This window comes from Mauremys reevesii, linkage group 2 (assembly GCF_016161935.1).
Source record: "Mauremys reevesii isolate NIE-2019 linkage group 2, ASM1616193v1, whole genome shotgun sequence".
Lineage (NCBI taxonomy): Eukaryota > Metazoa > Chordata > Testudines > Geoemydidae > Mauremys > Mauremys reevesii.
In genome coordinates, this window is record NC_052624.1 from 2,069,801 (window position 1) to 2,130,445 (window position 60,645).

The window sequence follows — 60,645 nt, forward strand, 5'->3', positions numbered from 1 at the left end:
GAACTAAGGGAGCTTCTTGCCAAGCGCCCGGTCACCGACCAGACTAGAGCTGGAAGTCGGGAGGCACATGGCACGGCCCGGACGCGGGGAGGAGACGTGCAGCCAGCACGACAGGGGAGCTACGAAGACAGAGACTCTGCTGCCGTGTCTGAAGGAGGGAGACCGCAGAGAAAACGCCTCAGACAGTCAGGAGTCGCCTCGCAAACGGGCACCTGATCCTGGCAGCCGGCCTGGCCCCGCAGGCTCAGGGACTGAGCTGGGTCAGAGCCAGGGGTGACTCTGCCCTGGCGTGGGTGGGCAGCGCTGCTCCGGCTAGTTAGGCCAGTGATTGAATCGGGGCCCTTTCCCCGTGGCACAGGAGCGGCAGAGCCCCCCCGTCCTGCGCTCGCTGCCCTTCCCCCGGGGTGGGGCTGTCTCCACTGCGGGGCTCCCGGCTCGGCCCCCAGCGGGCTAAGCGCTGGGGGAAGTGACAGGGGATGGGTCTATGGGGCAGAGGTTTGAACTGCCCCTTGCAGGGCTCTGCTGAGAGCCCCTTCCCCAGAGCCGGGGGGAGCTGGGTGGGGCTGTCCCCCCCCAGGAGCTGGCCAGGTAAAGGCCATGACCCCCGTCTCTCTCCCCCCCTGGGACCCCTCCCACCCCGCGGGCCTGGCTCTGTGCAGGGGTCAGCGGGCTCTGGCCCCAGGGCTGGCAGCGCGCGGGCTGCTGGGAGTTGTAGTCCCCGCCCCGCCGCCGGCCCCGCGGGGCCCCGCAGGAACACTACAGCTCCCAGGGTGCCCGGCGCGGCCAGCCCCGCCGCTCCCCCAGCCCAGCTGCCCGGGCGCCTGCGAGCCCGGCTCGTGGCTGGCGCGGCTCCGGCGGGAGGGAGCAGGGGGCCCCGCTGCCCCCCAGCCCGTCCCGGGACCGGGCTCCCCTCCCCGGGCGCGGTCCCGTTGCGGCGGAGCCGGGCCACGCGTGGCCGTGGGGCTGCCGCGCAGGTAGGACACGCGGGGGGCAGCTGGAGCAGGGGGCGCCCGACGCCGCGGTGATGGGCGCGGGGAGCTCAGTGCCGCTTGGATGGGCTGGGGGGGGCATTTCCTGCCCCTCTTTGATGCAGCAGCGCGGGGGGAGGGTCGGACTCCTGGGTCCCCCGCTGCGCCCTGTGCCCTGCCCGCGGGGGGTGGGGGAAGGGCTTAACCATGGGGCTGGGGAGAATATGGGGGAAAGGGAGAGAGGAGGGGAGGGGAGAAGGGAGACAGGATGGGGAGGGGGAGAATCTAGGCAGAGTTGGGGAGGGGGAGAGGCGATGCAGGAAGAGGAGGGCGGGATGAAGCAAGAGGGGAGGGGAGGGGAGGAGAAGACTCCACCGAAGGGGAAGGGAAGCAGAACAGGAAGGGGAGGGGGAAGAAGGGTTGTGCAGAGTGGGGGGAGGGGAGGAGGTGGAGCAGGAGGGGAAGGGACAGCCTGGGTGAGAGGGGAAGAGGGTCTGTGCAGAGCGGGAGGGGAGGCCGTGAACCAGGGGAGGGGAGAGGGTCTGAGCAGAGGGGAGGGGGGAGAGGGTCTGAGCAGAGGGGGAGGGGAGGGGGAAGAGGGTCTGAGCAGAGGGGGAGGGGAGGGTCTGAGCAGAGGGGGAGGACAGGCCGTGCAGCAGGGGAGAGGGTCTGAGCAGAGGGGGAGGGGCGAGTCTGGGCGAGGGGAAGAGGATCTGGGGGGAGGCCAGGCCATGTGGCAGAGGAGGGGGAGGCAGGCAGCTGGGCAGGAAGAGGAGGGGATAGTGCCAGCCCACAGAGAGGGAAGGGCTGGGCAGCTGGGGGAGGGCGGGGGAGAAACTGGGCAGGGGGCAGAGGGGCGGCACCCGTGGGAGACACCCCAGTTGCTGGGACAGTCTCAGCCCTGGGGTGTGATTCCTTGCTGGAGGGAGACGCCAGCGGGAGCCCAGGCAATGTTGCTGGTCCCCAGGCACAGACCTTGTGGGAGTGGGGCGTGAAGCCCTGTGAGCTAAGGGGACACCACAGCCAGCCGACACGGCTAGGAAGGGGTTAAGTGAGGCCTGCGGGGGAGAGAGCTGTGGCTGTTGGGGAAGCCGGCACCTGCTAGCTAAGGTGCTGCGCCTATGCCAGGCCTCCCTGAGAACGCCAGGGCCCACCATCTCCCTCGCCTTGTCTTCTCTACAGAGCCACCTCACGCCGACAGGACGCGTCCATCTCCACGCAGCCCCCCACGCTGTCCTCCGCCCGCCCGCCCTCCGCAGCCCCGGGCTAGCACGCTAAGGAGACAGCGTGTGCTCAGAGCCCGAGCTGCCAGCCCCGCAAACCCCGCCTGGGGTCTGACAGCCCCGCTGGGCCGTTCTCCCTCGCCCACCATCGCTGCCCATGGAGCACGAGCCGGAATAGGATGCAGCCCCCTCTCTTGGACCTGCGGAGCCGACCCAGCTCAGGAGTGAAGAGGAGTCGCTAAGGGTACGTGTGCACCGCGGTGAGAGGCCTGCGGCTCGGCTGGCCCGGGCGCAGGCTGCGAGGCTGGGTAGACATCCAGGCTCGGGCTGGGGCCTGGGCTCTGACATCCCGCAGTGTGGGAGGGTCCCAGTGCCTGGGCTCCAGCTTGAACCAGAACAGCTGCCCTGCGGTGTGATAGCCCTGCAGCCTGAGCCTCGGTGCCACGGGTTTATTGCCGTGTAGACATCCCGGAAGGGGCATGGGGCACCCAGGGAGCAGAGCATGGATCACTTGGGCCAGCTGAATCACTGTGTCCCAGCAGGCGGGTTTGGTCTGCTCTCCCCGTGATGCCTCCGCACACAATACTGGGGGACGGTCCCTGGTGTAATGCCGGCGAGAGTTTTCATTTCCCAGAAGATGGGAGCAGGGCTGCAAGCAGATCCCGCGTCCTAATGATAAAGGGGCCAAGCCTGAAGACAAACATCTAAGGCGCTACACGGGTCCCAATCGTACCATCCGCCCCGTGAGCGGATCTGGGCTCCAGCAGGTCAGCCCTACTTTAAAGATGATTCTTCCCCTCATAGCAACAAATGAAATGCTGAAAGCTTGAGCCAAGTGTAAGCCGCGCAGCAATGTCTGCCTGAGTTGAGGGACACCTAGCTTGGATGGGTGTGGAGTGCCCCATTCATCTCAATGGGATGTTAACTCTGAACCCTACAGATGGCAAGTAATAACCCAACAGTGCTAGCTAGTTGGGCAGAAGCGTCCAGCCAATGTGTTGACTCCACACTGTCAGTCAATCCTCCACCCATTCTCAGCTGCCAGTTGCCTCTCATGCAGCAGCTGAGACTTTCAGCTTCCCCCCAGAAGATGTTTGCGAAGCCTTTCTGTAATTTCGTTCAGGATTCGATAGCATGTTGAAAACTGAGTGTGTGGGGACACCATGAAGCAAAGTAGATTCAACATCCAAATACAGAGCGTGGAGCTGCGCTGCGTTACTCAGCTTCATCCCTGAGTCCACAGAAAGCTCCGTTTCCGAATGTATTTGAAGCTGCTGCAGACTTTCCACCAGAGGCTGCAGAATGTAGGCCCAGCTTCACGCAGAGCGCACCGAGCCCTGACTGTGATGCTGCCCCGGAGCTGAAGTGGATTAGCCCACGGGGACGTTTCCAAAGCCCCTGGGGTGCGTTCTCTGGGGTATCCCCGCTGAGCACGCTGCTCACTCAGCCGCGTGTTCTCATGGGCGGGCGTCTCTTGTTGTTGCAGGGCCCAGCGAGGCGTGAGGACGGGACCCCCTCCCCTTCTGGAGCAGTGGCAGAGCGCACGAGGAGCAGCACGAGACCAGAATGAGGGAGAACTATGATGCCATGATTGCTCTGGGTAAAAACTGCCCCCACCTGTGGTGTGTGCCCCACATTGCACAGGGAGTGCTCCGGGGAGAGCCAGCGAGGGGTACCTCCCCCTAAATTCCCTGGGGGGCTGGTGGATGGAGCAACAGCAGTGTCGGGGGCTCTCTACTGGCTGCAAACAGGCAGGCCCTGTGGTGTGTGGCTCAGGCAGGAGTCATTGCGACCCCAGCCCAGTGGCACTGTGCAGGAGTGTTATCTCCGCAGGGACTAAGGCCCTAGCTGGACTCCTCTCCTAAACGTACCCTCCGTCAGCCTTGGGGCGACTGGGTTTGCTGTGCCCGAGAGCCGGCGGGTGGCCCAGCCTGCCCTGCATGTGGCCAGCAGCCTCTGTTGTGTCTCATGCAGGGTCCCCCGTCGCCAAACCCGAGATTGTCCCGCGGATCGAGCAAGCCGAAGAGCCTCGTGCCAAGGCTCCTGGGGAGGCAGAGGAGAGGGAGGCCCCTGGCAGCGCCAGCCCAGGTCAGTGAGGGGCAGGGGCAGGGCTCTTTCCCAAGCGAGATGCTCCAGGTCCCGGAAGCAGAGTAAGGACATGGACTGAGCAGTGTTTGTGCCGTGTCAGGGCAGGAGGATCCGGGCACGGTTGTTGCTCTGCCAGCCTGGAGGTCCTGCTGAACCCCAGCCGCAGCGACTTGCCGTCGCTGGTGCTGGGCCCGAGGTTTGCGTCCTTTCCTGTGGGAAGCAGGAGCCCTTCTTGCACCTGGCGGGTGTCTCCCGGGGGCTGCGCTGGGGAGTGCAGCAGCCCCCGCTGGAGCTGTGAGCTTGTGGCACTGGTGCTGGCTGCCTGTCCCTGGCTGCAGGCACTTTGAGCTATTGCTGGGGCCCAACAAAACGCTTCCTGGTTCGGGGCGTGATTGCTTATGGGGCTGCCTCTCTCTGAGTGCTGCTGCCGGCTACGGGCAGCCCCGTGCTGTGTGCAGGAGGGAGCCTCTGCTGGCATTCGCAGGGAGGGGCGGTGGAACTCCCCTCTCCTCTCAGTCCGCCAGAGCCAGGATTTGCTGCCCTTCAGGCGCCATGATGCCACGGGTGATGGGCGACTTTATAAAACCCGAGGGAGATGGAGGGAGGTGCAGCCAGCCACTCCTGGGCTGCTTGTGACACTTCCTGAAGCGTGGGGGAATCTGGGCTTGATTCTCTCCCCCCCCGACAGGATCCGTAGTTCCCAAGCCCGAGATCGTCCCGCAAGGTGAGCGAGAGCAGCAGCAGCAGCAGCATGGTGGCGAGCAGCAGATGGGTCTGGAAGGACGAAAAGGCCCCGAGAGCAGCTGCTCAGGTGAGAAAACACCCCCCCCCCCCACGGCTGCAACCAGTGCGGCAAGCGCTTCAGCTCCAAGCGAACGCCCTAGCACCATCCGCTGCCGATGTGCCCCAGCCCTGCGGTGAGAGTGCTCGGTCTCCACAGCCCCGTCAGCCCTTGGCCAGCGAGGGGACCACAGGGCCCGTTCACATCCCTGGGCCGCGGGAGCTGCTCCGGTAGCTCAGCAGGGGGCGGTACTGGAATTGCTGGGCGTGGTTCTGTCCCTGAAGAAGCCAGGGATGTGGCTGGGGGGTCGGTGGGTTACCCGACGTGCTGGGCTGTCTGATTCCCCATCTCTCTCCCCTCCACCCGGGCAGATGACTGGCTCATCCGGACGGTGAAGGTGGAGGAGGACTATGAGGAGTGGCCCGCGAGTCTCAGCGCGGAGGCGCTGCTGTCGGGGCAGCTGCAGGGCAGCGGCTTGCTGCATCCCGACGGGGGCCACGGCTACCTGGGCGCCTGCAAGCTGGAGAGGCCGAGCCTGGAGGACTACGGCAGCTACGGCGACCTCCCGGGCTTGGCCCTGCAGCAGTGGCAGCTCCTGACCGAGAAGCCATATGGCTGCACTGAGTGCGAGCGGCGGTTCAAGGACAAGCTGACGCTGCGGCTCCACCAGCGGGTGCACACGGGGGAGAGCCCCTACGCCTGCGGGGAGTGTGGCCGCAGCTTCAGCCAGAAGCCCAACCTGGTGGCCCACCAGCGCACCCACTCTGGGGAGCGGCCCTTCCCCTGCGCCCAGTGCGGCAAGGGCTTCAGCAAGAAGGCCCACCTGACCCGGCACCAGCGCATCCACACGGGCGAGCGCCCCTACCAGTGCGCCCAGTGCGGCCGCTGCTTCAGCCAGAAGATCCACCTGGGATCGCACCAGAAGACGCACACCGGGGAGCGGCCCTTCCCCTGCGCCGAGTGCGGCCGGAGCTTCCGCAAGAAGACGCACCTGATCCGGCACCAGCGCATCCACACCGGGGAGCGCCCCTACCAGTGCGCCCAGTGCGCCCGCAGCTTTACCCACAAGCAGCATCTGGTGCGGCACCAGCGCGTGCACACGGAGCCGGAGCCGGAGCTGGGGGCGCTGGCCCAGCTGGAGACAAGTGCCCCCTGCAGGCTGCCAGGAGTGGCAGCGCCACCCCCAGGGTCCTTGCCGGAGCAGAAACCCTTCACCTGCCCCGAGTGCGGCAAAAGCTTCAGCTGGAAGAAGAACCTGACGTCGCACCAGCGGCTGCACCTGGAGGGGCGGCCCTTCTCCTGCGCCGAGTGCGGCCGCGGCTTCAGCGACAAGCGCCACCTGACCGCCCACCTGCGCAGCCACATGGGCCTCAAGCCCTACGCCTGCGCCTACTGCGAGAAGAGCTTCAGCCACAAGCCCAACCTGACCACGCACCAGCGCACGCACACCGGGGAGCGCCCCTTCGCCTGCCCCGACTGCGGCCGCAGCTTCACCCACAACCAGCACCTGGTGCGGCACCGCCGCGTCCACACCGGCGAGCGCCCCTTCGCCTGCCCCCAGTGCAACCGCAGCTTCAGCTCCCGGCCCAACCTCATCGCCCACACCAAGGCGCACTCGGGCAAGCGGCCCTACATCTGCGAGCAGTGCGGCCGCGGCTTCAGCCGCAAGTCCCACCTGGTGAGGCACCAGGCCGTGCACACCGGCACCCGCCCCCACGGCTGCAGCCAGTGCGGCAAGCGCTTCAGCTCCAAGACCAACCTGGTCCGGCACCAGGCCGTGCACACGGGGCACCGGCCCTACATCTGCACCCAGTGTGGCAAGAGCTTCAGCAGGAAGACGCATCTCCTGAGGCATGAGCGTACCCACGCTGCCCCCCTGCAGAGCGACAGGGGCAGCCCCTGGGCTGTGCACGACCCCCTGAGCCAGCAGGCAGCCTGCCTCTAGCGGTGCGGGACTAGTGACTCGCACGGCTCACCACCCCAAGGGACCAGCTGCTCTGCTGTGAGCTGGACAAAGTGCGGGCAGGTGCTGTGCCCTCAGTGCCAACCTGTAACCCCCCTCCCCGCCGTGCTATCCCAGCCCTGGGCTCCCTGCACATACACTGCTCTGCTTCACTCCCCTCTCACCCCCCCGTATCCCAGTCCTTCCTTGTCACCCTGGTTCAGACCCGACCTGCAGCCCCCTGCAATCCAGCCCGGGGCTCCCTCCCCCACCAGCTCTGCTGGTGCCACTCATTCCTGGCAGCCAGCCGTCGCAGTCCTTCTCTAGATCATCACTTCAGCCTGGCCCTGCAGCTCAGCCCAACTTGCCATGCCCACCTGGGGCTCCCCACCCTCACAGCTCTGCCACTCGCCCCCAATCCCAGCTCTCCGGTGTACGGACGGGACGGGAGAGAGAGAACTGGGAAGCTGCCTGAGTGTCCTGCAGTGAGACCCACTTCTGATCCAGACGTGCCTTGAGAGCCCAGCGTGCCGTTCACACAGCCCAGCCCTTACGGGCACGGGCAGGGACACCGCTGGGCGCAGCTGCCCTCAGCCTCGGCCTGTCCGTCATCCACCTGCTGAAAGTGATACAAACAGGACCTGGGAGACCAGCCCTTAACACCGCCTGGGGAGCTGGCCAGGCAGGAGACGGGGTTAGGACTCACCGCTGAATCATTCCTCAGCTAGAAAGGGGATAATACCGTTCCCTGAGCCAAATGGTGCCCTAAACGGTGTTGGGAACGGTGCTGGAGATGGGTTGGAAGTTGGCTTCTCAGCCTGCTCAGTTCCCCAGTCGCTGGCCAGGGCACCCAGCACTGGTCCGGCAAGAACTGTGGGCGAGCGAGAAAGGGGAGTCTCTGCTCTCTGCCTGAGAGGGGGCACTGCAGGGGACCCCCAAGCAAAGGGGCATTTGAATGTTAACGTCCCTCTGTAATTAAAGACGAAACTCAAGCCCGTTGGCTGGCTAGTGCTGCGAGCTGGGCGTTTCCTCCTTCACACCTGTCTGGGGGGTCTCTGAGGAGCCCTGCAGGGTGGGAAGCAGAGGCTGGGCACAGAACAATCGCCGAGACCTGCTCGGCTCCACGGTGAGACGGTCACAGAGTGGGAAGCTGGGACCGAGGGGCCTGCTCACAAGTTCCCGCCATACCTGCCAATAGCTTTGGAACAAACAAAAACGAGTTAATGTCCCGTTTGGGTGAAATCCCCCCAATCGCAGCCATGGCGGGAGGGCTGCCAGCTTCTCCCCGCAAAGCACAATTGCCAAGGAGTTAGTTTTGTCCCCACCTGCCCTTGGCCCCCTGTTCTACTTCCATTCATTCTGCACCACTCTGTCCCTGCATCAGCTGGTTCTGCCCCCTCAGCGCCACAGAAATCGTCGGCTCTGGCCCTGCAGCCCCAGCGATTCTCCACCTCTGCTCCTCCTGCAGCCGTGGAGGCCCTCCCCTCCGCCTAGGAGGGGGCAGCTCCGCAGGGGCCTGTTCCTACCTCCCTACCCAGCTTGAAATGGCTGGGTGCGGAGGGAGGGCGGAGCAGAGCCTCCCTGAGCTGTGCAGGCTGCTCCCTCTTCCTCATCCCTGACCCAGGATCTCATGGCAGGGCAGAGATAGGCCTGCTGTGGGCAGCAGGTTGGCCCCCCAGCTACCTGAATCTGGGTGGGGGCTTGGTGCCAGGCCTGGTGGGCAGCAGGGGAGCTTGTCTGTATTGCCAGGGTGCACTCACTGCGGGTGGCGCCGCCTCCTGGCCACCCTGGGGATGAGCTGTGCCAGGCATTGCACCCTCCACTGGCGGTGTCGTCACCCGTCCTGTCTCACCCTGCAGCCCCTCTCGCTCCAGGCACTGCAGCCACCTATTCCGGACTCGGCCCTCTGGCCCTTCTGAGGGTTACCCAAAGCCCTTCCACACCATTCCCAGGCAGTCCTCTGGCACTGTCCTGATGGTGCCACTTCCCTAGCAAGCGGTAGGGAAACCAGGGCCACTCACTACTCCAGCTTCCAGTCCAGGGACCCTGTACCTAGTGACTGCTCTGCTGTCCCTCAGCCCTTGTTCTCCTTCCTGCAGCTTCTGGTCCCCCTCTTCTCTGGGTGAACCACCTCTGACCTCCGACTGTCGGTGCCTCTCCCTGGGAGTGAATGCAGCCTGCAGACCCCTTCTGCTGCCAGCTTCCTGGCTTTATAAACGCAGCCCAGCTCCTCCCTCAGCTGGGCTTCATCAGGAAGTCAGGCCTTAGAGCCCTGGGCTCTCCTCCAGGTGGGGTCTAGGGTTAATGGGCCTAACTGACCCCTCCAGCCCTTGTGTGGGGTGGACGCAGGGACGGTGCCCTCCATCCACAGGCTGAGGGGGGAAGGCGGCTGAGCTCCATAGTCAGGAGGGGTGGGGCAGGCCTCACAATCAGTCCTGGAGATGGTGGGGGGGGGGAACTATCTGGCTGCATTTTTGACAGGGGAGGGGACCTTGCCCAGCCTGGGCTGTGAGCACCAGCTTGTTTTGCTGGTGCCTAGAGCCGCCCCTGGCTGTGAGGGGGGAGCTGCTCTGCTCACAGAGCTGCCAAGCCCCCCAGCAAGACACTTGAGGGGAAGCTGGGGACACAGACCCTGTGGCTTGCTCAGCCTGGTCACTCCCTGAAGCCTGCAGGGGCAGCAGCCAGTGCAAACGCCTCAGCAGGGAGTGCAGAGCTGATGGCATTCGGGTGGAGCGGGCCAGTGGCATGAGGTGGGCAAAGGCAGCCCTGGGGGCACAGCTGGGAACCAGACAGCAAAAATTGAGATGTTTGTACACGAATGCGAGGAGCCTAGGTAACAAAATGGAGGGACTAGAGCTACTGGTGCAGGAAGTGAAACCAGATATAGGGATAACAGAAACCTGGTGGAATAGTAGTCGTGACTGGAGCACAGGTAGTGAAGGCTCTGTGCTGTTTAGAAATAAAGGCCAAGGTGGTGGAGTAGCATTGTATGTCAGTGATGAGGTTAACTGCAAAGAAATAAGAAGGGATGGAATGGATAAGACTGAGTCTGTCTGGACAAAAATCACATTGGGGAAGAAAGCTACTAGAGCCTCCCTTGGGATAGTGCTTGGGGTGTGCTACAGACCACCGGGATCTGATTTGGATATGGATAGAGACCTCTTTAATGTTTTTAATGAAGTAAACACTAATGGGAATTGTGTGATCATGTCAAGTATCAGAGAGATAATGGGAGACTTTAACTTCCCAGATATAGACTGGAGGACAAGTGCTAGTAATAATAATAGGGCTCAGATTTTCCTGGATGCAATAACTGATGGATTTCTTCACCAAGTAGTTGCTGAACCAACAAGAGGAGATGCCATTTTAGATTTGGTTTTGGTGAGTAGTGAGGACCTCATAGAAGAAATGGTTGTAGAGGACAACCTTGGTTTGAGCGATCATAAGCTAATTCAGTTCAAACTACATGGAAGGATAAACAAAAATAGATCTGGGACAAAGGACATTGAGGTCAATGGTAATTGGGACAAATTACAACATGGTTTTACAAAAGGTAGATTGTGCCAAACCAACCTGATCTCCTTCTTTGAGAAGGTAACAGATTTTTTAGACAAAGGAAATGCAGTGTATCTAATTTACCTCGATTTCAGTAAGGCGTTTGACACGGTTCCACATGGGGAATTATTAGTTAAATGGGAAAAGATGGGGCTCAATATGAAAATTGAAAGGTGGATAAGGAACATGTTTCAGCTCCGATCTAGCCTAGACCAACCATGCACAAACCCCCCGTGGGTGGGTGTGACCAGACAAGAACCCTGCTCTCTCAGCTCCAGACACAGAGCTCTGTACCCTGGCTAGCACCAGCCCCTGTGTCGGATGGTTGCGGTTCAGTGCATATGGACTTTGCACAATGAGGCACTTTGGGGCGTGCACACCACACACAGTCCAGCTGGAGCTCATGGGCTTTGCTGGGCACTTGAACTCCCTTTCACTCTCCCGTACTGAATGTCACATCTCAGACAGGAGCCGGTTCCTCCCGCAGACAGGCAGCTCCTCGCACAGCTTCCAAAACCTGGCTCACCCGCCTGCCCATTCCATAGCTAAGCTTTTCCCAGCGTGCGACGCACTGAGCTGACTCCAGATTTACTCACTTGTTTAGGAAGGAAACCCCCCGGTCCCTGAGCTGTAAAGGGCTGAGGCCTGTATTCCAAGTGAGAAACCGTGGTTAGACACCCGGTGCCGTCCAAAGGGATTCACTTTTAAAGTATCCATCTTTGCCGTGAGCATTTCACTGATCATGTTGTAATAGTGAATGGAAGAGAGGCTAACCCATAGAAATGTGGTGTAAGGAGCCTGAGCCCCAATCACGTCTGCAAGGCACTTCAGCACCCCCTGCAGCCTGCCGGAGGTGTTCGAGGAAATCAGCAGCAACTCAAAGAGGCCTTGGTACCAAGTGCCTGACACATCCTGTTCAGGACAGAATTTCTGCCATGCCAGCCTTACAAAGCAAAGGGAAAGGATGGTAAAACGGCATTCTTTGTATGGGAGGTGTCTGGCCTTGCACTTCAGTGGACATGGAGGATGCTTCACTGGAAACCATCCAGCCCACCTGACAGATCAACACTCACAATTTAAAATATATATTTGCGTCCAAGAAATTCCAGGGTATTTTACTGGAGAGAGATATTACAAAGAGGCAAATGACACTACAGGCTTCAAGGAATGGGGGGGTGGGGTGTGAGCAGGGGCGGCTCTAGCGTTTTGGCCGCCCCAAACAGTCATGCTGCGCGCGCGAGCGCCGCGAGCAGGCACGCAGGACCCATGGATGGCACTGCTGGTGGGCTGGCGTGGCCGCTGGGGATCCCCGGCGGCGGGACGGCGGCGGCTCCGCAGGCCCGCCCCCCGCCGCCAGCGCGAGGTCCGGGAGGAGCAGCCAGCGCCCGGCGCCCGCCCGCCCCAGCGTCCCCCGCCAGGCATCCGTCTCTCCCGGGCCCGACCCACCTCCCGCATGCATGCGGCAGGCCGGCCCCCCCGCGCCGCGCCCCCCAGCCGCTGGGACGCCCTAAGATTTTTTTAGGCACTTTGCACTGCTTTTTGGTGGGGTGTGAGGAGGGTGGAGTGATAATTGGGAGCTTCTTAGGAATGCTTTATTACATGCTAAATGCTCCCCACAATTCTGCAATCATGTATGAAGGCTTCTCAATTTAAAAAAGAATATCATCCTCGTTAAGAGGGGAAGTGAAATTAGCAATTAAAAATAAAAATATAATCTATAACAAATGGAAAAATGGGGAATTTGATGGCAATGAATACAAACCAACCATTAGGAAAATACAGATAGTTGATAAGGGAAACTCAGCATAGCAGTGAAAAAAATCTATGGCTAGTGTAGTTAAGGACAAAAAGAAGGAATTCATTAAGTATACCAGGAACAAATTAAATCCTAACCATGGTATAAGTCTAATACCAGGTCAGGATGCTAAAATAGACCATCCTGATCCAGGAAAGGCAGAAGTATTGAATCAATATTTCTGTTCTGTATTTGGAATGTATTCCTATGTCATAGTGATAAGGAAATACCTTCTATTCCCACAGGAATCCTGTAGGGTGTTAAACAGCAACTACTGAAGTTAATTTTTTAATCGGCGGGACTGGATAACTTGCACCCAAGCATATGAAAACAATTGGTTGAAGAGCTCTCTCAACCACTAATGTTGATTTTGAACAAACTGTGGAATACCAAGGAAGTTCCGGAGGACTGGGGAAAATGCTGTTGTTGTGCAAATATTTTAAACATTTAAATGACGCCAAACAGGATGAGCTGAGTGACTAGACCAGTTAGCCTGACAAGAGTCCTGGGCAAAATCGTGACAAGGCTGCTCTGGGGTGCAGTCAGCAAAGACTGACAGGGTGGCAGCCTGACTAACGGCAATCACCGTGGCTTTATGGAACACAGGTCTTGTCACACCCATTTTACATCACTTTGTGATGAGATTACAGGTTTGGCTGATAAAGATAACTGATGACATGATGTAGCGATGACCTCTGCATGGCTTTTGTCTGAGTCCCACATGACATTCTGTTAAAAAGACTAGCACTATACAAAATCCATGTGCCCATATTAAATGGATTAAAAACTGGCTAGCTGAGAGATCATGAATGTAATAGCAAACGAGAATCATCGTCCTTTGGGGGGGTTTCTCCTGGTGTCTGTTTTGTCCCAATGCCGGGCACTTGAACTCCCTTTCTCAAGCGTCTGGAAGAAAAGAGAAAACCTTTGCTGGTAACATTTGCAGATGACACCACAAACATTGGCAGAGTGGTCAGTGATGATGGGCACGGGTCAGTTATACAGACCGATCTGGAGCACTTGGTAAGGTGGGCAGGCTCATTGGACTAGTCATTCATTCATTCTCTCGCTGTAGCCCTGTCACTGGGTCGCAGAGAGAGTGACTCTGTATGTAATCCAGTGCTCAGGGCACACCCCCGAGCCCCCGCTCTAATCCCTCAGTCATTATTTATCCACAGGGGAAAAGCTTCATAGAGGAGACTGTCGGAGCCTAATATCAGGCTACTCCATAGCTCAGTGATTAGGGCATGCTTGGGAGAGCCCTGTTCAAAGCCTTTCTCCTTCCCCAATGGAGGGGAAAATTGAACCTGGGTGAGAGCTCTAACTACGGCAGTATTGCCAATCCCAAATGGTCAAAAATCATGAGTCAGGCTCACCAAAATTCACGAGATTGGCTTTAAAAGCGGGAGATTCTGTAAAAAAATGATAGATTTGGCATTCTTTTGATTTGCCTCTTGCTTGTTGAGCCCTTAGGGTCACATTTTGAAGCTTTCTTCACAGCCAGGAGGGGTAGAAACGTACTTGTTCTTTAAGAATGAAGGCTGAAATCATCAGAGAGCCACGTGACTCCAGGAGCTGGGGCTTTAAGGAAAACAGGCATTGTCACAGCAGAGCAAAGGCTCTGTGGGATGGAACAGGTGGCTTGGTGCTCAAAGTCAAGAACAGAAATAAATAAAACATGGCACTAAGCCCCTTATCTTCCCCCAGCAGGGACTGGCCTGTCCCAGCCTGGCGGGCACAGCTGGTGGGGGCTCCCCGAGGACTGAGACTGCAGGGCTGAAACCCCTTAGGATGGCCCCAAGGGTACATTAGGCCCAGAGCCGTGCAGCCAGCTCACCTTCCCTGAACCCTGCCCTCAGCCATCTGGAAAGGGAGACATACACCAGTGTCGTCTGCACCCCTGGGCCAGAGCAGTGTTGGGGGGCAGCCAGTTTCCCTCCATTCTCCCGCTCTGCGGGGCACTGGGGATGGAGGGTGGCCAGGCCGGGGGGTCTGCATGTCTGGGGTGGGGTGGTAGAGGCACGACTGGCAGCTGGCGAAGGGGTCCTGGATTCAGGGGGCTCGCGGGTCCAGGAGAGGGGGTGGGGGTAGGCTGGGTCTGAGAGCTGCCCCTGACTCTGGCAGGGGAGGGGGGGGGAGATCCCCTCCTGACTCAGCCTCACGTGGGCACCTGGGGCTATGGCCATTTGGCTGGAGCACTGGGCAGACAGCCTGGCCCTGCACACTGCCAGCCCCCTGAGTTCATGGCAGCAGGGCCCATCGAGCATTTACCCGAGACCCTGACCCCACAACTGCCAGGGGTGAGACCACACTCCCCTCAGGCGGGGGTGCAGAGGCAGTTTGGGGGGGTCAGTCAGTCATAGAATCTCAGGGTTGGCAGGGACCTCAGGAGGTCTCTAGTCCAACCCCCTGCTCAAAGCAGGACCAACCCGAGACAGATTGTTGCCCCAGATCCCTAAGTGGCCCCCTCCAGGATTGAACTGACACCCCTGGGTTTAGCAGGCCAATGCTCACACCACTGAGCTATCCCTGCCCCACGCTCCCCTCAGGCACGAAGTCCCCAGGCAGTTTGGGGGGGGGGGGTCGGTCCGCACTCCCCTCAGGCAGCCCCTCCCCCCGGAAGGGAGCTGTCATTCACCTCTGCAGTGCCTTCCACCCCTCCCCCTCAACCCCTAGAGGAGAACGGGGCGGCCATTTTGAGAGAGGGCAATGGAGCTTCGAGCCCCTTGCAAACAATGGGAGATGGCGGCCATCTTTACTACTGGCACGGCGGGGGCGGGGTCAGCAGGCCCTGTCGGGGGGAGGGGGGAGCCGGCGGATTGTTGTTGCTGCTGCTGCAGGGTAAGGGGAGGGGGCGGCTCTGTGCTGGGAAGGGGGAACCGCCACCCCCACCTTCGGGCACCCGGCACCCAAGGGGGCGGTGGCTGAGGCCAGAACAAAGGATGGGAGCGGGGGCAGGGGCTCGGTGGGGGGCTCTGGGCTGCAGGGAGTGGGGGCTGCAGGGAGGTGGGGTGGGGCTGAGCAGAGAGTGGGGGCTACAGGGAGTGGGGCAGGGACTCAGTGGGGGCTCTGGGCTGCAGAGAGTGGGGTGGAGGCTGAGCAGAAAGTGGAGTGGGGCTGCAGGGAGGTGGGGTGGGGCTGAGCAGAGAGTGGGGGGCTACAGGGAGTGGGGCAGGGACTCAGTGGGGGGCTCTGGGCTGCAGGGAGTGGGGTGGAGGCTGAGCAGAAAGTGGAGTGGGGCTGCAGGGAGGTGGGGTGGGGAATGAGCAGAGAGTGGGGGCTACAGGGAGTGGGGAGGGCTCGGTGGGGGCTCTGGGCTGCAGGGAGTGGGGCTGCAGGGAAGGGGCGGGGCTCGGTGGGGGCTCTGGGTTGCAGGGAGGGGCAGGGCTCAGTGGGGGGCTCTGGGCTGCAGGGAGCAGGGCGGAGGCTGAGCAGGAGTGGGGCTGCAGGGAGCGGGGCGGGGGCTGAGCAGGGGGCTGCAGGGAGGTGGGGTGGGGCTGAGCAGAGAGTGGGGGGCTACAGGGTGGGGGGCAGGGCCTCAGTGGGGGGCTCTGGGCTGCAGGGAGTGGGGGCTGCAGGAAGTGGGGTGGAGGCTGAGCAGAGAGTGGGGGCTACAGGGAGTGGGGCAGGGGCTGGTGGGGGCTGTGGGCTGCAGGGAGCGGGGCTGAGCAGGGAACAGGGCGGGGGCTGAGCGGGGCTGCAGGGAGGGGGCGGGGGCTCGGTGGGGGCTGTGGGCTGCAGGGCGGGGGCTGAGCAGGAGTGGGGCTGCAGGGAGGAGGCGGGGGCTCGGTGGGGGCTCTGGGCTGCAGGGAGCAGGGCGGAGGCTGAGCAGGGAGTGGGGGCTGCAGGGAGCGGGGTGGGGCTGAGCAGGGAGTGGGGCTGCAGGGAGTGGGGTGGGGATGAGCAGAGAGGAGGGCTACAGGGTGCAGGGGCTCGGTGGGGGCTCTGGGCTGCAGGGAGTGGGGGCAGCAGGGAGTGGGGCTGCAGGGAGCAGAGAGGGGGCTGCAGGGCAGGGGCTGGTGGGGGCTGTGGGCTGCAGGAGCGGGGCGGGAGGCTGAGCAGGGAACGGGGCTGAGCGGGGGCTGCAGGGAGGGGGCGGGGGCTCGGTGGGGGCTCTGGGCTGCAGGGAGCGGGCGGAGGCTGAGCAGGAGTGGGGTGCAGGGGCTGAGCAGGGAGTGGGGCTGCAGGGAGCAGGGTGGGGCTGAGCAGAGAGTGGGGGGCTACAGGGAGTGGGGCAGGGGCTGGTGGGGGGCTGTGGGCTGCAGGGAGCGGGGGCTGAGCAGGGAATGGGGAGGGGGCTGAGCAGTGGGTGTTCTCCCCTATGTATAATGACAGGTTTCAAATGTGTTAGTCTCCAAGGTGCCACAAGTGCCCCTGTTCTTCTCCCCTATGCAGGTGCTGCCCTGCTGGAGGCTCCATCTTTTAGCCACAGGAGCCAGGTTTGTCTCCTTGGGAGGCTCTTTTCTAAGGCTGCAGAGGTTAATCCCGGCGTCCCAGCTCAGCTAACTACAAGGGGCCTGGGCCTGCAAGCTGCTGAGCTCCCATTGCAAGCAGCGTGAGGCACGGCTGCCTAGCTCCTGTGGCTGCTGGGTTTCTCCCCAGAGGTGGCTGCGTTTCAGTGGCAGTTCCCCACAGATTTGTGAAGCACATGGAGGCAGGCCAGGCCTCTGCACAAATAACCCATAGGCAGCTTTAAGGTGGCTGGGCAGCTCCCAGCCCACTCCCCTCTCCAGCCCTGAGGCTCCTGCCTGGCAGATCCACTAGACCAGGGGTTCTCAAACTTCATTGCACTGTGACCCCCTTCTGACAACGACAATTACTGCACAACCCCAGGAGAGGGGACTGAAGCCTGAGTCCGCCTGATTCCCACTGCCCCGGGTGGGGAAGCAAAGCCAAAGCCTGAACCTCACTGCCCTGGGCGGGGAAGGGCTCAAAGCTTCCGTCCCAGGCAGGGGGCCTGTAACCTGAGCCCCACCACCCAGGGCTGAATCCCTCAGCTTCAGCTTCGGCCCTGAGCAGTGAGGCTCAGGCTTCAGCCCCGAGCCCAGCAAGTCTAAGCCAGCCCTGGTGGTCACAACCCACAGTTCGAGAACTGCTGCACTAGACAAAAGAGCAACCGGGACAGAGAAGCTAGAACCCCTCTCCTCTGTCCTGCTCACTGCTGCACCCGCCAAGTCAGACCCATGTCCCCCCGGGCTCAGCTTGGCAGGCAAGCAGGGAACAGCATTTGGGAGCAGAAGGGCTGAGCACGTTTGGGGCGGGGCATGGACAGAGGAGGGCACCACATGGCTTTGGGGTGGGGGAGTGGATGTTTTGCAGGGGAGAGAGTACTGGAGGGTGTGTGAGGGAGGGGGTTCTGGGGGGGTGAGAGAGGCAGCACAAGGCAGGGCAGTGTGAGTGTGTGTGCATGTGTGAGAGAGACACAGCGACCTGGTGAATGGGGACAAGTGTGGATTCGGGGAGGTGTTGATTTTCATGGGATGAGGGGGAAAGACTGGGAGAATAAACCACAGAAGGACTGAGCGGGGAGGAGAGACTGCGAGGGGGAGAAGTGACCAGCCCCCATTGACAAGCCCGAGAGCTCCCAGCATCTGTCCCAGCGGAGTCTGGTGCTGCTTAGCTCTGCCACTGTTGTAATTCTTTAGAATCAGGCTGGTTACCCTGGTGTGTCCGCAGGAGCTGGGCCGGTAACCTATAATTTAAATCTGCTTCTGTACCAAATGATTGCAGGGTAGTTAATATGACACCAATTTTTAAAAAGGGCTCAGGGGTGATCCCGGCAATTACAGTACCGGGCTAACTAGTTGAAACTAGTTTGAACAATATTGTCAGAGATATAGATGAACATAATTTGTTGGGGAAGAGTCAACATGGTTTTTGTAAAGGGAAATCATGCCTCACCAATCTACTAGAATTCTTTGAGGGGGTCAGCAAGCATGTGGACAAGGGGGATCCAGTGGACATAGTGTATTTAGATTTTCAGAAGCTTTTGATAAGGTCCCTCACCAAAGGCTCTTAAGCAAAATAAGCTGTCATGGGATAACAGGGAAGGTGCTCTCATAGATTGGTAACTGGTTAAAAAATAGGAAACAAATCGTAGGAATAAATGGTCAGTTTTCAGAATAGAGCGAGGTAAATAGTGGTGTCCCCCAGGGATCTGTATTGGGTCCAGCTGTATTCAACATATTCATAAATGATTTAGAAAAAGCAGTAAATGGTGAGGTGGCAAAATTTGCAGCTGATACAAAACTACTCAGGATAGTTAAGTCCCAGGCAGACTGTGAAGAGCTACAAAAGGATCTCACAAAACTGGGTGGCTGGGCAACAAAATGGCAGATTAAATTCAATGTTGATAAATGCAAAGTCATGTACGTTGGAAAAGATGATCCCAACTATACATATAAAATGATGGGGTCTAAATTAGCTGTTGCCACTGAAGAAAGATCTTGGAGTCATTGTGGATAGTTCTCTAAAATCATCCACCCAAAGTGCAGCGACAGTCAAAAAAGCGAACAGAATGCTGGGAGTCATTAAGAAAGGGATAGATAATAAGACAGAAAATATCATGTTGCCTCTATATAAATCCATGGTGCGCCCACATCGCGAATAGTGTGTGCAGATGTGGTCACCCCATCTCAAAAAAGATATACTGGAATTGGAAAAGGTTCAGAAAAGGGCAACAAAAATGATTAGGGGTCTGGAACAGCTGCCATATGAGGAGAGATTAATAAGACTGGGACTTTCAGCTTGGAAAAGAGATGACTAAGGGGGGATGTGATAGAGGTCTATAAAATCATGACTAGTGTAGAGGAAGTAAATAAGGAAATGTTATTTACTCCTCATAACACAAGAACTAGGGGTCACCAAATGAAATTAATAAGCGGCAGGATTAAAACAAACAGAAGGAAGTATTTTTTCACACAGTGCTCAGTCAATCTGTGGAACTCCTTGCCAGAAGATATTGTGAAGGCCAAGACTATAACAGGGTTCAAAAAGAACCAGATAAGTTCATGGAGGACAGGCCATCAGTAGCTATTAGCCAGGCTGGGCAGGGATGGTGTCCATAGCCTCTGTTTGCCAGAAGCTGAGAATGGGCCCCCTGTTCTGGTCACTCCCTCTGGGACACCTGGCACTGGCCACTGTCAGAAGACAGGACACGGGCTGGATGGACCTTTGGGCTGACCCAGCCTGGCCGTTCTTATGTGCCCCGGCCTGACCTGGCAGCGACGGGCAGCTGCTCTCCTGGGGCTGCTTCGTAGGATTCTGAGCTTCCTTTCTGCTATTGTAGGTCCAGAACTGGCGGATTCTTCATCTTCCCCAGCACTGTGTGTCCCTGGGCGTGTCCTGAGAAACTGGGCTCCCAGCTCCAGATGCGTGGGCCTGGCCCGGACACCCAGAGACCCCAAGCAGGGCCCCCCGCGCTGCCTCACCCAGAACAAGTGAGTAACAGCAGCTGAAGCTCCATGGCTTCCTGTGGACGGACACCAGGATGGGGGCAGCCAGGCAGCGAGGCTGAGGAGCCATGGAGGTCTTAGGAATGAACTGAATTAAGTGTTCTTTGTGAGCAGGCTTGCTACCTACCTGGAAATCAACGAGCAGCGGCAGCCGGCAGCCTCCCGCCCCTAGAATCCTGCCTCTGGTGCCTTCTTGGTAATCCCGAGGCCGCTCTGCCAGCCTGGCCCAGCCACAAGTGCTGCTTTGAACTCTGCACTCACGGAGGGGACTCTGCCTCTCCCCTAGCTCGGAAGGCATCGCCCTACCTTGGGTCTGCAGCACCTGGCTCAGCCGCTGTCAACGAGCACGTCTCCTCCTGTTGAGGGGAAGGAGAGGGTATGGGGCAGGGTGACACCACTTGCTTCGCCAGCTGCCTTTGACCCTGGGTGTTTCCCTCCCCGAACCTGCTCCTTTTCGCTAGGCATGTTGCCGGTAAAGAAAAGCAAGCTGCGGAAGCAGAGGACAGTCGGCGGCTCGGCCATGCCGAGCCCTGACGTCTGTGCCACTTTGCCCAGGGCCATAGGAGAGCGTGCCGCGGGCGCTTTCCCCTTCGCCGTAGCTGCTGATGCCCATCTCCTCAATCTGCCTCCGGGCTCCGACCACGAGCACGTCCCCGAGATTGAGATCAAGCTGGAGTTTAGTGACGAGGAGGAGGAGGGCCATGAGGGCGGCACGCTGGGATTCATGGCGGCCTGTGGGGAAGGGAGCCATGAGAGGAGGAAGGCCGAGCTGGCCCCCCGGAGTGTGGGCAGCCAGCCTTGCGTCACGGCCAGCTGGCAAACCCCTTCCTCCATGCTGGGTGTAGACAAGGCTCTCCTGGAGGGATGGGCAGCGAAGCGCCCCGCACCTCCAGCCTTCGGCCTCCCTGTCCGCACCCGGCGCCGCAAGACCACCTCTGAGGTGTGGCAGTTCTTCTCCCCGGATGCCAGCGACCCCTGCCGGGCCATCTGCACCCTGTGCCAGGCCAGTGTCGGGCGCGGCAAGCTGAGGGGCCACTGCAACACCACCGCCCTGAAGCGCCACCTGGAGGGCAAGCACCCGCTGCAGTGGGGGCGGAGGAAGAGAGCAGGGCGCAGGGCCCAGGAGGAGGAGGAGGAGGAGAATGAGGAGGAAGAGCAGGTGGCGAAGGAGTTTCCCTCGCAGGACACTGTGTTTGGCATCAGCCATGCTCTGTGCTCCCCTGCCCAAGTGCCCCAGGGTGGCCCCCGCTTCCTGTACGTGATCAGCGACTCCAGTGAGGAAGAGGAGGAGGAGGAGGGGCGGGGAAGGGCAGGTACCCCAGTCACTGATTCCTCCCCAGAGTCCAGCGAGGAGGGAAGCAGCGAGAGTAGCAAGATGCTCCCCCAGGGCAGGGGGAGGGGCAGGAAGGGCCGTGCCCAAGCAGGGCACCCCAAGCCGGACCTGGCCACACCCTACCTGGAGATGCTAGTGGGCCAGGGGTTCCCCAAGTCCGGGCAGCTCAGCCTCCCCAACCACCCGCTGGTGCCACCGGGCACGAAGCGCCGCAAGTCCACCTCGGCCGTCTGGCAGTTCTTCTACATCGACTGCAGCAACGTGTGCCGGGCCGTCTGCACCCTGTGCCAGGCCAGCGTCAGCCGTGGCAAACTGGGCAGCCACTTCGGCACCTCGGCCCTCATGCGCCACCTGGAGGGCAAGCACCCGCTGGAGTGGGGGCGGGGGCGGGCTCCTGGCGCGCCTGCCACCCCTCCCAGCAGCACCCGGTCCGAGAGGCTGAGCCTGGGGCCGGCGGAGGAGGAGGAGTCCGTGGAGGACCCGTCTCTCACGTTGCCCGCCACGTTGGACCCCCTGAGATCACCTTGCGCCAGCCCTGGTGGGGCCCCAGCTCCTGTGTGTGACAGCTGGCAGAGTGAGGCACCTCCTGAAGGCAAGGTGCAGAAAGCCCTGCCCGCCCCAGCGGCCCCGCTGCCTCCCAGCAAGAACCAAGCCGGCCTGGCCGAGTGGGGCGGGGACGTGCCTGGCAAATACACCCCCAACCACCCGCCGGCGCAGGCCTGGAACCGCAGCATTGCCGAGCTGCTGTGCGGCATGGCCCTGCCCTGCTCCTTCGTCTCGGCCAAGCCCTTCCACCGGTTCATGGCGCAGGCTGACCCACGCTACCATGTCCCCTCGCCGGCTTTCTTCTCCCGCAAGGCAGTGCCCCAGCTGTGCCAGGCTGTTGGCATGGGCCTGGCCCTGGAGCTGCAGCAGGCCAGCGTCAGCCGGGTGCACCTCAGCGCCCACGTGTGGGCCCAGGGGCCGGCAGGGGAGTACCTGGCGCTGGCAGCACTGGCTGGCGCCCGCCGACTCAGGCCAGCGGCAGCCACGCAGCCAGCGCAGGCAGGCGGTGCTGTGCGTGCAGGCGCTGCAGGAGGAGCAGGCGCTGGGTGGCGTGCAGCAGGTGTTGGCCGAGCAGCTCCAGCTGTGGCTGGCCCAGAACTCCCTGAGGCCCGGCTTCCTGGTCTCGGGCGGCAGCCCTGGCGTGGAGCGGGCCACGAAGGACGGCGGCCACACCCACATCCCCTGCTTCGCTCACTGCCTGAGCCAGCTGGTGCTCGGCTTCCTGCGCCTCCACCGCAGCATCGAGGGCACACTGGGGGTGGCCCGTGCCATCTGCGCCCACTTCGCCCGCTCGCCGGAGGCCAGGAGGGGGCTGGCGGAGCTGCAGCGGCAGCACGGCTTGGCCCCGCGCCGGCTGAAGCAGGAGGCCACGGCGAGCTGGGACTCCACCTACTACATGCTGGAGCGGCTGCTGGCGCTGCAGCCGGCTGTGCAGGAGTACGTGGGCAAGCGCCGGATGGGCGAGGCTGGCCTGGCCCTGAGCGCCACCCAGTGGACGCTGATGCGCAGCCTGGTGGAGCTGCTGCAGCCCTTCGAGATGGCCGTGCGGGAGGCGAGCGCGGCCGACGCCTCACTGAGCCAGGTGCTGCCGCAGGTGCGCTACCTGCACATCTTCCTCCAGCAGATCCGCCTGCGCTTCGAGAGCCAGGCCGGGGAGGGGGCTGGCTCCGCCGTGCGCCTGGCCGAGAGCCTGGCCCTGCAGCTCTCCAGCGAGCCCCGGCTCAGCGAGATGTTCCACCGCCAGGAGTACGTGCTGGCCACGCTGCTCGACCCCCGCTTCAAGGGCAGGATGGACGCCATCCTGCCGCTGGGCTCCGACCTCGACCACTGGAAGCAGCTGCTGGTCCGGAAGGTGAAGGAGCTCCTGGCCTCCCCCACTGGCTGCCCTTCCTCCCCCTGGAATGCCCAGCCCGGCAAGGCTTTCTGCGTGGACGCGGCCCCGCAGCCCCAGGAGGCAGAGACGGAGCCCCATTGGGACAGGGGGCCGAGTGGGAAGAGCTCCACGGTGCCTCCACTGATCCAGAAGGAGAAGACCCTGACCGAGCACCTGGAGAGCGTGGGGCTGCTGGCCTCTGAGGGCCGCGGGGCCTCCCTCCCCACCGAGAGCCACTCGGCCTGTGTGATGGTGGAGAGGTACCTGCGGGACAACCAGACCATCGGGGCCCGGGAGGACCCGCTGGGGTACTGGGAGAAGCGGCACTGGCTCTGGCCGGCCCTGGCCAAACTGGCCATGCTCTACCTGTCCTGCCCGCCCTCGGGGGCCTTCTCGGAGCGCATCTTCACCGCCCCAGACAGCCCCTTCTCCGAGAGGCGCCCCCCGCAGGGGGAGAGCACAGAGCGCCTCGTCTTTCTGAGAGCCAACCTGGGGGCCTTCCCCGACTACCCCCCGCCGCCCCTCATCTGCTCCGAGAACGACAGCGCAGGCAGCAGCAGCGGGGAGGAGGGGACCCGGCCGGCTTAGAGACCGTCTCCGAGATACAGGCAGCGGGGCACCTGCCCGTCTCCGGGGTACGCCAGGCCGGGTGCACGGCACTGGGTGCCACTGGGCCCTTATGGGGCAGAGATGGCTGAAGGGGGAGGGTACAGCGCTCGGCGTGGCTCCTAACCATGGGCTGTTTGGTCTCAGTTGCTGTAAAGAGGACAGTGGCCAGTCGGACTAGAAGCAATGGGCTTAATCTGCAGCCGGGGGATGGAGGTTCGATATTAGGGGAAAGTTTCTATCACTGGAGGTGTTTTAAGAGCAGGTTGGACAAACCCCTGTCAGGGTCTAGGCTTCCCTGTGCTGCCTCAGTGCAGGGGGCTGGGCGTGGTGACCACCCCTTTCCAGCCCTACATGGCTGTGTTTCTCTGAGCATCACTGTGTGTGTGTGTGTGAGAACATGTATGGTGCATGTGTGTTGGCAAGTGTGCAGCATGTGTGAGCATACCCAGGACATGTCTCTGTGACTCTGCAGCGTGTATGTGTGTGCATATGTGCAGATGTGAGTGTGAAGTGTGTATCTCTGTGCAAATCTTTGTGTGCACTGTGTGTGTGCGCGCACAGTGGGTATATGTGTGTGCAGATCTGCATGTGTGTGCGCACAGTGGGTATATGTGTGTGCAGATCTGCATGTGTGAGTGTGCACAGGGTGTATCTGTTCAGGTGTGTGTGTGTGTGTGTGGGCAGATGTGTGAGTGCACAGTGTGTATCTGCAGATCTGTGTGATTGGTGTGTATGTGTGTGTGTGCATGGTGCATATCGGTGTGTGTGCACACAGGGTGTACTTGTGTGTGTGTGTGCATGGTGTGTATCTGTATATCAGCATGTGCAGTGTGTGTGTGTGTGCGCACAGTGGGTATATGTGTGTGCAGATCTGCATGTGTGAGCGCGCACAGGGTGTATCTGTTCAGGTGTGTGGTGTGTGCAGACGTGTGAGTGCACAGTGTGTATCTGTGCAGATCTGTGTGCACGGTGTGTATCCGTGTGTGTGTGCGTGGTGCATATCGGGATGTGTGTGTGCACGCACAGGGTGTATCTCTGTGTGTGTGTGTGTGTATCTGTATCTCAGCATGTGCAGTGTGTGTGTGCCCGGACCCGGGGCAGGTTGCTGATCCCCTGGCCGAAGGGTAAGATTTTGTCACGGTTCTTTTTAGGAAAACTCAGGGACAGGTCGGGGCAATGAGCAGAAATGCCGGGAGCCCGCGGCCTGTCCGTGACTGTACTAAACCCCCGGAGCAGGGCTATGGGGGAGGGACAGTGGGGCCCGGGGACCCCCGTGGGGCAGGGGCTGCAGGGTCCTGCTTCCGGCCACCGGCCCCAGCGGGGTCCCTCGGAGCCGCCCCTCCCCCGCTGTGCAGAACCTGCCGCTCGCTGGCCCTTTAAATGCCCCCCCCGCGGAGCTGCTGCCCCGGCCCCTGTTGCCACGGCAACGCTGCGCGGCCCCCCGCCCCGCGAAGGGATCGGCCGGGAGCGAGCAGGCGGCTGCGCCGGGTGAGGGGCTGCGGGCGGGGGGCACCGGGCACCGCGGGCGGGTCCTGGGCACTGGAGAGTGGGGGATGGGCGTATGCGGCCATCTGTGTGATTGTGTTCATCTGTGTGTGCGCATGCAATCGTGCGGTCATCTGTGCGTGTGTGCGACCATCCATGTGTGCACTTGTGTGTGTGTGTGCGGTCATCCGTGTGTGCGTGTGATTGTGTTCATCTGTGTGTGTGTGATCATGTGTGCATCTGTGTGTGATTGTGTTCGTGTGTGTGTGTGCATAATTGTGTGCATCTGTGTGTGATTGTGTTCGTGTGTGTGTGTGCATAATTGTGTGCATCTGTGTGTGTGCGTGCGGTCATCCCTGTGTGTGCGTGTGTGCGGCCATCCATGTGTGCATCTGTGTGCATGTGATTGTGTCCATCTGTGTGTGTGCATGACCATGTGTGCATCTGTGTGTGTGTGCAATCGTCTGCATGTGTGAGGTCATCCGTGTGTGTGTGTGATTGTGTTCATCCGTGTGAGCACCACATACACGTTCATGTAGCTGTGTCGCTCTGCACACCTGTGGGGGGGATGCACACGTGTACATCCGTGTGCACAGGCGTGTCTGGCTCTGCACACGTCGGTGTGCACGTGGGTTCCCAGGGTCCCGCCAGCCCCGCAGGGGGCCCGGGCTGGTGGTGGAAGCCCCGCACTCTCCCTGGCCCACTGGAGGTGTCAGGCTGCAGATGGCCTGGGGGGGGGTCCCTGCAAGGGTGCCAAGAATTGGTGTTTAAATACCCTAGTTCCACAACCCCCTTTTGCTTTGTTGGGATGGAAACACCCCTCCCCACCTCGCTCCCCGCACACGTTGGCAGGCCAACCATTGCAGCCTTGGCCTCCTAGTGCCTGCGGACCCCCCCGCCCCCCCCCGGGCCTGGCAATCAAAGCAGCCCAGGCTCTGGCCATGGCCTGGGCTGGAAGGGGACGCAGAAGAAGCCAGGGAGACCCCTGACCCGTGGGGTGTGATGGGGGGTTAGTACCTTAGGGAAGGACGGACAAGGCCTCAGGTCAGACAGGCAGGGGGTGAGGCCCCTGGACGGAAGTGGCCAGGCGTGTGGGGCCGCAGGGGGCGAATTCCTTCTTCACCCAGCTCTGAGCAGCTGCTGCCTAGTATGAGCCTCTCTCCGTCCCTGCTGCCATCGAGGTCAGGGGCAAACCTCTTACTGTGGGCCTGGCAGCATCCTGCCCGGAGCAGCCTGCCGGAGATTCGTGCCCCCTCCCCAGCCCAGGAACTGAGCTGCACCTGCCACGGACGGCAGCTTCGAGCACCAGGGGCCAGCAGGCCACAGAGCCGCCCTGAGTGCACAGCTGTGCGCGGCGGGGGGGAGGCAGCTGGGCTTGGCAGGGTCCTGATCCCGTCTCCTGTTCCCTTCCAGGGGCTGGTGCGTTGCCGGCGTGACCCGGCGTGGCCGCCCGGGCAGCGGGCTCCAGGGAGCCCTGTGGGGCAGAGGCGCGTGGAAGGGGCAAAGCGCTTTCCCGGAGCCGGCCAGCTCGGGGTGTGCAGAGGTTCTCCGCGCCGTGGCTGCGGGCTGCTCGGGGTGTAGTGCAGCGGGCCGGCCGCGATGGAGCCCTGGGCGGAGACGGGGGACGAGGGCGAGACCGTCCGGATCACCGCCCAGCTGCTGAAGGCCAAGACGGGCGAGTTCGCCCTGGAGTCCATCCTGCTGCTCAAGCTGCGGGGCCTGGGCATCTCGGAGCTGGGCTGCCTGGGCGAGTGCGCCAGCCTGGAGTGGCTGGACCTCTCTGGCAACGCCATCTCCCACCTGGGCCCCCTGGCTGCCCTCAAGTCCCTGGCTGTCCTCAACCTCTCGGCCAACCGCGTCTGCAGCCTGGAGCCGCTCGGCGCCTGCGAGAGCCTGCAGAGCCTCAACGTAGCCGGCAACCTGCTGCGCAGCCTGCAGCAGCTGCAGTGCCTGGCGGGGCTGCGCCGGCTGGAGAGCCTGCGGCTGCACGACGCCCGGGCCCGCCTCAGCAACCCCGTCTGCGCCAGCGGGGCCTACCGCAGCGCCCTGGGGGACCTGCTCCCCGGCCTCAAGGCCATCGACGGCGAGAGGCTCTCCGGGCGCGGCAGCGAGCTCTACCAGCTCTGCAGGGACCTGGACAGCTCCCTGGAGCGGGGCGGCAGCGGCGGGGCGGGCAGCCCGGAGCCGCCGGGCGCGGCCCTGCCCTGGGTGGAGGAGGGCTACTGGGAGCGGAGGCCGGCTCGGCGCAGCTCCATCATGGAGGAGGCCTACAAGCAGTTCAACGACGTGCTGCAGGAGTGCCGGGAGCTGAGCGAGAGGGCGGCCGACACCATCTCCCAGGCGGAGCGGGCCCTGAGCGTCCGCAGCGACCCCAGCTCCTACGTGTTCTGAGCCGCCCGCCGGGCACCACCTGCAGGGGCGAAGCTGGGGATCTGCCTCCAGCGCCCAGCCCCACGGAGGCCCATGCCTGAGTCCCCGCCTGCAAAGCCCCCTGCCCCCTAGTGGGGCTTTTCCAGACCTCCCCACAGCACCTCACCAGTTCCCCTCGGGCCTCCGGTGAGTCTGCTGAGCCGCTGGCATTGCCCCGGGGCTCAGGCTGCCCCCAGCTCCCGCCATTCTGGGCTTAATTCTCAGATTGCTCCGGAGACAATTCCACCAGCAGGCACCGTGTGGGCAGCTCTGGGTAAGCGGCCCACCACCAACGGGCAGCGGCCCTGCCTGCTCCATGGCTCGCTCCCTCGCTCCTTGGCCTCTCAGCTCACGGGGCCAGTGGGGGCCAGAGGCAGTGATGGGTTTGGGGAGGGGACCCCCCGGTCCTTCCCTGTGAGTCTCCTTCCCACAGGCGGCCCGCCAGCTGCCAGCAGGGCCCAGCGCTCAGTCCCTACCGGCCAGGTCCTGGGGGAACCAGTCCCTGTACCAGGATAGCACCTTCCCTCTCCCAACCCAGTGCCTGTGCGAGAACCGGCCGGCTGACCCCAGTGGCAGAGAGGAGGAGCTGGCGGGGGGGACCTGTAATCTTTGTGAACCCCCGTCTGCTGGTGAAGGGCAGCTCCTGCCAGCGCTGTGGGGCCCTGGCAGCATCCCCCGCCGGGGAGCGCCAGCCAGGCTTTGGGATGGTGTGTGCCCTGGCACATTGCTCTGAGACCTGCCAGGGACCGGGGATGGCACGCAGCTGACCCCATGGGATTCTGCCCCATGCGAGGCTGGCAGGAGCCCCTCCCGGACCCCTCGCAGGCTGGACTAGACTGGAGCAGAGACCAGGGCCAGCCCTAGCGCTGACTGCGGCAAGCATCCCTGAGCCGCTGGGAGGGAGTGGTCAGCCTGCTTCCTGTGGGGCAGCACCCAGGGAGGGGTGGGGCAATCCCCTGGGTTCAGGGGGACGCAGCCGTGGCTGACGAAGGGGAGGCAGGGCCTGGGAGCTGCCCATTCTGGCACCATGGGCACTGCCTGGTGTGGAAGTGCCATGTGAAGAGATTTGCCTGTGAAATAAATGTCGTCTCCTCTCCGGCCCCTGCCTCTCTGTGCCCGGTGTGTAGAGCCGGGGGCACCCCAGCTGCACCGCAGGACCCAGTGACTTTCCTCCGACGAGCTGGCCTGTGGGGCCTCCCTGCCACAAGGGGCCTGATAATCTTGGGGTTCTTAAGCCCCTGCCCTGGTGAGTTGTTCTGGGGGCTGCACCCCTCACCCCGGCTCTGTCACCCAGATCCCTGCCTGGCCTGGTCCTTCACCCCAGCATCCTCCAGCTTCCTGGTAGCTGGATTGTAAAAGGGGGGAGGGTGATTTCCACACCCCGGGACCACCATGCCCAGCTAAATGCTCCTCCCCCCAGCGTGAGGCGGGGCAGAGCCCAGGGACCCAGCCGGGTGGCAGAGCGGGTGACAGGCTCCTGGGCTGCCCTGCCCCAGCAGGAGACGATGCGCTGGAGCAGAGGACCCAGTGGGGCAGTCCGGGGCGGCGGGAGCAGGCCCAGGTGGCTGTTCTGCTGCAGCAGCAAGTGCTGCCATAGCCCCGTGACCCGGGAAATACCCTGGGGGCGGCTGGCCCGACTTCGCATCCGCATCCTGGCTGAATAACAGCTCGGCCCTTCCCAACTGTGGGTCTGGCTTTATTGGGGATGGAGCTGGGCGAGGCGGGGGCAGGGGGAAGGGGCGGCAGGATCCGTTGGCCCGGCCTGGTGCTCAAGTGGGCGCAGTGTCTGACGGGCAGGGGTGGTCGCCGGGTCTCCGCTGGGCGGCAGCGATAGCGTCCTTCTGCGGGTGGGGGGCACCGGAGGTGTCCTGGCACTGTGGGCACTGGCCAGGGGAAGAGGTGACACGCCATGGGGTTAGCATTGCGGCTGGGGGATCCGGGGGATCCCTGCCCCTGCTGCTCTCCAGGCTGGGTTTGTTTCTGGGAGTTGGAGGCGGCGTCTGCCCCGTGTCAAAGCAGCTGAGCGGGTCACGTTTGCAGAGAGCCAGGCTGCCCGAAGCGTGGCCTTGGGGTACGGCTGCCTGGGGCCTGGGGCAGGAGCGAGGGCATCCCTTCCGCAGCCCAGGGGCCGCTGCCGTGCCCTTCCGCACCCCAGGGGCCCGCAGGTGTCCCTTCCGCAGCCCAGGGGCCCACAGGCGTCCCTTCCACACCCCAGGGGCCCGCTGCCATGCCCTTCCGCACCCCAGGGGCCCGCAGGCATCCCTTCCGCAGCCCAGGGGCCCGCAGGCGTCCCTTCCGCACCCCAGGGGCCACTGGCATCCCTTCCACAGCCCAGGGGCCCGCAGGTGTCCCTTCCCTTCCGCAGCCCAGGGGCCGCTGGCATCCCTTCCGCAGCCCAGGGGGCCGCAGGCGTCCCTTCCGCACCCCAGGGGCCCACAGGCGTCCCTTCCGCAGCCCAGGGGCCACTGGCATCCCTTCCGCACCCCAGGGGCCGCTGACATCCCTTCCGCAGCCCAGGGGCCCGCTGGCGTCCCTTCCGCAGCCCAGGGGCCCGCTGGCGTCCCTTCCGCACCCCAGGGGGCCGCTGGCGTCCCTTCCGCACCCCAGGGCCCCGCAGGCATCCCTTCCGCAGCCCAGGGGCCACTGGCATCCCTTCCACAGCCCAGGGGCCGCTGCCGTCCCTTCCGCACTCCAGGGGCCCACAGGCATCCCTTCCACAGCCCAGGGGCCACTGGCATCCCTTCCGCAGCCCAGGGGCCCACAGGCATCCCTTCCGCACCCCAGGGGCCCGCTGCCATGCCCTTCCGCACCCCAGGGCCCCGCAGGCATCCCTTCCGCACCCCAGGGGCCCGCTGGCATCCCTTCCGCACCCCAGGGGCCCGCTGGCATCCCTTCCGCACCCCAGGGGCCCGCTGGCATCCCTTCCGCACCCCAGGGGCCCGCAGGCGTCCCTTCCGCACGCTGGCATCCCTTCCGCAGGCCCGCTGGCATCCCTTCCGCACCCCAGGGGCCGCTGGCACCCCTTCCGCACCCCAGGGCCCCGCAGGCATCCCTTCCGCACCCCAGGGGCCGCAGGCGTCCCTTCCGCACCCCAGGGGGCCGCTGGCATCCCTTCCGCAGCCCAGGGGCCGCTGGCACCCCTTCCGCACCCCAGGGGCCGCAGGCATGCCCACCGGCTGGCACTCTGGGCCCTGTGGGGGTGCTGCCAGCTCAGCTTGGTGACCGCTGCCTTGGGTGAGCCCGAGTCCAGGCTGGACCCAGAACCCCCTGCCCCTTTGCTGCCCGCCCTTGGTTCCCCCTTGGGGGCGCTGGACACGCCCCCCTCCCACTACGGTGCATCTTGGCGCCCCCTGCTGGGCTGCGGCCTGCGGGATCAGCCCCTGGGGAGAGCAGTGGGTCAAAGGGCACCAGCTCCAAGGGGAGCGGGCACAGGGCGCTCTGCAGGGGGGCTCGGCCGGAGGGGGGAGCAATCTGGTGCCCAGCCCAGAGCCCCCTAAGGGAACCATGAGCAGCCCAGCCCCCACCTGGACCCTGCCTGGGGGCCCGTCCTACCATGCTGTGGATGTGGGGGTGCCACCCTGGCTAGGGTGGCAGCCCTCTGGAGAAGGCAAACACGCCGGGATGGTAGGTCGCTTCGCCCTTCTCCTGCACGGTCCTGCACTCCTCCTCCTGTCTCGTCGTCTCCGTGTCCTGCAGGGGCAGAGGTGCCAGGTCACAGCTCCGGCCAGGGAGGTGGTGCGGATGCAGCCCCAGGCAGCACCCTGGGGGCATGGGCTGGGCCCAGACCTCTGTGCACCATCAGTCTGCACAGAGCGTGGAACCACTGAGCCTCTGCTCGCGTGCTGCATGCGTGTGCATGTATCACGGGCATGTGCATCTACCAGGAGCACGGGTGTCCGTCTGTCCTCCATGTGCAGACCCGTGCAGCACCTGGGAGTGGGCCCTGGGGGGTGGAATGGCCCAGCTGAGCCTGGCCCCACCCAGCACTGCTCCCAGGCCCCTGGCCGACGTGTGGGATTTCCCAGGAGAGCGGCTCTGAGCCCGCGGGCGCACCCACCTTCACAGCCTGCTGCGTCTCCATCCTGCAGTGCACGTACTGAGCCAGCACCTCGCCCGGGCTGCGGGAGTCAAACTTGACACAAGCCAGGCAGATCAGCTTCCTCTGAGGAGAGAGGGGCCAAGGGAGGCGTCAGCCCCGTGGGCGAGTGGGGCAGGCTGGGCCGAGAACATGCAGCAGCTCCCCCGCCGCACGTGTCCCCAGTGCCGCCTGTGCCCCTCCCTCACCGGGGGCTTGTTCCCCCTCGCACCCGCACCTCTCTGGCCCCAATCCCTGTAGGCACTGGGCCTCCCCCGCACAGCCATGGGGTGGGGCAGGCGCCGACCCCAGCACAGCCAGAGCCACACACTGTCCCCAGGGAGTCCCTGGCAGAGCAGGGACCGGAGCCCAGCACGGTGCCCCGACACGACGCAGGGTCCAGCTGGAGCCCTCGCTGCTCCGCACGTGCCAGCCCTCAGCCCCTCCCTGCCGCTCGCACGCTCCGCACTCCTCCCTGGGGCCCGGCGGAGCTAGCGGCTGCCCCCCACCCTCATTCCCAGGGGCTGGGAGCCTGTCACCGCAGGGGGCTGCCCCCCACCCTCATTCCCAGGGGCTGGGAGCCTGTCACCGCAGGGGGCTGCCCCCCACCCTCATTCCCAGGGGCTGGGAGCCTGTCACCGCAGGGGGCTGCCCCCCACCCTCATTCCCAGGGGCTGGGAGCGTGTCACCGCAGGGGGCTGCCCCCCACCCTCATTCCCAGGGGCTGGGAGCGTGTCACCGCAGGGGGCTGCCCCCCACCCTCATTCCCAGGGGCTGGGAGCGTGTCACCGCAGGCGGCAGCCCCCCACCCTCATTCCCAGGGGCTGGGAGCCTGTCACAGCAGGGGCTGCCGCCCACCCTCATTCCCAGGGGCTGGGAGCCTGTCACCGCAGGGGGCTGCCCCCCACCCTCATTCCCAGGGGCTGGGAGCGTGTCACCGCAGGGGGCTGCCCCCCACCCTCATTCCCAGGGGCTGGGAGCCTGTCACCGCAGGGGGCTGCCCCCCACCCTCATTCCCAGGGGCTGGGAGCCTGTCACCGCAGGGGGCTGCCCCCCACCCTCATTCCCAGGGGCTGGGCATGTCACCACAGTCCCGCTCCCCAGTGGAGGGGGAGGAAATGGCCCTCCGGAGCAGTACCCCAGCCAGGGGCGGCTCCAGGCCCCAGCATGCCAAGCACATGCTTGGGGCGGCATGCCATGGGGGGGCGCTCTGCCGGTCACGGGGAGGGCGGCAGGCACGGTGCCTTCGGTGGCCTGCCTGCGGAGGGTCCGCTGGTCCTGCGGCTCCACCGAAGTGTCTAGAGCCGCCCCTGACCCCAGGCTGGAGGCGGCTGGCCCCTCGCTCACCCCTCTGCGTTTGAGGGCGCAGTCCTGTCTGCTCCGCGGCTGGTTCCGGCACTGGGTCTGCTGGAGCCTGACCTGCAGCCGCACAAAGGGCCCCGCCGGATACTCCTGGAACCAAACAGAAACCAGGGTCTGCCAGAGCCCTGGGCTCCCTCTGCTGAGGCGGGTGGAGGCTCCCCGGGACGCCGCAGGCCCCGAGGAAACGCCCAAGGGGAGCTGTGCATTGCTCGCTCTGACTCGCCACAGACTCCAGCCCAGCGTAGAGCCAGGGGCCTGAGCACGCGGCAGGGACAGACACCAGCCAGCCACCTCCAGGGTCCAGCCTCACTCGCCGCCATGGCATGACCCTGGGAGGGGCAGTGTCACCCCAGGGGCTCTCCCCGCTGCCGGCGCGGCGACGGAGGGACTGGTAGAGACTCTCTCTGCCTTGTGCCGCTCCCCAAGTCTGACATGACGTCCAATGTGCCCGCGCCCATGAGCTGCGGTGTCCGCAGAGGAGCCTGGGAGAAGCCCCCGAGCGCCCGCGGCCTGTGCTGGAGTGTGTGTGTGGGGGGGGGTTCGTCCCATGCTGCAGCAGCCGGGAAGGGGCCAACGGCTGGTCAGCGACGTCTCCAGGGGATCGAGGGGCACAGCTGGGTGGCAAAGCTGCCACCGGGGAGGCCGGGCACTGGTCAGCCCGCCCGAGCTCGGCCGCAGCGCGGGAGGAGGCTGCAGCAGGCGCTGGAGTACCCAGGAGAGCGGGTTACAGCCCAGGGAGGGGCAGCGAGGGATTGTGAGTAGCAGCAACAGCTGCCAAGGCTGGGTCCCCGGGCTGGACTCAAGGGGGGTGGGCCTGGGGTCCCCCCCCAGGAGGGGCGGGGCTACTGGGACGTCACCACTCCTAGGCCCCGGCAGTGCCCCGCACCCTGTGCCAGCCGCTGGCCGCCCCCTCAGGCGGCCTGGGCACAGTTCACGTCTAGCTGAGCTCTGCAGGTCAACGCCCATTCGCCTCCGACAAGGCTGGCCAGGTGCCCGTAACCCAGCCTAGCCCTAGCCCCCCCGGCCCAGAACGCTGAGCCCCGTTAGCTGGAACCAGCTCTCCCGCCCGACGCCCGCCTCGCGCTGCCTGCGGGGCCGGGAGCAGCTCCGTCCTGCCTTCCCCATTCTGGGTGTGCAGTGCCCTGGCCACCCTGCCCTCTCCCCTAGCCGGCCATGCCCCAGGCACGTGATGCACCACGCATGGGCCACTGGGGGTGCTGAGCATGGCGGTGTCTGCCCCAAGCCCCTGCCCACCCCCCACTTCCCTCCCTGTACCCAAACCCACCCTCCCCACAGCTCCCCTTCCCTGCCCCCATACAGCCTCTGCAGACCTCCTCCATCCCCACCGCAAACCCACCCACATGGGCTCTCAGCCATGAGAGTCCCACGTTCCTCCCATCCCCCAGGGTCCCAGAGCACCATACAGGCTGGGCAGACAGGAATCCCTTCCCCCATCACTGCAGAGCAGCCACCTCTGGGGAGGGACTCAGCAGCTCAGCGCACAGCAACGCGTCGCCGGCTCTCACGCACTCACTCTTTCAGTGACGTCTTCCACCGCCTGCTCCTTGTACACCCATTGCACGACTTTCCTGCTGTGAAAAGCCTCCAGCACCAAGCCCACCACCCTCTCCTGCAGCGTCAATTCGCCTGCCGCAGCCAGGGCCACCAAGCCCAAGCCCAGAACGAGCAGCCCCTTCATCTGTGCGGGTGGCGAATGGACCCCAGGGAGCGTCGGCCCCTCTCGCCCACCCCAAGAATCCCCTGCTGTTGATCTTAGTCATCCATTAACTAATTCCCCAGAAGCTGCCCTGGCCCTGGCCAGCACCCTCCCATTGCAATCGCTCATCGATTTGTTGCTGGGAGAGAGGCAGGCAGAGTTGGCACAGCCCGGCCGTGGGGGTGAGGCAGGCGGGTGGGCGAGCCAGGGGAACGGGGTGCCCAGTTCCTGGGGGCCTGGAAGCTCTTTCCTGTGGCTGGTCCCTAAACTCATCTAGCCTCTCGGGCCGTTGAACGAGCCCAGTCAGTGCTGCAGCGGCAGGCTCCTGGAGCCTGAGCACATCCTTTCTTGGCTCCTCTCCCTGGCTGTGCCCGGGGGAAGCTTTGCATGCCCAGAACAAGTGGGTAACAGCAGCTGTAGCTCCATGGCTTCCTGTGGACGGACACCAGGATGGGGGCAGCCAGGCGGCGAGGCTGAGGAGCCATGGAGGTCTTAGGAATGAACTCCTGAATTAAGTGTTCTTTGTGAGCAGACTTGCTACCTACCTGGAAATCAACGAGCAGCGGCAGCCGGCAGCCTCCTGCCCCTAGAATCCTGCCTCTGGTGCCTTCTTGGTAATCCCGAGGCCGCTCTGCCAGCCTGCCCCAGCCACGAGTGCAGCTTTGAACTCTGCACTCACGGAGAGGACTCTGCCTCTGCCCCAGCTCGGAAGGCATCACCCTACCTTGGGCCTGCAGCACCTGGCTCAGCCGCTGTCACCGAGCGCGTCTCCTCCTGTTGAGGGGAAGGAGAGGGTCTGGGGCAGGGTGACACCGCTTGCTTCGCCAGCTGCCTTTGACCCTGGGTGTTTCCCTCCCCGAACCGGCTCCTTTTCGCTAGGCATGTTGCCGGTAAAGAAAAGCAAGCTGCGGAAGCGGAGGACAGTCGGCGGCTCGGCCATGCCGAGCCCTGGCGTCTGTGCCATAGGAGAGCGTGCCGCGGGCGCTTTCCCCTTCGCCGTAGCTGCCGATGCCCACCTCCGCCATCTGCCTCCGGGCTCCGACCACGAGCACGTCCCCGAGATCGAGATCAAGCTGGAGTTTAGTGACGAGGAGGAGGAGGGCCATGAGGGCGGCACGCTGGGATTCATGGCGGCCTGTGGGGAAGGGAGCCATGAGAGGAGGAAGGCCGAGCTGGCCCCCCGGAGTGTGGGCAGCCAGCCTTGCATCACGGCCAGCTGGCAAACCCCTTCCTCCGTGCTGGGTGTAGACAAGGCTCTCCTGGAGGGATGGGCAGCGAAGCGCCCCGCACCTCCAGCCTTCGGCCTCCCTGTCCGCACCCGGCGCCGCAAGACCACCTCTGAGGTGTGGCAGTTCTTCTCCCCGGATGCCAGCGACCCCTGCCGGGCCATCTGCACCCTGTGCCAGGCCAGTGTCGGGCGCGGCAAGCTGAGGGGCCACTGCAACACCACCGCCCTCAAGCGCCACCTGGAGGGCAAGCACCCGCTGCAGTGGGGGCAGAGGAAGAGAGCAGGGCGCAGGGCCCAGGAGGAGGAGGAGGAGGAGAATGAGGAGGAAGAGCAGGTGGCGAAGGAGTTTCCCTCGCAGGACACTGTGTTTGGCATCAGCCATGCTCTGTGCTCCCCTGCCCAAGTGCCCCAGGGTGGCCCCCGCTTCCTGTACGTGATCAGCGACTCCAGTGAGGAAGAGGAGGAGGAGGAGGGGCGGGGAAGGGCAGGTACCCCAGTCACTGATTCCTCCCCAGAGTCCAGCGAGGAGGGAAGCAGCGAGAGTAGCAAGATGCTCCCCCAGGGCAGGGGGAGGGGCAGGAAGGGCCGTGCCCACGCAGGGCACCCCAAGCCGGACCTGGCCACACCCTACCTGGAGATGCTAGTGGGCCAGGGGTTCCCCAAGTCCGGGCAGCTCAGCCTCCCCAACCACCCGCTGGTGCCACCAGGCACGAAGCGCCGCAAGTCCACCTCGGCCGTCTGGCAGTTCTTCTACATCGACTGCAGCAACGTGTGCCGGGCCGTCTGCACCCTGTGCCAGGCCAGCGTCAGCCGTGGCAAACTGGGCAGCCACTTCGGCACCTCGGCCCTCATGCGCCACCTGGAGGGCAAGCACCCGCTGGAGTGGGGGCGGGGGCGGGCTCCTGGCGCGCCTGCCACCCCTCCCAGCAGCACCCGGTCCGAGAGGCTGAGCCTGGGGCCGGCGGAGGAGGAGGAGCCCGTGGAGGACCCGTCTCTCACGTCGCCCGCCACGTTGGACCCCCTGAGATCACCTTGCGCCAGCCCTGGTGGGGCCCCAGCTCCCGTGTGTGCCAGCTGGCAGAGTGAGGCACCTCCCGAAGGCAAGGTGCAGAAAGCCCTGCCCGCCCCAGCGGCCCCGCTGCCTCCCAGCAAGAACCAAGCCGGCCTGGCCGAGCGGGGCGGGGACGTGCCTGGCAAATACACCCCCAACCACCCGCAGGCGCAGGCCTGGAACCGCAGCATTGCCGAGCTGCTGTGCGGCATGGCCCTGCCCTGCTCCTTCGTCTCGGCCAAGCCCTTCCACCGGTTCATGGCGCAGGCTGACCCACGCTACCATGTCCCCTCGCCGGCTTTCTTCTCCCGCAAGGCAGTGCCCCAGCTGTGCCAGGCTGTTGGCATGGGCCTGGCCCTGGAGCTGCAGCAGGCCAGCGTCAGCCGGGTGCACCTCAGCGCCCACGTGTGGGCCCAGGGGCCGGCAGGGGAGTACCTGGCGCTGGCAGCACACTGGCTGGCACCCCGCTCGGACCCAGGCCAGCGGCAGCCACGCAGCCAGCGCAGGCAGGCGGTGCTGTGCGTGCAGGCGCTGCAGGAGGAGCAGGCGCTGGGTGGTGTGCAGCAGGTGTTGGCCGAGCAGCTCCAGCTGTGGCTGGCCCAGAACTCCCTGAGGCCCGGCTTCCTGGTCTCCGGCGGAAGCCCTGGCGTGGAGCGGGCCACGAAGGACGGCGGCCACACCCACATCCCCTGCTTCGCTCACTGCCTGAGCCAGCTGGTGCTCGGCTTCCTGCACCTCCACCGCAGCATCGAGGGCACACTGGGGGTGGCCCGTGCCATCTGCGCCCACTTCGCCCGCTCGCCGGAGGCCAGGAGGGGGCTGGCGGAGCTGCAGCGGCAGCACGGCTTGGCCCCGCGCCGGCTGAAGCAGGAGGCCACGGCGAGCTGGGACTCCACCTACTACATGCTGGAGCGGCTGCTGGCGCTGCAGCCGGCTGTGCAGGAGTACGTGGGCAAGCGCCGGATGGGCGAGGCTGGCCTGGCCCTGAGCGCCACCCAGTGGACGCTGATGCGCAGCCTGGTGGAGCTGCTGCAGCCCTTCGAGATGGCCGTGCGGGAGGCGAGCGCGGCCGACGCCTCACTGAGCCAGGTGCTGCCGCAGGTGCGCTACCTGCACATCTTCCTCCAGCAGATCCGCCTGCGCTTCGAGAGCCAGGCCGGGGAGGGGGCTGGCTCCGCCGTGCGCCTGGCCGAGAGCCTGGCCCTGCAGCTCTCCAGCGAGCCCCGGCTCAGCGAGATGTTCCACCGCCAGGAGTACGTGCTGGCCACGCTGCTCGACCCCCGCTTCAAGGGCAGGATGGACGCCATCCTGCCGCTGGGCTCCGACCTCGACCACTGGAAGCAGCTGCTGGTCCGGAAGGTGAAGGAGCTCCTGGCCTCCCCCACTGGCTGCCCTTCCTCCCCCTGGATTGCCCAGCCCGGCAAGGCTTTCTGCGTGGACGCGGCCCCGCAGCCCCGGGAGGCAGAGACGGAGCCCCATTGGGACAGGGGGCCGAGTGGGAAGAGCTCCACGGTGCCTCCACTGATCCAGAAGGAGAAGACCCTGACCGAGCACCTGGAGAGCGTGGGGCTGCTGGCCTCTGAGGGCCGCGGGGCCTCCCTCCCCACCGAGAGCCACTCGGCCTGTGTGATGGTGGAGAGGTACCTGCGGGACAACCAGACCATCGGGGCCCGGGAGGACCCGCTGGGGTACTGGGAGAAGCGGCACTGGCTCTGGCCGGCCCTGGCCAAACTGGCCATGCTCTACCTGTCCTGCCCGCCCTCGGGGGCCTTCTCGGAGCGCATCTTCACCGCCCCAGACAGCCCCTTCTCCGAGAGGCGCCCCCCGCAGGGGGAGAGCACAGAGCGCCTCGTCTTTCTGAGAGCCAACCTGGGGGCCTTCCCCGACTACCCCCCGCCGCCCCTCATCTGCTCCGAGAACGACAGCGCAGGCAGCAGCAGCGGGGAGGAGGGGACCCGGCCGGCTTAGAGACCGTCTCCGAGACCCGTCTCCGGGGTACGCCAGGCCGGGTGCACGGCGCTGGGTGCCACTGGGCCCTTATGGGGCAGAGATGGCTGAAGCGGGAGGGTACAGCGCTCGGCGTGGCTCCTAACCATGGGCCGTTTGGTCTCAGTTGCTGTAAAGAGGACAGTGGCCAGTCGGACTAGAAGCAATGGGCTTAATCTGCAGCCGGGGGCTGGAGGTTCGGTGTTAGGGGAAAGTTTCTATCACTGGCGGGGTTTTAAGAGCAGGTTGGACAAACCCCTGTCAGGGTCTAGGCTTCCCTGTGCTGCCTCAGTGCAGGGGGCTGGGCGTGGTGACCACCCCTTTCCAGCCCTACATGGCTGTGTTTCTCTGAGCATCACTGTGTGTGTGTGTGTGAGAACATGTATGGCGCATGTGTGTTGGCAAGTGTGCAGCATGTGTGAGCATACCCAGGACATGTCTCTGTGACTCTGCAGCGTGTATGTGTGTGCACATGTGCAGATGTGAGTGTGAAGTGTGTATCTCTGTGCAAATCTTTGTGTGCACTGTGTGTGTGCGCGCACAGTGGGTATATGTGTGTGCAGATCTGCATGTGTGAGTGTGCACAGGGTGTATCTGTTCAGGTGTGTGTGTGTGTGGGCAGATGTGTGAGTGCACAGTGTGTATCTGCAGATCTGTGTGATTGGTGTGTATATGTGTGTGTGCATGGTGCATATTGGTGTGTGTGCGCACAGGGTGTACTTGTGTGTGTGTGTGCATGGTGTGTATCTGTATATCAGCATGTGCAGTGTGTGTGCGCGCACAGTGGGTATATGTGTGTGCAGATCTGCATGTGTGAGCGTGCACAGGGTGTATCTGCTCAGGTGTGTGGTGTGTGCAGACGTGTGAGAGCACAGGGTGTATCTGTGCAGATCTGTGTGCACGGTGTGTATCCGTGTGTGTGCATGGTGCATATCGGGGGTGTGTGCGCGCACGGTGTGTATCTTATCTCAGCATGTGCAGTGTGTGTGTGTGCCCGGACCCGGGGCAGGTTGCTGATCCCCTTTCCGAAGGGTAAGATTTTGTCACGGTTCTTTTTAGGAAAACTCAGGGACAGGTCGGGGCAATAAGCAGAAATGCCGGGAGCCCGTGGCCCGTCCGTGACTGTACTAAACCCCCGGAGCAGGGCTATGGGGGGGGGACGGGGGGGCCCGGGGACCCCCGTGGGGCAGGGGCTGCAGGGTCCTGCTTCCGGCCACCGGCCCCAGCGGGGTCCCTCGGAGCCGCCCCTCCCCCGCTGTGCAGAACCTGCCGCTCGCTGGCCCTTTAAATGCCCCCCCCCCGCGGAGCTGCTGCCCCGGCCCCTGTTGCCATGGCAACGCTGCGCGGCCCCCGCCCCGCGAAGGGATCGGCCGGGAGCGAGCAGGCGGCTGCGCCGGGTGAGGGGCTGCGGGCGGGGGGCACCGGGCACCGCGGGCGGGTCCTGGGCACTGGAGAGTGGGGGATGGGCGTGTGCGGCCATCCGTGTGTGCATCTGTGTGTGTGTGTGGTCATCCGTGTGTGCATCTGTGTGTGCGTGTGTGTGATTGTGTTCATCTGTGTGTGCGCATGCAATCATGTGTGCATCTGTGTGTGTGTGCGGCCATCCATGTGTGCACTTGTGTGTGTGTGTGTGTGTGGTTATCCGTGTGTGTGCAGCCATCCATGTGTGCATCTGTGTGTGTGTGCGGTCATCCGTGTGTGTGCGTGTGACTGTGTTCATCTGTGTGTGTGTGATCATGTGTGCATCTGTGTGTGTGTGATTGTGTGTGTCTGCACAATTGTGTGCATCTGTGTGTGTGTGTGGTCATCCGTGTGTGTGCGTGTGATTGTGTTCATCTGTGTGTGTGTGTGGTTATCCGTGTGTGTGCAGCCATCCATGTGTGCATCTGTGTGTGTGTGCGGTCATCCGTGTGTGTGCGTGTGATTGTGTTCATCTGTGTGTGTGTGATCATGTGTGCATCTCTGTGTGTGTGTGATTGTGTTCGTGTGTGTGTGCACAGTTGTGTGCATCTGTGTGTGTGTGTGCGGTCATCCGTGTGTGCATCTGTGTGTGTGTGCAATTGTGTGCATGTGTGAGGTCATCCGTGTGTGTGTGTGTGATTGTGTTCATCCGTGTGAGCACCACGTACACGTTCATGTAGCTGTGTCGCTCTGCGCGGATGTGCTGCCTGCACACCTGTGGGGGGGATGCACACGTGTACATCCGTGTGCACAGGCGTGTCTGGCTCTGCACACGTTGCTGTGCACGTGCGTTCCCAGGGTCCCGCCAGCCCCGCAGGGGGCCCGGGCTGGTGGTGGAAGCCCCCGCACTCTCCCTGGCCCACTGGAGGTGTCAGGCTGCAGACGGCCTGTGTGGGGGGGGTCCCTGCAAGGGTGCCAAGAACTGGTGTTTAAATACCCTAGTTCCACAACCCCCTTCTGCTTTGTGGGGATGGAACCCCCCCCCCCCCCCCCGCTCCCCCCCCCCCCCCGCACACATTTGCAGGCCAACCATTGCAGCCTTGGCCTCCTAGTGCCTGCGGACCCCCCCTCCCCCCAGTGCCTGGCAATCAAAGCAGCCCGGGCTCTGGCCATGGCCTGGGCTGGAAGGGGACGCAGAAGAAGCCAGGGAGACCCCTGACCCGTGGGGTGTGATGGGGGGTTAGTACTGCAGGGAAGGACGGACAAGGCCTCAGGTCAGACAGGCAGGGGGTGAGGCCCCTGGACGGAAGTGGCCAGGCGTGTGGGGCCGCAGGGGGCGAATTCCTTCTTCACCCAGCTCTGAGCAGCTGCTGCGTAGTGTGAGCCTCTCTCCGTCCCTGCTGCCTTCGAGGTCAGGGGCAAACCTCTTACTGTGGGCCTGGTAGCATCCTGCCCGGAGCAGCCTGCCGGAGATTCGTGCCCCCTCCCCAGCCCAGGAACTGAGCTGCACCTGCCACGGACGGCAGCTTCGAGCACCAGGGGCCAGCAGGCCACAGAGCCGCCCTGAGTGCCCAGCTGCGTGTGGCGGGGGGGAGGCAGCTGGGCTTGGCAGGGTCCTGATCCCGTCTCCTGTTCCCTTCCAGGGGCTGGTGCGTTGACGGCGTGACCCGGCGTGGCCGCCCAGGCAGCGGGCTCCAGGGAGCCCTGTGGGGCAGAGGCGCGTGGAAGGGGCAAAGCGCTTTCCCGGAGCCGGCCAGCTCGGGGTGTGCAGAGGTTCTCCGCGCCGTGGCTGCGGGCTGCTCGGGGTGTAGTGCAGCGGGCCGGCCGCGATGGAGCCCTGGGCGGAGACGGGGGACGAGGGCGAGACCGTCCGGATCACCGCCCAGCTGCTGAAGGCCAAGACGGGCGAGTTCGCCCTGGAGTCCATCCTGCTGCTCAAGCTGCGGGGCCTGGGCATCTCGGAGCTGGGCTGCCTGGGCGAGTGCACCAGCCTGGAGTGGCTGGACCTCTCCGGCAACGCCATCTCCCACCTGGGCCCCCTGGCTGCCCTCAAGTCCCTGGCTGTCCTCAACCTCTCGGCCAACCGCGTCGGCAGCCTGGAGCCGCTCGGCGCCTGCGAGAGCCTGCAGAGCCTCAACGTAGCCGGCAACCTGCTGCGCAGCCTGCAGCAGCTGCAGTGCCTGGCGGGGCTGCGCCGGCTGGAGAGCCTGCGGCTGCACGACGCCCGGGCCCGCCTCAGCAACCCCGTCTGCGCCAGCGGAGCCTACCGCAGCGCCCTGGGGGACCTGCTCCCCGGCCTCAAGGCCATCGACGGCGAGAGGCTCTCGGGCGCGCAGCGAGCTCTACCAGCTCTGCAGGGACCTGGACAGCTCCCTGGAGCGGGGCGGCAGCGGCGGGGCGGGCAGCCTGGAGCCGCCGGGCGCGGCCCTGCCCTGGGTGGAGGAGGGCTACTGGGAGCGGAGGCCGGCTCGGCGCAGCTCCATCATGGAGGAGGCCTACAAGCAGTTCAACGACGTGCTGCAGGAGTGCCGGGAGCTGAGCGAGAGGGCGGCCGACACCATCTCCCAGGCGGAGCGGGCCCTGAGCGTCCGCAGCGACCCCAGCTCCTACGTGTTCTGAGCCGCCCGCCGGGCACCACCTGCAGGGGTGAAGCTGGGGATCTGCCTCCAGCGCCCAGCCCCACGGAGGCCCATGCCTGAGTCCCCGCCTGCAAAGCCCCCTGCGCCCTAGTGGGGCTTTTCCAGATCTCCCCACAGCACCTCACCAGTTCCCCTCGGGCCTCCGGTGAGTCTGCTCAGCCGCTGGCATTGCCCCGGGGCTCAGGCTGCCCCCAGCTCCCTCCGCCCTGGGCTTAATTCTCAGATTGCTCCAGAGACAATTCCACCAGCAGGCACCGTGCGGGCAGCTCAGGGCAAGCAGCCCCCCACCAACGGGCAGCGGCCCTGCCTGCTCAATGGCTCGCTCCCTCGCTCCTTGGCCTCTCAGCTCACGGGGCCAGTGGGGGCCAGAGGCAGTGATGGGTTTGGGGAGGGGACCCCCCGGTCCTTCCCTGTGAGTCTCCTTCCCGCAGGCGGCCTGCCAGCTGCCAGCAGGGCCCAGCGCTCAGTCCCTACCGGCCAGGTCCTGGGGGAACCAGTCCCTGTACCAGGATAGCACCTTCCCTCTCCCAACCCAGTGCCTGTGCGAGAACCGGCTGGCTGACCCCGGTGGCAGAGAGGAGGAGCTGGCGGGGGGGGGGGGGATCTGTAATCTTGGTTGTTAGGGATTTTAAGGGGTCCCACTTGCCCCAGACTGTGTCCCGCTTGCCCCATGTTGAATTAGCTGAGCATAATTAACATTAGGCCATTATAGGTCAGCTTGATATTAAGACATAGGATAGCTGGTATGGCATAATCGAAAGGCCAACAGGAGAAAGGGGAACCAACGCCTACTGATAATTGTGAAACATGGCCTAGTATAACAGCATATTAGCAATGGAAAATTAATAAAGAGTCTTGTACAATGTAGCCGCACGTAGGTGGGCGCACATGTAGTTGGGAGGGGGCTTGCTGTGCAACTCTATTGGAAGTAGTTGTATTGGGCAATTTGGTAAACAATAAGGCGTTATTAACAATTAAGATCCAGACCCCCACCCATAGGGTCAGAAGCAAACTGCATCCTAACCCCTGCCTTTCAGGCCCAGGTCTGTTAGCAAAACCCAATTGCTATATAGAACAAAGGTTAACTTCTGCAATTCTTGTCTGTCTATATCAGGGGCATGAGGGGGGGGGGGTGATGAAGAAACCAGAGAAAGGGGAACTGAGGGAACCTCAGCTAGAATGCTGAGCCTTATCCAATGCAACCGCAAAGGAGGGGTCTTACAGGCAGGCAGACTACCAACGAAAACTGCCCAGAAACAATAAAAGGAAACACCATGTATGAAAAAAAACTGAAGTAGCTTGCAAATGTCACAACTGATACTCCCAAATAAGGGTATTTTAAGTAAATGCTAATTTGCGGTTTTAAACTTTATAAGCTCGGTAAAATTTGTAACAGGCAGAGGGGAGTTTTAACCCTCTCCCTGCATGCATGCTTGTACTATAATAAAAGTGCCTCAGTGTGTCTGACCCAAAATAAAGGCGTGGTCAATTTTTCCACGACAATTTGGGGGCTCGTCCGGGATCCACAGATGACATCCCTGGATCAGAGGACCGCGGGCAGTTCCTTTCCAACCCCAGGGCCCATCTGAGAGGTAAGAGACCTTTTGAAATCTCTGCTGATAGGGGCTTGGAGGAGAACTGGTCCGTAGGCTCTGGTTGGGGTAAGTCATAAGCTGGATCCAACCTTGGGACATGGTCAGACGCACCTGAGGCCCTTGCTAAGGCCTTATTAGACTCGAGTTGGGGTGTGGGAGGGATAGGGGAATTACGGGAAACGTGTCAGGTCAGGTCAGGTCAGGTCAGGTCAGGTCAGGTCAGGTTAGGCTGAGCTACTGTAGGCTGAGCTACAGTCTCAGTCTCAAGGCAAGGTGTGCCGGCAGCCCCTCGGACCACGCTCTTTGGGTCCGGAGAAAACTGATCGCCTATTAGAGCTGGGCGTTCGGCGTCCCGGAGCCACTAGGTTGGGAGGGACCAGGGGTAGTTTCCGCCCTGGCGAGCTGTGCCAGGAAACGTGCCTGTGTGTGTGAGGCCGTGCGGCCTATGTGTGTGTATAAGGCCGAGCAGCCGGAGTGTTGTTGGTTGTGGAAAGCAAGCTCCACAACCCGCTTGAAGAGAGATTGAAAAGCTTCCCTGACTGGCAGGCTTTGGTAAGTGGCTAACCAGTCAGGGTGCTTGTGTTGTTCCCTATCCTGCTGCCCTTACCCCTCCATATCCCCATGGCCCTGTGACCGCTCTTTGAGCACTGCCTTGTAAGAGGCCGCAGAGTCCCTTTTTGTTCCCCCCGGAGCCATAAGCTCCCTTCCCTTCCTCGGAGAGGAGGGAAGCCCCAGGAAACCGTACCGTCAGCTCAAAAGCTACTGCAGCACCGTTGGCTTGAAGGCTGGTGCCCAGGGCTGGAGAGAGACGTACGGGGACCACGGGATGTTCTGTTAGCCCGCCCCCCCTTGTCCGCCTTCCTGCAGGTTTGCTAGAGGGAAAATGCCTGGGAACCTGCTCCCTTGTGTTCCTGCCATGAAAAAAGGGCAGGCCGAGTTGGGCCATTAGTGTAGAACTGTGGTAACCCCCGAGTTAGCATCCTGGTGTGATTGGCTTGAGTGAAGTGTGCTGTGGTGAGCATGGGGGCCAAAGGATCGAAAGTCCTGCCGGTCCCACCCCAAGGCACGCCTGCTGCTTATATGTACGTACATTATAGGTCGTCGACGTGTAAATATTTAGAAAAATGGAATTGGTATACCAGAAATGATCCAAAACTGCAATTTCCCCTGAAGGGAAGTTTTGACCTTGACGGGATTGTACACCTCAGGGGTGCACTCCTTGTCAACGCCATGCCTGTATTGTGAAGGTTGTTTTGTGTCGGTTATAGGTTTGGGGTTAGAACCCCGAGGTAGAAGTCGCTATGAACCCTGGGGAAGTGAGTAACCCCGGAGTGGTCCTAGAGAATAAGGTTGGCCAAGGCTCCCGTCAGCAATAGGCAGACAGTGGAGGGGCCGTAAAACTAGCTGTCAGTAATTGAAGCTAACAGCCCGTAGATGTGCCAGTGAATGCTGAAATAATTGAGCGTTACACCCTGACTGCTGGTGAGAGAGGCAAAGGGGTGTGATGTGTTTTGTTGTATGTTTTGTCCACTGTGCTAGCATGTCTGTTAAGTGTTTTATAGTTAGCCCTTTGGGGATGCCTGTCAGCTAGGTTGTAATTGTCTGCCCGGTATCCGTAATGGGGGCAAAAGGGGAATCTAGGTAGATTCCCATGCCAGAGAAGGGCACTCCTGCCACGTATATATACTCATATTATGGTCCTAGAAAGTAGGCAGGGAGCTGTTGCCCGGCCTCCACTGGCCCCGAGGGGAAGAAATATCAAAAGATTTGCTTTGTGAATTAAATTGTGCAATCTGTTGTACCCCAAATGGTGTGTATCTGGATGTGTCTGATCCCGCTCACAATGAGGTCCTGGCAGGTTTTCAGAAGGACACTCTGAAGGAGCAGACTGACCCCAGCCCTTCCTCGTTGCAACAGGAACAGCTGGTTAAAGTCTCTCCCTCCCTGTGGGCATTGTGAGCCGATCATGCCAACCGGGTTGGGCACATTGGGGCTGCCCAACTGGCTGAAATTTGTCTAAACCCAGCAGGACCACTTCCCAAAGTGTAGTAAACCCTCTCTCAAACTAGACCGAGAGAGGAATTTTACTGTGCTGTTCATGCTGTTGTTTTCAGTGCTGAGGGGTTGTCACCGGCTCAGAGAAGGATTGTATTAAGTCTAGACATATAAAAATGTTATTAATAAATAATATGCATCAAAATGTGATGTGTGTATGTAAATAGATAGATGGGGGGTTAAGTCAAAAGCCCGCCCTCCTTGCTAAATTGGTAGTGAAACAATGCCTGTGCCCATGAAAAGAAAAAAAAAATGTAGCAAGAAAAAAGGATCGGGCCCATACAAGCAGGCAACCGCAGTTTGAGGAAGTTAAAAGAAGGAAAGTTAAAAATTAACTCTGTAGTTATTGGAGGAAATTAAGCAATAAGACTGTCTGTGAATAATCCAGGCAAGAGGTTATATAAGTAAAAATCATTTGACTGTAAAAGATAGTCAATTTTGTTAAAAACACGTATGGTGGGTACAATCTTTGTTTTATAATAAATTGGTGTTGTTTTGGGGTTGTAAAAACAAACAAAAAGAAACTAGTATTAATTTTGGTATTTAATATTTGATTCTTAAGGTAATGTAATGTGTTAAAAAAATTTGGTAAGAGATTTTAAATCTGTTTTGGTAACAAATAGCAAATAAAAGCTGTAGTAAGTACCCCCACACTAAGCCTTAAGGTGGCTCTATGCAATCAACGGTTATGTTGTCAAAGAAAAGCCAAAATGGCTTGTGTTTTCCATTTAAAAATCAACATGTATTTAAGAACAGAAGTTAAAAGATAGAAACCATTAAAACCTGACCTGTCTATAAAACAAATACAGGAAAATATGGGGAGTAATTTGAGTAATTCCTCAGTTTTGCCTGCAATCAGTAAGGGTATTTATAAAGGAAAATTATTTAGATTAATTTTATGTTTGAATGTTGTAATTGTAAGTATGTGTTAGTTTTAGTAAAGTATTCTCTTGTGAAAAGACAAATGCCAAAACTGCTGTAAAACTGTGAGTAGCAACAGTGATTATGAACTTAATGTACTGAAAAAAAAATTATAACAAGTTGTGCAACTTCATAGATCTAGTATGGTCACATGCCTTTTGAAGGCCACTCCCAATTGAAAGGCCAGATTAAGCTTTTATAAAATTTATACCAGGGCACCCAATGCAACTATCAACAGTGCCCTGCTGGCTTTGGCTCAGATGGACATTCATTTAATAAATAACACAATGCTTAATTATTGCAAGAGACTAATGAAATGTGTTAGGTCTTTTTATATATAATAGCTCTGCTGCTTGCTGGAACCAGAAGGCTGAATCTACATGGAAGTCCACCAGTGAGAAACTACTCTGGCCTCATTCTGAAAGACCCTTATCAAATCCTATTAATTACCAACACCGCTGTGAAGTGCCGAGAACTGACTACCTGCCCATGTTTCTCACTGTAATGGCTCTCCGACTGATGAGCGGTCTATCTTTCCTTCTGGCGTTGTTGCTCCTTCTAGACAACAGGAGTAAAGGACAGGGTAAAGATGTGGCAACTTTTCCTTTGTCTGCTGACAAACCCACTGAGCCTTTGAATCTTACTAAGAACACAACCTTTCCACCTGAGGACATAATAAAGCCTCCAAGCAAGCAAGGTGATAGTGCTAGCAACCTCTCCCTTGCTGCCTCACTGCCGGACAGCTAAGTGAATTAAGACTACGAAATCTCGAAGAATAGCTTATGGACGCTAGCCAAAACTACCTGAAAATGAAACTTGTAGTGTTCCTCAAACTCTCCTCCTTAATGAACTTAGGGTGGGATGGGGCTGATGGAGCAGCTGGATGGTCGCTCGGTAGCGCCCAAGACTTTGTTGCCTTGCTTTGCTCATGTGACCCATGGTTTGGCCCACGTGAGCAAAGGAGGGATGATTACACTGGTGTCATGACACTAGTAGTACACAATAGTGGTAAGCCAGTCCGGACTAACCGGCAGCTCACCCCACTCTGTGGGGCCTGTCTGTGAATATCTGGATTGACTTTATCAACATGCCAAACGGTTGCTCATATGAATATGTGTCTGTATAGTCTCTGGATGGATTGGAGCCTTGCCTTGTGCAGAGGCTGCCTCCATCACAGTAGCAAAGAAATTGTTTAGGATTTTTATTCATGATTCGGTCTCCCTGTTTCTATAAACAGTAACCGAGGTATCCACTTTATGGGTCAGGACATGCAGCAAGTCTGCAAGACTCTCCACATTGAGCAGCATTTACATTGTGCTCACCACCCTCAGTATGTAGGGACAGTGGAACGGGAAAAGGGGAACTTGCAAACAAACTAGCCAAACTGTGTAAGGAAACAATCTTTGACATAGATGCATTCTATGACAAGGTAGATAAAATGCTAGTGTCTGGAATCTGCCACGATACTCATGGAAAAGTCTGTTTTCCTGCCTAGAGGCCATCCCTGTAGCAGATAACATCACCTGTACCTTATTACAGTATTCTCCTCTCGTACTACAAACCCAGAGGCATCGTGAGGAAGTTGTCCACGTATATAACCAATAGCTGTGGTATAGCCCCTATAGAAAAGAGACCCAGAGGGATTCAAATAAATTATACTTAATGCCACGTTAGGAACTATCAGGTTTACTTTACCGTTAACTCCCTTTCAAATTGCCGCTATTTGTCCAAGTATTTGTGAAACCCAACAGCCTGAAGGTAAATTGGGCCAACTGGAAAAGTATACCCAGTCTTATTACTGGGGCAGTTAACTCAGGTGTAGGCAGGAATGGGTGGATTGCACGTTATTTCAGCCCTTAGTTCTATGACCCAAAAGGTATTAAGAGGTGGTATTAAATATCACTGATGCTGGAAAGGAATTGCAGTGGGATCTGGCATGTTTGGGATTTCCTGAGTAACCAGCTAATGGCCATTCAGAGTGATCTTGAGCACCAGGCTTGGCCCACGGCCCTTACAGACATCTCAGGAGTACCATCTGACCTGTGGTCATGAAGGCATAATTGGAAATTCTCTGGGTAATTCGTGTGCATTCACAGTACTCCTTCCAAGCATATGGACCAGTTAAAGAAAGTGTGACCTTCCACATACCGAATCCTGCCAGGCCCGTGGGAAGCATGCATATGAGATTGGGTAATTCGCCAAGACATTTGGGAAATCAAGCCACCTGATATGCCTAGCCCATTACATTATCAAAACCCTCTAGCCCTCCATACCTCTAGGTACATATAGTGGGGACTATCAAAAGGAGGGTTGTCCATGCATATTTGTTTTTTGTTATTGTTGCTGTAAAGCTTGTTGTCCCTGCCCTATATTTGCTTTGTTTATGCCACTTTATTAAGTGGCCCTTGTTCCTTGAGGGAAATAAATCCCTGTCTGCCTGAAACCCTGGAAGCACCCTATAAAATGAGCCTACAAGTTTTGAGGTCCAGGCCTTAATTAATATTCACATTGAGGAAGTTGATGCCATTGATTTGGCATCAAAAGGAGGGAATTGTTAGGGATTTTAAGGGGTCCCACTTGCCCCAGACTGTGTCCCGCTTGCCCCATGTTGAATTAGCTGAGCATAATTAACATTAGGCCATTATAGGTCAGCTTGATATTAAGACATAGGATAGCTGGTATGGCATAATCGAAAGGCCAACAGGAGAAAGGGGAACCAACGCCTACTGATAATTGTGAAACATGGCCTAGTATAACAGCATATTAGCAATGGAAAATTAATAAAGAGTCTTGTACAATGTAGCCGCACGTAGGTGGGCGCACATGTAGTTGGGAGGGTTCTTGCTGTGCAACTCTATTGGCAGTAGTGGTATTGGGCAATTTGGTACACACTAAGGCGTTCTTAACAATGAAGATCCATACCCCACCCATAGGGTCAGAAGCAAACTGCATCCTAACCCCTGCCTTTCAGGCCCAGGTCTGTTAGCAAAACCCAATTGCTATATAGAACAAAGGTTAACTTCTGCAATTCTTGTCTGTCTATATCAGGGGCATGAGGGGGGGGGGGGGTGATGAAGAAACCAGAGAAAGGGGAACTGAGGGAAGCTCAGCTAGAATGCTGAGCCTTATCCAATGCAACCGCAAAGGAGGGGTCTTACAGGCAGGCAGACTACCAACGAAAACTGCCCAGAAACAATAAAAGGAAACACCATGTATGAAAAAAAACTGAAGTAGCTTGCAAATGTCACAACTGATACTCCCAAATAAGGGTATTTTAAGTAAATGCTAATTTGCGGTTTTAAACTTTATAAGCTCGGTAAAATTTGTAACAGGCAGAGGGGAGTTTTAACCCTCTCCCTGCATGCATGCTTGTACTATAATAAAAGTGCCTCAGTGTGTCTGACCCAAAATAAAGGCGTGGTCAATTTTTCCACGACATGGTGAACCCCCGTCTGCTGGTGAAGGGCAGCTCCTGCCAGCGCTGTGGGGCCCTGGCAGCATCCCCCGCCGGGGAGCGCCAGCCAGGCTTTGGGATGGTGTGTGCCCTGGCACATTGCTCTGAGACCTGCCAGGGACCGGGGATGGCGTGCAGCTGACCCCAGGCATTCTACCCCATGCGAGGCTGGCAGGAGCCCCTCCCGGACCCCTCGCAGGCTGGACTAGACTGGAGCAGACCAGGGCCAGCCCTAGCGCTGACTGCGGCAAGCATCCCTGAGCCGCTGGGAGGGAGGCGTGGTCAGCCTGCTTCCTGTGGGGCAGCACCCAGGGAGGGGTGGGGCAATCCCCTGGGCTCAGGGGGACGCAGCCCTGGCTGACCAAGGGGAGGCAGGGCCTGGGAGCTGCCCATTCTGGCACCATGGGCCTGCCCGGTGTGGAAGTGCCATGTGAAGAGATTTGCCTGTGAAATAAATGTGTCTCCTCTCCGGCCCCTGCCTCTCTGTGCCCGGTGTGTAGAGCCGGGGGCACCCCAGCTGCACCGCAGGGCCCAGTGACTTTCCTCCGACGAGCTGGCCTGTGGGGCCTCCCTGCCACAAGGGGCCTGATAATCTTGGGGTTCTTAAGCCCCTGCCCTGGTGAGTTGTTCTGGGGGCTGCACCCCTCACCCCGGCTCTGTCACCCAGATCCCTGCCTGGCCTGGTCCTTCACCCCAGCATCCTCCTGCTTCCTGGTAGCTGGATTGTAAAAGTGGGGAGGGTGATTTCCACACCCCGGGGCCACCATGCCCAGCTAAATGCTCCTCCCCCCAGCGCGAGGCGGGGCAGAGCCCAGGGACCCAGCCGGGTGGCAGAGCGGGTGACAGGCTCCTGGGCTGCCCTGCCCCGGCAGGAGACGATGCGCTGGAGCAGATGACCCAGTGGGGCAGTCCGGGGCAGCGGGAGCAGGCCCAGGTGCCTGTTCTGCTGAAGCAGCAAGTGCTGCCATAGTCCCGTGACCCGAGAAATACCCTGGGGGCGGCTGGCCCGACTTCGCAGCCGCATCCTGGCTGAATAACAGCTCGGCCCTTCCCAACTGTGGGTCTGGCTTTATTGGGGATGGAGCTGGGCGAGGCGGGGGCGGGGGGAAGGGGCGGCAGGATCCGTTGGCCCGGCCTGGTGCTCAAGTGGGCGCGGTGTCTGGCGGGCAGGGGTGGTCGCCGGGTCTCCGCTGGGCGGCAGCGATAGCGTCCTTCTGCGGGTGGGGGGCACCGGAGGTGTCCTGGCACTGTGGGCACTGGCCAGGGGAAGAGGAGACACGCCATGGGGTTAGCATTGCGGCTGGGGGATCCCCGCCCCTGCTGCTCTCCAGGCTGGGTTTGTTTCTGGGAGTTGGAGGCGGCGTCTGCCCCTGTGTCAAAGCAGCTCAGCGGGTCACGTTTGCAGAGAGCCAGGCTGCCCGAAGCGTGGTCTTGGGGTACGGCTGCCTGGGGCCTGGGGCAGGAGCGAGGGCATCCCTTCCGCAGCCCAGGGGCCGCTGGCATCCCTTCCACAGCCCAGGGTCCGCTGGCATCCCTTCCGCAGCCCAGGGGCTGCTGCCATGCTCTTCCGCAGCCCAGGGGCCCGCTGGCATCCCTTCCGCAGCCCAGGGGCCCGCTGGCATCCCTTCCGCAGCCCAGGGGCCGCTGGCATCCCTTCCACAGCCCAGGGTCCGCTGGCATCCCTTCCGCAGCCCAGGGGCTGCTGCCATGCTCTTCCGCAGCCCAGGGGCCCGCTGGCATCCCTTCCGCAGCCCAGGGGCCCGCTGGCATCCCTTCCGCACCCCAGGGGCCCGCTGCTGTGCCCTTCCGCACCCCAGGGGCCCAGAGGCATCCCTTCCGCAGCCCAGGGGCTGCAGGCGTCCCTTCCGCACCCCAGGGGCCGCTAGCATCCCTTCCGCAGCCCAGGGGCCCGCAGGCATCCCTTCCGCAGCCCAGGGGCCGCTGCCATGCCCTTCCGCACCCCAGGGCCCGCAGGCATCCCTTCCGCACCCCAGGGGCCGCAGGCATCCCTTCCGCACCCCAGGGGCCCGCTGCCATGCCCTTCCGCACCCCAGGGCCCGCAGGCATCCCTTCCGCACCCCAGGGGCCGCAGGCATCCCTTCCGCACCCCAGGGGCCCGCTGCCATGCCCTTCCGCACCCCAGGGGCCCGCTGGCATCCCTTCCGCAGCCCAGGGGCCCGCTGCCATGCCCTTCCGCACCCCAGGGCCCGCTGGCATCCCTTCCGCAGCTCAGGGGCCCGCTAGCATCCCTTCCGCACCCCAGGGGCCCGTTGGCGTGCCCTTCCGCAGCCCAGGAGCCCGCAGGCATCCCTTCCGCAGCCCAGGAGCCCGCAGGCATCCCTTCCGCACCCCAGGGGCCGCTGGCGTGCCCTTCCGCACCCCAGGGGCCCGCTGGCGTCCCTTCCGCAGCCCAGGGGCCCGCAGGCGTCCCTTCCGCAGCCCAGGGTCCCGCTGGCGTGCCCTTCCGCAGCCCAGGGTCCCGCTGGCGTCCCTTCCGCAGCCCAGGGGCCTGCTGGGGTCCCTTCCGCACCCCAGGGGCCGCTGGCGTCCCTTCCGCACCCCAGGGGCCCGCTGGCGTGCCCTTCCGCACCCCAGGGGCCCGCTGGCGTCCCTTCCGCACCCCAGGGGCCCGCTGGCGTCCCTTCCGCAGCCCAGGGGCCCGCAGGCGTCCCTTCCGCACCCCAGGGGCCCGCTGGCGTCCCTTCCGCACCCCAGGGGCCCGCTGGCGTCCCTTCCGCACCCCAGGGGCCCGCTGGCGTCCCTTCCGCACCCCAGGGGCCCGCTGCCATGCCCTTCCGCACCCCAGGGGCCCGCTGGCATCCCTTCCGCACCCCAGGGGCACAGAGGCATCCCGACCGCACCCCAGGGCCCCAGAGGCATCCCTTCCGCACCCCAGGGCCCCACAGGCGTCCCTTCCGCACCCCAGGGCCGCTGGCATCCCTTCCGCACCCCAGGGCCCGCAGGCATCCCTTCCGCACCCCAGGGGGCCGCTGGCATCCCTTCCGCACCCCAGGGACCCGCAGGCGTCCCTTCCGCACCCCAGGGCCCGCTGCCATGCCCTTCCGCACCCCAGGGGCCCGCAGGCGTCCCTTCCGCACCCCAGGGCCCGCTGCCATGCCCTTCCGCACCCCAGGGGCCGCTGGCGTGCCCTTCCGCAGCCCTTCCGCAGCCCAGGGGCCGCAGGCATCCCTTCCACAGCCCAGCGCAGCCCAGGGGGCGTAGGCGTCCCTTCCACACCCCAGGGGCCGCTGGCATCCCTTCCGCAGCCCAGCGCACCCCAGGGGCTGCTGGCATGCCCACCGGCTGGCACTCTGGGCCCTGTGGGGGTGCTGTCAGCTCAGCTTGGTGACCGCTGCCTTGGGTGAGCCCGAGTCCAGGCTGGACCCAGAACCCCCTGCCCCTTTGCTGCCCGCCCTTGGTTCCCCCTTGGGGGCGCTGGACACGCCCCCTCCCACTACGGTGCATCTTGGCGCCCCCTGCTGGGCTGCGGCCTGCGGGATCAGCCCCTGGGGAGAGCAGTGGGTCAAAGGGCATCAGCTCAAAGGGGAGCGGGCACAGGGCGCTCTGCAGGGGGGCTCGGCCGGAGGGGGGAGCAATCTGGTGCCCAGCCCAGAGCCCCCTAAGGGAACCATGAGCAGCCCAGCCCCCACCTGGACACTGCCTGGGGGCCCCGTCCTACCATGCTGTGGATGTGGGGGTGCCACCCTGGCTAGGGTGGCAGCCCTCTGGAGAAGGCAAACACGCCGGGATGGTAGGGCGCTTCGCCCTTCTCCTGCACTGTCCTGCACTCCTCCTCCTGTCTCGTCGTCTCCGTCTCCTGCAGGGGCAGAGGTGCCAGGTCACAGCTCCGGCCAGGGAGGTGGTGCGGATGCAGCCCCAGGCAGCACCCTGGGGGCATGGGCTGGGCCCAGCGCTGTGTGCACCATCAGTCCGCACAGAGCGTGGAACCACTGAGCCTCTGCTCGCGTGCTGCATGCGTGTGCATGTCTGTGTGCATGTATCGCGGGCATGTGCGTCTACCAGGAGCACGGGTGTCCGTCTGTCCTCCATGTGCAGACCCGTGCAGCACCTGGGAGTGGGCCCTGGGGGGTGGAATGGCCCAGCTGAGCCTGGCCCCACCCAGCACTGCTCCCAGGCCCCTGGCCGACCTGTGGGATTTCCCAGGAGAGCGGCTCTGAGCCCGCGGGCGCACCCACCTTCACAGCCTGCTGCGTCTCCATCCTGCAGTGCATGTACTGAGCCAGCACCTCGCCCGGGCTGTGGGAGTCAAACTTGACACAAGCCAGGCAGATCAGCTTCCTCTGAGGAGAGAGGGGCCAAGGGAGGCGTCAGCCCCGTGGGCGAGTGGGGCAGGCTGGGCCGAGAACATGCAGCAGCTCCCCCGCCGCACGTGTCCCCAGTGCCGCCTGTGCCCCTCCCTCACCGGGGGCTTGTTCCCCCTCGCACCCGCACCTCTCTGGCCCCAATCCCTGTAGGTGCTGGGCCTCCCCCGCACAGCCATGGGGTGGGGCAGGCGCCGACCCCAGCACAGCCAGAGCCACACACTGTCCCCAGGGAGTCCCTGGCAGAGCAGGGACCGGAGCCCAGCACGGTGCCCCGACACGACGCAGGGTCCAGCTGGAGCCCTCGCTGCTCCGCACGTGCCAGCCCTCAGCCCCTCCCTGCCGCTCGCACGCTCCGCACTCCTCCCTGGGGCCCGGCGGAGCTGGCGGCTGCCCCCCACCCTCATTCCCAGGGGCCGGGAGCCTGTCACCGCAGGGGGCTGCCCCCCACCCTCATTCCCAGGGGCTGGGAGCCTGTCACCGCAGGGGGCTGCCCCCCACCCTCATTCCCAGGGGCTGGGAGCCTGTCACCGCAGGGGGCTGCCCCCCACCCTCATTCCCAGGGGCTGGGAGCCTGTCACCGCAGGGGGCTGCCCCCCACCCTCATTCCCAGGGGCTGGGAGCCTGTCACCGCAGGGGGCTGCCCCCCACCCTCATTCCCAGGGGCTGGGAGCCTGTCACCGCAGGGGGCTGCCCCCCACCCTCATTCCCAGGGGCTGGGCGTGTGTCACCACAGCCCCGCTCCCCAGTGGAGGGGGAGGAAATGACCCTCCGGAGCAGTACCCCAGCCAGGGGCGGCTCCAGGCCCCAGCATGCCAAGCACATGCTTGGGGCGGCATGCCATGGGGGGGCGCTCTGCCGGTCACGGGGAGGGTGGCAGGCAGGGTGCCTTCGGCGGCATGCCTGCGGAGGGGCCGCTGGTCCTGCGGCTCCACCGAAGTGTCTAGAGCCGCCCCTGACCCCAGGCTGGAGGCGGCTGGCCCCTCGCTCACCCCTCTGCGTTTGAGGGCGCAGTCCTGTCTGCTCCCCGGCTGGTTCCGGCACTGGGTCTGCTGGAGCCTGACCTGCAGCCGCACAAAGGGCCCCGCCGGATACTCCTGGAACCAAACACAAACCAGGGTCTGCCAGAGCCCTGGGCTCCCTTTGCTGAGGCGGGTGGAGGCTCCCCGGGACGCCGCAGGCCCCGAGGAAACGCCCAAGGGGAGCTGCGCATTGCTCGCTCTGACTCGCCACAGACTCCGGCCCAGCGTAGAGCCAGGGGCCTGAGCACGCGGCAGGGACAGACACCAGCCAGCCACCTCCAGGGTCCAGCCTCACTCGCCGCCATGGCATGACCCTGGGAGGGGCAGTGTCACCCCAGGGGCTCTCCCCGCTGCCGGCGTGGCGACGGAGGGGCTGGTAGAGACTCTCTCTGCCTTGTGCCGCTCCCCAAGTCTGACATGACGTCCAATGTGCCCGCTCCCATGAGCTGCGGTGTCCGCAGAGGAGCCTGGGAGAAGCCCCCGAGTGCCCGCGGCCTGTGCTGGAGTGTGTGTGTGTGGGGGGGTTCGTCCCATGCTGCAGCAGCCGGGAAGGGGCCAACGGCTGGTCAGCGACGTCTCCAGGGGATCGAGGGGCACAGCTGGGCGGCAAAGCTGCCACCGGGGAGGCCGGGCACTGGTCAGCCCGCCCGAGCTCAGCCGCAGCGCGGGAGGAGGCTGCAGCAGGCACTGGAGTACCCAGGAGAGCGGGTTACAGCCCAGGGAGGGGCAGCGAGGGATTGTGAGTAGCAGCAACAGCTGCCAAGGCTGGGTCCCCGGGCTGGACTCAAGGGGGGTGGGCCTGGGGTCCCCCCCCAGGAGGGGCGGGGCTACTGGGACGTCACCACTCCTAGGCCCCGGCAGTGCCCCGCACCCTGTGCCAGCCGCTGGCCGCCCCCTCAGGGGGCCTGGGCACAGTTCACGTCTAGCTGAGCTCTGCAGGTCAACGCCCATTCGCCTCCGACAAGGCTGGCCAGGTGCCCGCAACCCAGCCTAGCCCTAGCCCCTCCGGCCCAGAACGCTGAGCCCCGTTAGCTGGAACCAGCTCTCCCGCCCGACGCCCGCCTCGCGCTGCCTGCGGGGCCGGGAGCAGCTCCGTCCTGCCTTCCCCATTCTGGGTGTGCAGAGCCCTGGCCACCCTGCCCTCTCCCCTAGCCGGCCATGCCCAGGCACGTGATGCACCACGCATGGGCCACTGGGGGTGCTGAGCATGGCGGTGTCTGCCCCAAGCCCCTGCCCACCCCCCCACTCCCCTCCCTGTACCCAAACCCACCCTCCCCACAGCTCCCCTTCCCTGCCCCCATACAGCCTCTGCAGACCTCCTCCATCCCCACCGCAAACCCACCCACATGGGCTCTCAGCCATGAGAGTCCCACGTTCCTCCCATCCCCCACGATCCCAGAGCACCATACAGGCTGGGCAGACAGGAATCCCTTCCCCCATCACTGCAGAGCAGCCACCTCTGGGGAGGGACTCAGCAGCTCAGCGCACAGCAACGCGTCGCCGGCTCTCACGCACTCACTCTTTCAGTGACGTCTTCCACCGCCTGCTCCTTGTACACCCATTGCACGACTTTCCTGCTGTGAAAAGCCTCCAGCACCAAGCCCACCACCCTCTCCCGCAGCGTCAATTCGCCTGCCGCAGCCAGGGCCAGCAAGCCCAAGCCCAGAACGAGCAGCCCCTTCATCTGTGCGGGTGGCGAATGGACCCCAGGGAGCGTCGGCCCCTCTCGCCCACCCCAAGAACCCCCTGCTGTTGATCTTAGTCATCCATTAACTAATTCCCCAGAAGCTGCCCTGGCCCTGGCCAGCACCTTCCCATTGCAATCGCTCATCGATTTGTTGTTGGGAGAGAGGCAGGCAGAGTTGGCACAGCCCGGCCGTGGGGGTGGGGCAGGCGGGCGGGCGAGCCAGGGGAACGGGGTGCCCAGTTCCTGGGGGCCTGGAAGCTCTTTCCTGTGGCTGGTCCCTAAACTCATCTAGCCTTTCGGGCCGTTGAACGAGCCCAGTCAGTGCTGCAGCGGCAGGCTCCTGGAGCCTGAGCACATCCTTTCTTGGCTCCTCTCCCTGGCTGTGCCTGGGGGAAGCTTTTCATGCCCTGCGGGTCACCGCAATGCAGAGACCCACCACCCTGCCAGCTTGCACCACACCCAGCCCCCATCTGACCAGGGACAGGCATGTGTTTGGGGTGGGGGAGGGGATGCTCAGGAGGTAGAATGGAACGAGACCGACAGAGGTTCAGCTTCTGCCGCCCGTTGCAACGGAAGGAGCTTCCGGGCTGGTGCTGGGACCCGCCCCCGGCTAGCTCCTCATCACAGCCTTTTGCAGTTCAGGGGCATTGCCCACCCGAGGGCACCGGGGCCGTGCATCCAGCTCCCCAGCCCCTGAGGGTCGCATCATGGTCACTATCCCTGCAGCCCGGCTGGCAGAGAAAGGAACAGAACTCCCAGCCACGAGGCCATCTCTCCGGAGCTCGCCCCGAGCTCTGCCCGGGAGTCGTGCAGAACAGCTGCAGGGCTCTACGGGTGCTGCCCACAGGAGCCCAGGGGGCTCTGCAGGCTTTCCCCACCCCCGCCCTGTGACGAGAAAGGAGCTCAGAGCAGCAGCGATGGCAAAGCCTGGGCAGGTCCCACTGAGTCCAATTTGCTCCCTACAAGCTGGGGAACCTCGCTGTGTACGTCCCTGGCACTGGGTCTTCCAGCCCCCACGGCTGGATCACTCTGTTTTTCCATTCTGGTCGCTACCTTTTATCTGAAACCTGACAGATGTTCCCCCCAGAGAGAACCAACCGTGTGGCAGAGCTGAACCTTTCCCAGTGTCCCTGGCAGGCAGGGGACTCGTGGCATCAGGTCACTGGCTGGGAGGGCAGGTGGATTAGGCAATGCATCGCCCTGCACAGAGGAGCAGGGAGCAGGGGTTGGAAATGCTGAAGGTCGAGCTGGTTTGAAGTTCAGTGTTTCTCCGAATGATTTGAAGAGCTGAATTCTCAGCACAGAGTCTGAGCGCTGGGGGTGGGTTGCGGCGGGGGGGGGGGGGAACGGAGACACTTATCCCTAGATACTGAAGCCAGCTATTCCCTGCTCTGTGCCTCACCCCTAACCGTAGCCTGCCCCCCCACCCAGCCCCTGATCCCACTTTCTCCCTGCCAACAAGACTCAACCCTCGCGCTGCTCTTCTAACCCTTTGTAAAGCACTCTCCTCCCACCTTCAAAGCGTTCCGAGCTGACCTCCTCTCCCCGGGCCCCACTCCCCATTGCCGCCAAGCCAATCTAGCCCCCAGACGTGCTCCCAGCTGAGTCCCTGGCCCCTGGCCGGGTCGAAAGAGAGGCGGGGGGAGGGTGACTGCACAGGGCGTACAGCCGGGGAATCTGGGAGCATTTCTAAAGGTAGCCCGGTACAGTTAAAGTGGGGCTGGGAGTATGGGCGGCAGGTTTGTATAATTTTTGGTGGTGCCCAGAACGGGTCCGAGCAGAGCCGTCCCGTCCACAGGGGCCTGGAACCAGCAGCAGCAAGTGACCCAGCCCCACTCTGCTCCCGGCATCGCTCGGGGAAGGGGACGGAAGCTGGAAAGAGGTGGGGTGGAGGCTTGGGGGAAGGGGTGGAATGGGGGTGAGGAGGGGGCGGAGCAGGGGCAAGAAGAGCCAGGCAGGGGCGGAGACTTGGGGGAAGGGGTGGAATGGGAGTGAGGAGGAGGTGGAGCAGGGGCGAAGGCTTGGGGGAAGAGGTGGAATGGGAGTGAGGAGGAGGTGGAGCAGAGGGGAGAAGAGGCAGGGCAGGGGCGGAGGCTTGGGGGAAGGGGTGGAATGGGGTTGAGGAGGGGGCGGAGCAGGGACGAGAAGAGCCAGGCGGGGGCGGAGGCTTGGGGGAAGGGGTGGAATGGGGGCAGGACAGAGCAGTGCCTGGTCCCTTTTTCAACTGGATTTTCCAGTCAAAAACCAGACACCTGGCAACCCTAACTTGGAGCAGGCCGGAGGGGGGGGGGCGGAGTCAGGACACCTGGGTTCCATGGCCTCAGCCTCTCAGCTCTATAACTGGGCAGAGGTGGTACTCTGAGGGGGGAAGGCTAGTTCAGTGGTTTGAGCATTGGCCTGCTAAACCCAGGGCTGTGAGTTCAATCCTTGAGGGGGGCCACTTAGGGATCTGGGGCAAAAATTGGTCCTGCTAGTGAAGGCAGGGGGCTGGACTTGATGACCTTTTAAGGTCCCTTCCAATTCAAGGAAATTGGTATATCAATAGGTAATAATTGGAGATATGTACCAAT

General features: G+C 62.4%; 7 protein-coding genes across 8 annotated transcripts; 5 read left to right on the plus strand and 2 right to left on the minus strand.

Moving 5' to 3' along the window:
- The first annotated feature begins 823 nt into the window (after positions 1 to 823).
- ZNF467 (zinc finger protein 467) lies at positions 824 to 9,177 on the plus strand. 2 transcript variants are annotated; one of them, XM_039522622.1, is made up of 6 exons: positions 837 to 974; positions 2,151 to 2,435; positions 3,678 to 3,791; positions 4,166 to 4,279; positions 4,968 to 5,090; positions 5,432 to 9,177. In XM_039522622.1, exons 3-6 carry the CDS (start codon positions 3,758 to 3,760, stop codon positions 7,003 to 7,005), a joined length of 1,845 nt encoding a protein of 614 aa, XP_039378556.1. In that variant the 5' UTR covers positions 837 to 974; positions 2,151 to 2,435; positions 3,678 to 3,757; the 3' UTR covers positions 7,006 to 9,177. The 2 variants fall into 2 exon arrangements, with proteins under 2 accessions (XP_039378557.1, XP_039378556.1); XM_039522623.1 differs by lacking the exon at positions 4,166 to 4,279 and having other exon boundaries at positions 824 to 974.
- Positions 9,178 to 22,191: 13,014 nt separating this feature from the next.
- Positions 22,192 to 26,651, plus strand: LOC120397124 (ZBED6 C-terminal-like protein). The gene is made up of 2 exons (XM_039522649.1): positions 22,192 to 23,692; positions 26,565 to 26,651. Exon 1 carries the CDS (start codon positions 22,581 to 22,583, stop codon positions 23,643 to 23,645), a length of 1,065 nt encoding a protein of 354 aa, XP_039378583.1. The 5' UTR covers positions 22,192 to 22,580; the 3' UTR covers positions 23,646 to 23,692; positions 26,565 to 26,651.
- Positions 26,652 to 26,724: 73 nt separating this feature from the next.
- Positions 26,725 to 28,659, plus strand: LOC120397131 (leucine-rich repeat-containing protein 61-like). The gene has a single exon (XM_039522675.1). It carries the CDS (start codon positions 26,751 to 26,753, stop codon positions 27,540 to 27,542), a length of 792 nt encoding a protein of 263 aa, XP_039378609.1. The 5' UTR covers positions 26,725 to 26,750; the 3' UTR covers positions 27,543 to 28,659.
- A 590-nt stretch (positions 28,660 to 29,249) lies between these two features.
- LOC120397134 (retinoic acid receptor responder protein 2-like) lies at positions 29,250 to 34,743 on the minus strand. Its single transcript, XM_039522677.1, has 5 exons — positions 34,532 to 34,743; positions 32,983 to 33,087; positions 31,618 to 31,722; positions 31,113 to 31,250; positions 29,250 to 29,443 (listed from the first exon to the last, which is right to left on the minus strand). Exons 1-4 carry the CDS (start codon positions 34,694 to 34,696, stop codon positions 31,143 to 31,145), a joined length of 483 nt encoding a protein of 160 aa, XP_039378611.1. The 5' UTR covers positions 34,697 to 34,743; the 3' UTR covers positions 29,250 to 29,443; positions 31,113 to 31,142.
- Positions 34,744 to 37,653: 2,910 nt separating this feature from the next.
- LOC120397122 (ZBED6 C-terminal-like protein) lies at positions 37,654 to 42,130 on the plus strand. Its single transcript, XM_039522648.1, has 2 exons — positions 37,654 to 38,988; positions 42,024 to 42,130. Exon 1 carries the CDS (start codon positions 37,897 to 37,899, stop codon positions 38,959 to 38,961), a length of 1,065 nt encoding a protein of 354 aa, XP_039378582.1. The 5' UTR covers positions 37,654 to 37,896; the 3' UTR covers positions 38,962 to 38,988; positions 42,024 to 42,130.
- Positions 42,131 to 42,173: 43 nt separating this feature from the next.
- On the plus strand, positions 42,174 to 43,630 carry LOC120397132 (leucine-rich repeat-containing protein 61-like). The gene is given in 2 exon segments (XM_039522676.1): positions 42,174 to 42,712; positions 42,714 to 43,630. Coding segments are annotated over 2 exon segments (789 nt in total). The 5' UTR covers positions 42,174 to 42,209; the 3' UTR covers positions 43,000 to 43,630.
- Positions 43,631 to 52,100: 8,470 nt separating this feature from the next.
- Positions 52,101 to 58,166, minus strand: LOC120397135 (retinoic acid receptor responder protein 2-like). Its single transcript, XM_039522678.1, has 5 exons — positions 57,908 to 58,166; positions 56,359 to 56,463; positions 55,241 to 55,345; positions 54,724 to 54,861; positions 52,101 to 52,300 (listed from the first exon to the last, which is right to left on the minus strand). The coding sequence occupies exons 1-4, from the start codon at positions 58,070 to 58,072 to the stop codon at positions 54,754 to 54,756; spliced, it is 483 nt and encodes a 160-aa protein (XP_039378612.1). The 5' UTR covers positions 58,073 to 58,166; the 3' UTR covers positions 52,101 to 52,300; positions 54,724 to 54,753.
- Between the last annotated feature and the right edge of the window lie 2,479 nt (positions 58,167 to 60,645).

Bases quoted from the DNA above. Each gene is read 5' to 3' on its own strand.
- ZNF467 (XM_039522622.1), top strand. From the start codon at position 3,758: ATGAGGGAGAACTATGATGCCATGATTGCTCTGG. The intron at 4,280-4,967 runs GTCAGTGAGGGG...CCCCCCCGACAG, and splicing joins CCCTGGCAGCGCCAGCCCAG to GATCCGTAGTTCCCAAGCCC. The intron at 5,091-5,431 runs GTGAGAAAACAC...CCACCCGGGCAG, and splicing joins CCCCGAGAGCAGCTGCTCAG to ATGACTGGCTCATCCGGACG.
- LOC120397124 (XM_039522649.1), top strand. From the start codon at position 22,581: ATGCTGGAGCGGCTGCTGGCGCTGCAGCCGGCTGTGCAGGAGTACGTG.
- LOC120397131 (XM_039522675.1), top strand. From the start codon at position 26,751: ATGGAGCCCTGGGCGGAGACGGGGGACGAGGGCGAGACCGTCCGGATC.
- LOC120397134 (XM_039522677.1), bottom strand. From the start codon at position 34,696: ATGAAGGGGCTGCTCGTTCTGGGCTTGGGCTTGGTGGCCCTGGCTGCG. The intron at 33,088-34,531 runs GTGAGTGCGTGA...GTTTGGTTCCAG, and splicing joins TGGAAGACGTCACTGAAAGA to GAGTATCCGGCGGGGCCCTT. The intron at 31,723-32,982 runs GTGAGCGAGGGG...CTCTCTCCTCAG, and splicing joins GCGCCCTCAAACGCAGAGGG to AGGAAGCTGATCTGCCTGGC.
- LOC120397122 (XM_039522648.1), top strand. From the start codon at position 37,897: ATGCTGGAGCGGCTGCTGGCGCTGCAGCCGGCTGTGCAGGAGTACGTG.
- LOC120397135 (XM_039522678.1), bottom strand. From the start codon at position 58,072: ATGAAGGGGCTGCTCGTTCTGGGCTTGGGCTTGCTGGCCCTGGCTGCG. The intron at 56,464-57,907 runs GTGAGTGCGTGA...GTTTGGTTCCAG, and splicing joins TGGAAGACGTCACTGAAAGA to GAGTATCCGGCGGGGCCCTT. The intron at 54,862-55,240 runs GTGGGTGCGCCC...CTGCCCCTGCAG, and splicing joins AGACGCAGCAGGCTGTGAAG to GAGACGGAGACGACGAGACA.